Genomic DNA, 61,404 nt, shown 5'->3' with positions numbered 1-61,404 from the left:
ATTTGCACATGTTCCTTTCCAAAACATAGAAGAGCTGAGAAAGTTTGGTGTTAATTCTTCAAACGGCTGATGGAATTTACCAGTGAATCCATTTCCTCCTGGGCTTTTTTTTTTTTTTGGATTGTTTTTGATTACTGATGCAATCTCACCACTTGTGATTTTTCTATTCAGATTTTCTATTCCTAATTCAGTCTTGTAGGTTCTAAAAATTTATCCACTATTCTAAGTTGCTATGTATTATTTATAATATTCCCTTATAATACTTTGTATTTCTGTTATCAATTTGTCTCCCCTTTCATTTCTAATTTTGAGTCCTCTCTTGTTTATTAGTAGTCTGTCTACCTAGACGTTTGTCAGTTTTGTTTATCTTTTCAAAAAGAAGCTCTTAGTTTCATTTTTTTCTCTAATATCTTTTTTAGTCTCTATTTCATTGATTTCCACTTGAATTTATTATTTCCTTCATTTTATTAATCTTAGACTTAGTTTTTTTTTTTATAGTTTATTAAGATGTAAAGTTAGGTTGGCTATTTGAAATCTTTCTCTTTCTTATGTAGGCATTTTTATTTACTGCTATAACCTTCCCTTTTACAACTGCTTCTGTTGCATCCCATAAGTTTTGGTTTGATCTGTTTCCAATTTTTATTTGTTCCAATTTATTTTTTATTTCTCTTTCAATTTCTTCTTCAACACATTCATTGCTCGAGGGCATTTTGTTTTATCTCCACATATTTGTGAATATTCTAGTTTTCCTCTTCCAGTAGATTTCTAATTTTATACCATTGTTGTCAGAAAAGATGCTTGATATGATTTGTTTTCTTTAATTTGTTGACTTGTTTGATGGTCTAATATATAGCTATTCTTGAAGAATGTTCCATGTGTGTTTGAGAAGAATGTGTATTCTGCTTTTGGATGGAATGTTCTGTAAATGTCTAAATCCATCTTGTCTAATGTACCACTTAGGTCCAGCATTTCATTTTTGAATTTCGGTCTAGGTGATCTATCTAGTGTTGAATGTGGGGTACTAAACTCTGTACTATTACTGTCTCTTTCTCCCTGCAGAGATGTTTATTATTTGCTGTAAAGCAAGGGCTTCCCAGATGGTGCTAGTGGTAAAGAGCCCACCTGCTAATGCAAGGGACAGAAGAGACTTGGGTTCGATCCCTGGGTCGGGAAGATTCGCTAGAGGAGGGCATGGCAATCCTCTCCAGTATTCTTGCCTGGAGAGTCCTCATGGACAGAGGAGCCTAGAGGGCTACAGTCCATAGGGATGCACAGAGTTGGACATGACTAAAGCGACTGAGCACGCATAATGTGTATATTTGGGTGCCTTGATGTTGGGTATGTGAATATTTATAATTACTATATCTTGGTGAATTGAGCCCCTTTATCATTATACATTGACCTTCTTTGTCTCTTATTAATATTTTTGGCTTAAAGTCTGTGTGTTTGGTACAAGATTAGTTGCCTCCATATGCTTTTTGTTTCTACTTGTAAGGAATATCTTCTCCCATCCCTTCACTCTGAGCCTGTGTGTGCCCTTAACTCTGAAGTGAGTCTGTTGTAGGTAGTATATATTTGGGTCTAGATTTTAATCCCTTCAGCCATTCTGGGTATTTTCATTGGTGAATTCAACTCACATATTTAGAGTTATTATTGATATGTAAGGACTTAACTAATGCAGTTTTATTAATAGTTATGTCTGTTTTATATTTCCATTGTTTATTTTTACCTCATTTCTGGCTACTTTTGTAAATTGGTGATTTTTTATCATCATATATTCTGTTTCCCCTTTCTTTATTTTTTACGCTTTTACTATAGGCTGTTGCCTTGTGGTTACTAAGGTGGTTACATAAGACATCTGATAAAGAAAACAGTCTATTTTAAGATGATGGAAACTTTAATTGTCTACAAAAGTTTCACCTTTTTGCTTTTCCTTCTTTAAATTTTTGATGCATTATTTACTTTCTATATAGTGTGTTCATTAACAAATTATAATAGCTATAATTATTTTTAATACTCTTTTCTTTTGATGTTTATACTGTAGTTAAGTGGCTAACACATCGTCCTAGTACAGAATTAGATTTCTAAGTTTGAATGTTTACTTTTACCCATATGCTGTGTACTTTTGTACATTTTCATGTTACTGATTGACATTATTTCATTTCAGCTTGAAAAACTACTTTTAGTATTTCTTGCAAAGCAGGTCTAGGGGTGATGAGCTCCGCTGGATTTTTTTCTGCTCTAGAAAATTTTGGGCTGGCAATTATTTTTCTTTCAGCTTTGCATCTCTCCTGACCTAGACTTTTAGCTGAGAAATCTGCTTAGAGCCTGATGGGAATTTCTTTATAGGTTATCATCTTTTACCCTTGGCTGCTGTTAGGATTATCTCTTTGTTTTTGATTTTTGACAGGGTCATTATAATGTGTCTTAGATATGGTTTTATTTTCACTGAGTTAATAGAGTTATATAATTTTGTATACTTGAATATATAATTCTCTACCCAGACTTGGAAAGTTCTCAGCTATTATTTGTTTTAAATTGAGGTGTTGTTATCTCTGCAACCCCATGGACTGCAGCACCCCAGGCTTCCCTGTCCTTCACCATCTCCTGGAGTTTGCTCAAACTCATGTCCGTTGAGTCGGTGATACCATCCAACCATCTGATTCTCTGTTGCCCCCTTTTCATCTTGCCCTCAATCTTTCCCAGCATCAGGGTCTTTTTCAATGAGTTGGCTCTTTGCCAAAGTATTGGAGCTTCAGCTTCAGTCCTTCCAATGAATATCCAGGGTTATTTTGTTTAGGATTAACTGGTTTGATCTCCTTGCTGTCCAAGGGACTCTCAAGAGTCTTCTCCAGCACCACAGTTTGGAAGCCTCAATTCTTTGGCACTCAGCCTTCTTTATAGTCCCACTCTCATATCCATACATGACTACTGGAAAAACCATAGCTTTGACTATATAGATCTTTGTTGGCAAAGTGGTATCTCTTCTTTTTAATACACTGTCTAGGATTGTCATAGCTTTCCTTTCAAGAAGCAAACGTCTTTTAATTTTGTGGCTGCAGTCACCATCTGCAGTGATTTTGGAGCTCAAGAAAATAAAATTTGTCACCATTTTTACTTTTTTCCATCTGTTTGCCATGAAGTGATGGGACCGGATGCCATGATCTTCATTTTTTGAATGTTGAGGTTTAAGCCAACTTTTTCACTCTTCTCTTTCACTTCTCATCAAGAGGCTCTTTAGTTCCTCTTCACTTTCTGCCATTAGGGTGGTATCATCTGCATATCTGAGGTTGTTGATATTTTTCCCAGCAATATTTTTCCAACTTGTGCTTCATCCAGTCCAGCATTTCGCATGAGGTACTCTGCATATAAGTTAAATATGCAGGGTGACAGTATGCAGCCTTGATGTACTCCTTTCCCTATTTTGAGCCAGTCCATTTTTCCATGTCTGTTTTTAACTGTTGCTTCTTGGCCTGCATACAGGTTTCTCAGGAGACAGGTAAGGTGGTCTGGTATTCCCATCTCTTTAAAGATTTTCCACAGTTTGTTGTGATGCACATAGTCATAGTCAGTGAAGAAGAAATAGATTTTTAAAAAAAAATTCCCTTGCTTTTTCTATGATCCAACGGATATTTGCAGTTTGATCTCTGGTTCCTCTTGCTTTTTCTGAATCCAGCTTGTTTATCTGGAAGTTCTCAGTTCACATACAGTTGAAGCCTAGCTTGAAGAATTTTGAGCATTACCTTGCTAGTATGTGAAATGAGTGCAATTGTACGGTCGTTTGAACATTCTTTGGCTTGCCTTTCTTTTGAATTGGAATGAAAACTGACCTTTTCCAGTCCTGTGGGCACTGCTGTGTTTTCCAAATTTGCTGGCATAGTGAGTGCAACAGCATCATCTTTTAGGATTTGAAATAGCTCCAAATGAATTCCATCACCTCCACTAGCTTTGTTCATAGTAATACTTCCTAAGGACCCCTTGACTTCACACTCCCAGATGTTTGTCTCTAGGTGAGTGACCACACCATCATGGTCATCTGGTTCATTAAGACCTTTTCTGTATAGTTCTGTGTATTCTTGCCACCTTTTCTTAGTCGCTTCTGCTTCTGTTAGACCCTTGCTGTTTCTGTCCTTGATTGTGCCCATCTTTGCATGAAACGTTCCCTTGGTATCTCATTTTCTTGAAGAGATCTCTGGTCTCTTCTCCTGTTGTTTTCCTCTATTTCTTTGCCTTGTTCACTCAGAAGGCTCTTATCTCTCCTTTTCTTTGGGATTCTGCATTTACTTGGGTTTATCTTTCCCTTTCTCCTCTTTCGTTTCTCTTTTCTCAGCTATTCATAAGGCCGCCTCAGACAACCACTTTGCCTTCTTGAGGTGAATATATCATTAGTTTCAAGAGCACAACATAATGATTTGATATTTGTATATATTGCAAAATGATCACATTAACATCCATCACCATATGTAATTACAAATTTTTTCTTGTGAGAACTTTTAAGATATACTATTAGCAACTTTGTTATGCAGTGCAGTATTTACAACTGTAGTCATCGTGCTGAATATGACATCCCTATGACTTGTAACTTGAAGTTTATACATTTTGACCTCCTTCACCCATTTCACTAATCCCTCCTTCCCCACATACCTTTGGCAACCACTAATCTGTTCCATGTTATCTGTGAATTTGGGAATTTTTGTTGTTTTAGATTCCACATATAAGTGATATCACATGGTCTTTGGTTTTCTCTGACTTATGTCACTTAGCATCCTGTCCTCAAGTTCCGTCCTTTTTTGCAAATGGTGAGGTTTCATGTCATTTTTTATGGCTAAAGAATATTCCATTGTGTCTCTATATGTGTGTGGATAAAACACACACACAATTTTTATCTATTCATCCATAAAGACACTTAGGTTGCTTCCATATGTTGGCTATTATAAGTCATGATGCAATAAATTTGGATGTGTGTCTTCATCAGTTAGTGCTTTTGATTTGTTCCTATAAATATCCAGAAGCAGATATGCTGGATCATATGTCGAACTCTATTTTTAATTTTTTAAGGACCCTCCATACTGTTTTCCATAGTGGCAGCACCTATTCAGTCTAACGCATACCAAGTATTCCCTTTTCTCCACATCTTCACCAACAACCAACACTTGTAATTTCTTGTCTTTCTGATAATAGCCATTCTGACAGGTGTGAAGTGCTATCTCACTGTGGTTTTGATTTCCATTTCCCTGATTATTAGGGATGATGAGCATATTTTTTTATGTACTTGTCGGCCATCTGTACTCTTTTGGAAAAATGCCTGACACTCTACCCATTTTAAAATGATTGTTTTGGCTATTGAGTTGTATGATTTCTTCATGTTTTATATCTTAATCTCTTATCAGATATATAATGTAAATATTTTCTCCAATTTTGCTTTCCTCTGTTTACTGGCAGTTTCCTTTGCTGTGCAAAAGCTTTTTGGTTTGATATAGTCCTACTTGGTAATCTTGTTGCTTTCTAAGTTCACATCCAAAAAAATCTTAGTTGAGGCTGATTTCAAGTTTATCACCTGTTTTCTTACAGAAATTTTATGGCTTTACATCTTATATTCAAACTTTACTTGATTTATAGTAAATTCTGTAATTTCCAGCTTCATTCTTTTGTACGTGGCTGTTGTTTTCCCAATATCATTTTTGAAGAGACTGTCATTTCCCAATTGTATATTCTTGGCTCCTTTAAGTCAATTGGCTGGTAAAGTTCGTATCCAGGTGCCTTCCAGGTGGGCATTGTCTGCTCCCTCTGATCTGGGCCTGGGTCTGCGTGCATGTGCACTCCTGAGTCGGTTAATTCCTTTGCTGTTGGCTACAGTCCTGTGGTTTGAATGTCAACTTGTGATTCCTATTGGTTATCAGAATTAGCTGATCCAGGGTCCTTCCCTCAGGCAGCAGCCATAAAAGCTGGGGCATCAGACATGTGCATGATCTCGTCTCAGGGACATACTGGTGACTTGAAGCAAGCTAGAGGTGTCTGCTGGTTTTCCTAGTCTCTGAGGAGGATCACAGTCAGCCCCTACAGGAGTGCTAAATTTTAAGCCTGAACCCTAAGCATCAGCTTTTTTTCTCTCCTGTGTATTTATTTAAAAAAATATTTTTGAATATAACTGCTTTACAATGTTGTGACGGTTTCTGCCGTCACATGAATTAGCTGTATGCATACACAGACCGGTTCCCTCCTGGGCCTCCGCCCCACCCTTCTAGGCCATCACAGAGCACCACGCTGAGCAGCTTCCCACTGGCTAGCTGTTTCACACAGTGCTGCTCTCGATTTGCTCCGCCCGTCGTCTTCCCCTGCCGTGTGCACAAGTGCTTCTGTACCTCTGCGTCTCTACCAAGTATCAGCTTTCAAATAGTTTTTCTTTGTCTGTTTCCCGAGTGCATAAAGTCTTAAGTGTCTGAGAAGTTCACAGCTAGTGGTGGGACAAGTCAGATGCTTGAATGCAAAGACGGGTATGTTGCAAGTTGCCTACTGAACGCCATGGCTAAAGTAAGTTTCTCAGATGGATCCAGCAAATCTCCAGGACATTGTTAATGGGCTACATTTGTTTAGACCCCCAAGCATACACCACTCTGTACCCATGTCATAATTTGTATGTACTTAGCAATTACAAGACTATAACTATGACCCAAAAGATTCCTCAGCATCAGCCATTTATTGGTTTCATTTTAATCTCAATACATTCTAATATACATTGTAAAGATTTATTATTTTGTACTCTAAAGATCTCTTGAAAATTCACTTACTGTTTGTGTGGATAATTATTCTAGTTAAGACAAAAAAGATGAAGCAATATTCTTGGGGAGTGCCACCAACAGAATACCAATACTCCAGAATTTACAGCTTATAACACAACTTTTATTAGAAAAGTTATACATAACATAGCATCAACTATTTTCAAGAACAATATTAAACCCAATAAGCAACAAAAACCAGACTAACAAAATGTGTAACGAGAAACTAATGACCTTTCTATAATCAAACATTCAATTATCTACAATGTCTTTATACAAAGGGAGAAAAATCCATGGTTTACAGGCACATGATACTGAAATAAAGCGGCAATAGCAATTTTATACAATTACCATTCTCAAGAAACTGAATCATCAAAACAGTAATTATGAGTTCACAAATTTAAAACATCTCACATAATTTAAAATTATTGGGTATACACTGAAGTCTGATTTTTTTTTTTCCACACAAGTGCCAACACTTAAGCTAGAACTTTTAGTGGGTAATTTTGCCCTAAAAAGTTAAGACATGTTTTGATAATCCTAACAGTTACATAATTTTTGTGCTACCTGGTCTGTTAATATTTAAAGCCTTTATTTGGATGCTTTTCTTCACTTAAATTACAGGAAACTATTGGATTTCTGTTGCAAAGCTATTACAGTTCCAAACAAAGGAGTGTGCAAGCTTTGGAAAAAAAGATCAGTACTAAAACTTACAATAAATATCAAAGAAGCCATTAGTTTTTACAGCGCTGTCTGCTTAAAGGTTAAGTCCTCCAGTTGTACAATTTCCCATCAGTCTGTCCTTTCAGTTAGCATAGCAATTTCTACTTTCATGATCTGAATACTCAAATATGTCCAAACATCTTTTTAAAACCTTGATTTATAGCTCCTGGAAAATTATAGATGCTTTTTATATTCATTCTACTCTAAAAAGTCTATTTCTGCTCATTTTAGAGTCTCACTAAAACAACAGATTTCAGTATAGTAAGATTCATTAAAAAGTTTCAAATGGAATGATTTACAAAATAGGGCACTTTAAACCAAGTCCTATCTTTTTGTAGTTACAGTACAATTAATTTCACATTCCCGCCCCCCCCCCCCCCCCCCCCCCCGGTGAATTGTGAAATTATACTTTAAAACTCATCCCGAGAAGACAGTCTCTGTTTGGGGAACCATCCCTGAAGGACAATGGTCCCTTCTAAGACTGCTGGGTGTTGCTGATGGGAAAAGACAATTTCTGTCAAAGAGTCACACTACTGTTCTTAACTGTCAGGTGTTTTTTTCCTGAAACATTCTCCTTTATAATGCAGTAATGGAGAACTAAGATAAAAACCCCAACCTTCCGCTGCTACTCAATTATATGCGCCAATATTGCACACATCTGTTCTGGACTGTTAAATTAATCTTGGGGTGCTTGCTTTCTCCACCAGAATACAAACACCATACAAGCAGTTCTGCTTTAAGAGGAAACGGGTCAATTTAAAATACTGGCAAAAATGAAAAAAGGCAGAGACTTTGTACAGACAAAAATCTAAATTTTCTGGAAGGGTTTTGTGTGCCCTACACATGGGGGCAATTTGTACACACTAGTGAAATGAACACTAGCACTAACGCTTCTAGCTGCTCAAATAATGTGGAACCTTGGTCCCGGTGTTGCAATGATATCACTGTATGGTTCTTCCTGTGTCAGCTCAATAGCTTGCTGCTTTTTAAGAACCAAGAAGCTGTAGAACTTTGCTGCAGCTTGCTTTCTGTTCGTGTTTCGGCACAGCTCAAGCAAACTGATAGATTCAGCTCCAGTTTTAGCAAGAGCTCGCTGAAATAAAAAAAAAAAGAAGGATTAAATGAAAGTAATCAGCAAACCAAAGTAGTAATTTTAGAAGCATACTATCTTTGGATAGTATGCAAATGTTTCTCATGTTAAAAAAAAGCAAAGAGACAATGTTAACACAGACTCATTTCTTTGTAGATTTAACTGAACTGATAAAACACACTAAAATGTAGCACTTACAGTTTTGCAAACTTTCAACTATCCTTTGAATCTATTTTAGCAGACCCTGAGCATCTCACCTGCTATTTCATAGACACTCAAGCTATCTCCTCTGTATCCGATACATGAAGGCCCAAGGATAAGTGACACTCTAACCCTGTACAATGATTCAACACATTAAATTTGCTCAACCAAAAAAAGATGTATACACACACCAAGGAGCTCTGCTTTGCAGAGTAACAATGGGAAAGTGTTCACCTGGATGCTTTCTAGGCTTGATTTTAGCCTAACAGCTTATGTATTAAAGTAGTTTAAGGTATGTGGTTTTGGAAGAAGTTTCACAAAAGGCAGACTTGCTGGTTATATAGCATGTAAGTTTTTTTCCTTTTAAGGAAACAGTGCCAAAAGCCTTTGATGAAATTTTTTCTCTAAGCCTTCACTGGCATACCTGAAGACCATGAAGCATCTGCTGGGTCCTTTTGTTCCACCTTCTTTCCTCTTGATCCTGATCACCTCCTGAAGCATCTTCATCCTAAGTGATAATGACCCCACACAAAAACAAACTGACAAAACTGCTACAAAATGAAGCATTTCTGTTGTCTCCTGAAAGCTCTAAATTAAATTGTGTATTTTGGTTAGTGGACAGAACACTTAGCATTTAGTTCAAAGTCTTTTTTTAAATTACAAAAGAATGTCCTCTGTGCATTTAGCTGATTCTGTACTGATCTAGAAGCATGGGATCTACACAGTGTGGTCCATGGACTAATGATGGCAAGCAATGGGTTATTGGCCACTGCTAAGAAAAGAAACGTATATCAGGTGTTTCAAAAGAAATGGGCTATAATTTATAATATATATTTAATTGTAATAGCCTGGTTCCCAGTCACCTGCCACCTACAAGACTGAGGTTGGCACCAGGCAAGAGCTGAGATACTCCCAAACTATGCTGGAACTATACATAATACCCAAAGGACCAGGAGTTAACAATTTCAAAAATATCAGAAAGTATAATTTTAAATATTAATTGAACACAGTCTGAGATACTCTAGAACACAGGCTGGAAGAACTTTGGGGCTAAATTCTGACTTTAAAACAATATAAGGCTCATAATCAAGCCCTAAATGGTTATGAAACCTATGCTGGCATAAATTACAAATATGAACAGATGGTAATGAGAATTAGTCTTGGAAGAAACTTTAAACATAAAGGTTTAAATAAAATATTTGACAGGACATCAAAAACAAAAATATCTAAGTCTTCTATAACAATTTTAAAGATCTAACAAAAGCAGGGGGTTGGGAAGACAAAAGACCCTGAACAGCCAAAGTGTGCATAAGGAAAAGGAAATCCATTCCCAAACTACCTCTACTTTTTTAAAAAATAAAAATCAGATTAGCCAAGTCACATCCCACTCCACTCTAATGAATAACAAACCCCTCACAAATAGAGGGGTTATACGAGAGGAAGATGTTAGTAGCAGTAAGAACTGACCCTCGACCACAAGAGAACAAGAGCAGCTTACAATTTAGAAGTCAAGAAATCAGTGAAAGGGCAAACCTCTTGTCCTTCAAAAATCCACAAGGGACCGAGTGAGTTATTTAACACAGCATAAAACTTGAGGGTCTTGATGGTCTAGAGCAGTGGTCCACAACCTTTCTGGCACCAGGGACCAATCTTTGTAGAAGACAATTTTTCCATGGATGGGGTATGGTGTGATGATTTGGGGATGAATCAAGAGCATTACATTTATCGTGTGCTTTATTTCTATTACTACGCTGTGATATATAATGAAATAAGTATAAAACTTACCATAACGCAGAGCAGTAAGAGCCCTGAGCTTGTTTGCCTCCAACTAGATGCTTCCATCTGGGGGTGATGGGCGACAGGGGCAGGCGCTCCCCAGCACTAGCATCACCACCTTGGCTCTACTGGCATTAGATAATCATAAGAAATGCACAACCTAGGTCCCCTGCATGCACATTTCACAGTGGTTTGCACTCCTGTGACAATCTAGTGCTGCTGCTGATCTGACAGGAGGTGGAGCTCAGGTGGTATGAGGATGGGGCGTGGCTATAAATATGGATGAAACTTCGCTTCTTCACCTGCCGCTCACCTCCTGCTGTGAGGCCTACTTAGTTCCTAATAGGCCTTGGACCAATGGTTGGGGACCCCTGGTCTAGACCACTAAGAATCTGGCTAAGTTTTGCACTTATTCAAACATTTTTTATCACTCTGATAATTAACTCAGCTCCAATATGAAAAATAATAACGAGCTGCCTGAAGACTTTCACTAAACCTGGAATGGGAATTTACTCGTCAGATCTTTTTTACATTTCCTTACCTCCTCCTCTTCGTCATCTTCTTTCTCCTTCTCCTTCTCTTTTTCCTTTTCTGGTAAAAGTTCTAACTCTGGAATTAACTGACAGATATTTGGAGGTTCTTCTGGGGGCAGCTCTACAGGAGGTATTTCCATCTGCTCTGCCTGCTGAGGCTGAAAGCAATAAAACAAGGCGATTTAAGGATGCACGTTTTAAGGGTAGCTTCTGTTAAGGATGCAGTTGCTGCAGTTTTCAAAATGAAAAGAAATACTGGGGTCACACCTCCACACTTCCTCATAATCAAAAACTGATTACAAGTCTCAACATTAGTTTACAAAAGAAAATCCGTTCACTGTTGTCTTAACCCAGAGCAAAGGTGCTTTGTTTTTATACCTACTATTTGCAAACACTAACAAAAAACCCTGTATTAACATTTTAGGAATAAACAGAATCCACTGACTCCAGGGCAATGCAAAAAGGCTCTAACATTAATTAGCTTGGCACAGGCAACCATTACTGTATAAGACTGCCTTAAGGTTATTGCAACTCAGCTTGAGTGCTAAATAGGCCTTTGGGCTTTTCCTGATGCAAATAATACAAATGAGGAGACTATTTTTCTGGGTCCATTTCTTGTGTTTTCTTCTCTGACTTAATACAAACAAATGAGAACATTAAAATACTCACAAGGGAACAATTATCCAGAGAGTGGAGACTAGAGCAACCCACCTATTACCTGCTCCCCTTCCTGAACTCAAAAAGAAAAATGCACCCAGCCTTTTACAACTCCTTAACACGGGGGGGGGACGACTTAGAGAACTAGTTCTTAAAATTCGCAAGGAATATTCTTTTGCCAGTGTCTTGATGGAGGCTGAACCAAGAGCCTAAGGCACCAAAAAGTCTCCCTTTGTCCAAATTAATGTATTCTATAGACTTAAGCTTGGGAAGCTTCAAACCAGACCACCTCCTTCCTTTTTACTTACAACAGGACACTGAAGTGAACTTAATGGTAGGCAGTTTAAATGAAGTAGCCAGACGCTACTTTACTTTTTGGACAAATATATTCTAGTTTCTTAACAAGATAGCCTGAAATTACTTTGTACTATAGATATGCAGGAATATTTGCTAAACAATAAGCCAGAATCTGAAAGAGAACAGAGGAATAAATGTACACTATATGGTCAATTAATTTAGCACAAAGGAGCCAAGAGTATGCGAGGAGGAGAGGACAATCTCTTCAATAAATGGTGTTGGGTAAACTAGACAGCCACATGTATAAGAATGAAATGGATTAAAGACTTGAATCTAAGATTTGAAACCATTAAACTCCTAGAAAAAAACACTGGTAAGAAACATTGGTTTTGACAGACTTTTTTGGATTTGACACCAAAAGCAAAGGCAATACAAGCAAAAATAAACAAGTTGAACTTCATCAAACTAAAACATACTACAGAGGATACCATCAATCAAATGAAAAGGCAACCTACAGAATCGGGAAATATCTGCAAATCATTTATCTGATAAGAGACTAATACTCAAGATATACACACAACTCAACATAGCTCAAGAGGAAAACAAACAAAATGGGCAATGGACCTGAACACACATTTTCCCAAAGACAATATACCTGATGACCAACAGGTACAAGAAAAGGCTCAACACATCTCTAATCAGGCAATGTAAATAAAAACCACAAGAGTATCACCTGACACCTGTCTGAATGACTAACCTGTTAAAACGCCAAAAAAGACGAGAGACCAAGTGCTGACAAAGATGAGGAGAAAAGGGAACCCTCACGCACTGCTGGTGTAAACATAACTGGCTCAGCCATTATGGAGACAGTGTGGAAGGTCCTCAAAAAATTACAACTAGAAATTTCATTTCCACGTATTTATGCAAAGGAAATGAAATTACTATCTGGAAAAGATGCTTCCATGTTCACAGCTAAGCTATGAAAACAACCTAAGTGTCCATCAATACATAAATGGATAAAGAAAATATGATACACACACACAGATATATTATTCACAGGAAACTATGCCTTTTGTGACAATATGGATGAACCTGGAGAGCACTATGCTAAGTGAAATGAAAGACAAGTCCTATATGACAGCTGTATCACTTACATATGGAATCTTAAAAAGCTGACATTCATAGAAGCAGAGAGTAAAATGGTGGTCATGAAAGCTAGAAGGTGGAGGAAATGAGATGTAGTAGTAGATGTTGGTCACAGTATAAACTTCCAGTTTTAAGTAAGTTTACATACTTGAAAGTTGCTTAGAGTAGATATTGTGTGACAAGAAAAAAATCTAATTCTGTAAAGTGATGGATAATAACTAAACTTATCATAGTAATCATCTCACAATATATACATGTATCAAGTCATTATATTGTACACCCCAAACTAATACAATTTATATGTCAATTTTAGCTCAATAAAAATGGAGGAAAAATGTTCCATCTTGCTAACAGCTGTTTATTAGCAGGAAGTTTGTTCTATTTTACTCAAAATGTATTTAACAGGTTCCTTATGTTGCTTTTCTTATTCTATCTAGAATTGTCTGATTCACCATCAGCTAATGTTTGAGAAATAAAATAAAATTAGAACCAAGTTCAGTGTCAAGGATTCCATATTAGCCAAGGATGCTCAGGCCACTCTGAAGCAAGACTATCCAAGAAAACAACAACTCCTAAACTAAAAACAACGCCCACTCAGGGCACACTGTGTTTAGACCCCTGGCTGCCATTTTTTCTCTCTGGATCCAGTCCTTGCTATTTTCTGCCCAAACCAAGATACTTCAAAAGGTCTCCTTAAATAACACTTGCTACTACTAGGGATCTAAAATACTGTCTGAACATCCCAAACATTTTGATGGAGAGATGTGCTTACAGGGATCACGGGTTCTGGGTCAATTTGTCCCGCTTTTCGTTTAACTCCCTGAGGTGGTGGTGGGGGCATGGCTGACTCATCCAAGTTTGTCCTGCTGGTCTCCATCGTCTCCTGGAGGCGGCTTGGCTCTTCCAAAATGGGCTCATCTACGATTGGTCATATGAAGAGAAGACTTAGATCATCAGTCCTTAACAATATTTTAGGACCATTTAATATTAACATGCTACAACATAGGTACTTTCCCTAGAAGGAAGGCAGAATAAAATTTTACCTCCACAAAAGTTACTCAACTTATAACAATACATTTACAAGTGGGAGGGAGCTTTACAAGGACAAGTGCCACTTCCAGTCCAAGGCAGGACAATCCTTTAGCAGACTAGCACTCAGCCAAGTCCTAAACTTTAAACTTTCTGAAAAGAGAAAGTTTCCCATCTAACTAAGCAATCAGAGAATATAAAGCATGTATTTCCCTGTTCAAAAATTTGAGTACACTTCTTTGTTCCTGATTTCTTTTACTTTGGCAATAATATAGGTAAAATTTAAGCCAAATGTTCACTTAAACTTTATGAGGGAACTATTCTAATAGAACAGACCGATAACATCACGCTGCTGATGTTGCTGCTGCTGGTCCTCTCTGGGAACCTCTGGATTTTCAAATTCTTTGAGGAATTCATCCAAATTATCAGCCTCTCCTCCTTTCCTCCTTTTTCGAAGATCTTCTGGTACTAGTGGTGTAAGACAGCGTGTAAAAAGCTATAAAAAATTTAAAAATCAATTATATAATCTCTACTACAAATCACAAGAAATGAAAATCTACCACTAACATTACAATGTTTTAATAGTCGGTATATATATATATATATATAAAATTGAGCACGATTTCTACTTAATGTTATACCATATTCATACTCCATTCTATAATTTGAAGCCATGGAAGATTTTCATTGCAGCAATTTTAGAAAATTTGAGGATGAAATTTTTTTTATCCATTGTCTAACTTGGAGATTAAGTTTTATTTACCTGCAGTTTATTTTCACATTCATACACTTAAAACTCAATCTAACTGAAATCATACCCAATAGCTTTACATAGTACCCTTTTCACTTAATGATATGGTAATTTTATCAACTATTATTTCTAGTATTTTTAATGACTGAATATTCCACTGAGTGGAAATACATATGTGTGTGCATACATATGCCACGCTTGAAAGATTTTTTTAATATTTTAAAGTTCTTTAGAAAAATTTAACTGTAAATAACAATTATTTAACATCTTCATGGAGTAGTTTTTTCCCCCATATTTTAAATTATCTCCTCAGGAAAAATTACTGACAATGAATCACTAAGTCAAAAAAAAAACCCAAAACCTTAAGAACCTTCTTCCAAATGATTATGATTGTGCTTCCAAAAAAAACCAGCAGTTTTAACAAAGCCTTGCTGCTTTAAAGACTAGATTACTTAAACAAAATCAATCAGTTCCAAGAATTTTTCAACTCTAAAAAAGGGCCTGTAAATGAAAAGAAATTCTCATAAAGCTAGAAATCTGTATTGTGGGAAAAGTAGAACCAACCCATGTTTTAGCCAGAAAGCACCATCTAAAGAAATGTAGACTTGAACCACAGTACACACTAAGGCAACAGAACTAATACTTTATCAGAGGAAGTTGACAGAGAATTATTATTAAAAACACCAGTAGCTTTTTAGAATAGTGAAAATTCATTCCACATCTTTTAGAAATGTAGGTGTGTCACTTATCATAATCTTTCAGATCAGGTTTATATTCAGTATACTGTGGTTTAAGGGAGAAAAAAGATGATGCCATATGGCTGGCTGAACAATACCTGATCAAAAATGATTTAAACAAAAGGTTTTAAAATTTTAAAAAATGACCAAAATGTGTATGAAATTTAAAATCCTGCAAATGCCATTACCTTCAGTAGTCTGTTATTCCATAAAGGCTGAGCAGGTAAAGAGAAGAGTTTTTCCACTCCTCCTGTCTCTTTCCACATCATCAATTTCTTGGTGGGTGGTGCCAGATCCAAAGTAGTAACAATGTCAGAATAATCACTAAGCTGGGCTCTAATTGTCTTGCTATCCAACTCTTTGACACTGTCAACAATGAGCTTCCTCTTCCTCTTGGCTTTTGTTTCTTTGACTGGAATGATAAAAAGAAAATAAAGTCATCTTTCTGAGGCGCCAGCATGAACCATACAACTTTAGTCTCATTGTATTTCTGCCTTTCTACATGCCTAGAAGGAATGTTAAAAGTTTAACGAGTACAGAATCTATTTTAACTGATGTTTCCCAAGCATCATATAGAAGCTGACGTATGATAAACGTTCAATAAAAATTTGCTGAATGAATATGTATAGACTTTTAGCACAAAATGGGCCAAAAAAAAACCTGTTAAGAACCAATTCATTTTTGCTCATGTAGTTTTATACTGTAAACACGAAACATACCACACCTCATTTGGAGTTAGACTCAAGCGCTAGGTTTTGCCGATTAGGTAAGTGACCATTAAAAAAAATTAACTTCACTTTATTTCCTCATCTGAAATATGGCCAACCACTTACAAGGGATTGTAAAATATTTAGTATAGTGTCTGGCAATAGATTGAGGACTCCATAAATGGTTACAAGTACTATGGTTTTTATTAGAAAAGTTACAATTCATATACAGCAGCTGCATAAGCAGCTTGATGAAGTGAAACAAGCACAAACCCAGTTAGATGAATCTGAAACTCCATCCCTATACACTTGTGTGTTCATTTATAATCCTTACTAAATTCTTACAAAGCAGGTAACACGATCTCAGTTTCTTAAGATACAGAAAGGCTCATGGTAGTAAATAAATTCCTCAAGATTTCATTCTGTCATATGTTATATAACTCTATTGGTTTTAAAGATAAAATATGCACGTGGTTTAAAATTCAAAAATATGTTACACAGTGACAGCCTCTGTCCAGCCCCTGTCCTCCAGCTACTGAGTTCCCTTCCTTGAAATTAAAAGTTCAAGTTCTTGTAACAGCTGGCTAAGCTCAACTGTCTTAAACAATGCAGTATTTGTCCTTACTTTTTAAAAAAGATCTCTGTGATATCTGTCAATAATACAGTACATAATTTACTTAATTATCCAGGTTCCCGTACTACTGAAATTCCATGAGGAAAGACTTGTTCATTTTTATATTTTCAGTTCCTAAATTGAGTTCGTTACACAGAAAGTACTCTTTTTAAACCAGAAGCCAAGTGCCAATTTTGGTGATCAGATTCTAAGTAGGAAATCTCGAAAGTTAATCTTGTTTTAACTTAGAAGTAATAACAACATCTTGAGTCACACTGTAAATGACTTATTCTATTCCACTATATCCATAAATCATTTAGAAATTTTTAAGTTTCACATCCAAATTACATATTGCCTCTTCTACTAGAAGAGGCACCTCCAATTATACTTTGCTATGCTTCTTATTTAAACACTAAAACTGATTAGTCAATCTTGTTATTTTACTGAAAAATGCCTTGCAGTGTTTTTAAACTGTTATACATGTGACCTGTTTGCATTTTTGTAACCCCCAAAGACTGACATACATATTTGCAGAAAGCCTGTTTCATCCTTTGGAAGTTGTTTCACAGCAACTTGTAAAAACATTTAAAATTGCCATTGATTAAAGATTCTACAATAGATGACGGACAAAGGAGAAAAGTTATTTAAAATGAGATTACTGGAAAGTGTGTTTGCTCACCAGTGATATCAATAGGTTCCAAAGCAAAGGCTTCTTCCTCATTTGGAACAAGCGTTGTCTGATCAGTCATAGTTGGCATTGGTTCGACAGGATCCACTGAATCAGGACTATCAGGCCCACCCACTATAAAAGCAGAAATTTGGTCACAAAAGGCTTGGAATTTACCATACATCCAACAAATGGTAAGGAAAAAACCCCTTTGAGTAACTGAAAGAAATCCACTGGTACCAAAGAGAAAACATTTTTCTAATTATAAGGTCTCTCCCGTTGACCTACTGGCCAAAACACAGGCAGGAGCACACGGTTAAACACGCCAGAGAATCAACCACAGGCGCTTCTTTAAAGAGTCACAGTTCATTAAAAGCGGGAATGTTTAGCTTTTGGTCTTCTACATGAAATATGTTTTTGGATGCCATACAATCACATGCAATCACTGAGCATGAAATGCTTACTTGACACGTTATCATCCTCGTCCATATCATCGTGTGCAGGCTGCTCTGGCAACATCACCCCCGCCTCAGACAGGGCAGGGGGGTCGTCAAAGATACCGCCATCATTATTACTAATCAGCTTGTCATCTGAAATAGGGAATGTAACTTAGTTGCAGTTTAGAAAAGAAATGCTGAAAGAACAGCTGCCAATCACTGGGAAAATAAAATTATGTCAAAATGTATTAAATTTAAAAAATTTAAATCTGTATTCAGTATGCATCTGTTCTCTTCATGGTAGTATACAGAAGTATTAAATACTTCCACACATGAAAAAAATGTCTCCTTAATTTTAAAACTTATACTTACAGATACAAATAGAGAAGCCTGAAGAATTAGTGAAACTTAAAATTCCAAGACAAGCACTTATAAACAAAATTAGGTATTGCTAACATTTTAAGGTTACAGGTTTACAGATAACTTCAACTGAACCAACTGATCACAATTCACATATACATACCTAGAGAGATGCTCAAGACTGAGAATTAGCAGCCACTCTAAAACACCGCAACTAAATAAATAATGTTAGAGTAATCACCTTGTAGTGACTTACCTAATATACCACCATCATTTCCTTCTCCAAAATTGTCATCCTTATATTGGTCTTCATATTCTAAATGGTTAATTTTCTCATTAAGATTGCTGGTGCTCTGCTCAGGCTCTAATAGGAGGTTAGAAGCACCAGTGCTTGCTAACATGTCGTCATCCTCGAAAGCGCTGCCTTCTCTCATTATCTCACGATCATCCATTCCAAAGTCACCTAAACAAATTTTAGTCAGTCATTAGTTGAAAAAAGTTAGAAATACTGCTGACACAAAAGAAAATGCCTTATGATTTAATTATAAAGCCGTATTTGCCCCATAAATATTTGCCTATGTATCTCTGAATACGAAAACATCTGGTTTAAGCTTTAAATCTTCAGCATCTACACTGCATAAACCGATCCTGGGGCATGATCAGAAAATTTAAATGTAAGATCCAAATTTAGGTTGTCCCAAATATGTTATGTGACATAACTTTAACATTACAGCTAGTGGCTAATGATTTCTCTATTACCAAAATCATTTTCTTGTAGAATACTGATGTTTCCAACTTCTTCTCTCATGGTTATCTCTTCCACTCTACTCTGGTTCAGGCTGAACTGCTGGGCCACATCAATGTCACTGTAAAAGAATTTCAAAACACTTTAGTCTCAATTCTCACTGTACTGTTTTATAAGGGAAAACATATCTCAATTCTATAAGGGGGGAAAAAGCATACACACAACCTGTGGAGCCTAAATATTTGACATTAAATAAATGCAATCCAAGAATCTAAATGATTTAGAAGCGAATTTCATTTGTATTTAAATTTTAAAAATGTTAATGACCAGTGAGCAAAATATAAGTATGCTGAAATCACTACACAAAGCAAGATGGTGTACAGAGAGGAAGAACTTGAGAGAGGCATGGGTTAGAGAACCATGGGTTTTCATCAGGGCCCTGCAATTTACCGGCTGTGTGAACACTGACGTTAACTGGCTTTTCTGGAACTCTGTTTGATATGAACCGAACTCAGATTGGGTGATAGTGTAGCATGCATTTAGTGGGGGAAAAACACCTGCACACAAGAAGACCCTTGCAGGTGAAACTGGTGTTAAGGGTCAATTGTACACATTAAATAAAACTGGCAATGTATCAATAATGAAAGAAACTGGATCATCAGTACCTGGAGTTCATAATACTAATCACTCTTACTTTCTAGCTGTGTTAAAAAGGAAAAACTTCACCATAAAAATTAAAAAAACAAAACCAAAAAAACACCAAGTATAAAGAGAAAAAGTAAAGCGGTCAAATAGTACCTAGCACTAATTAACACAATAAATTCAAAGTAAGTAATAAATTTATAATTATGCCAGATTGTTTTTCTAAAAAAGCAAAAAAAAAATTGTTAAAAAATAAACAGGGCTTGATGTAGAGGGTTTCCTGGTTAATTGTGCTACTTAATCACTTAGTAACTGTCACATTCCCTGTCATGGTAATGATAGCTGGATGCTGAAGACCTGAGAAGAGGTAAACAACATACCACAGTACTTTGTTGTAATGGTCATCTCTGTATAACTTTCTGTTCTCAAATGTGTGTTGTGACAATGACCTTCACTCGCTCTTTGAATAAAGTTATCTCACATGTTTATTAAAAAAAAAGAACAAAACTTGTGGCTGAGTATAGCTTGGTCAAGATGATAAAATGGTAGAAGACTTTAGTAAATACCTCTGAAAGAAAATCATGAAGCTACAGTTCAAGTTTACTGATATCATTATGTAAAGCAAACAGCTAGACAGCTCTTCACTTTACATAATGGCCTAAGCAAATCAGAATTCTCTTTAGCAGTGTTAAAGCTGACATCATTTACATGGTTTTCTTATAGAAGAAACACTTCTGGGTTATGTTTCATATTTATATACTATCATAAACACAGCATATGCATTTTGGCTACATGTTAACTCAATGTCAAAACATCCCAAGAAAACTATGTATTTGTAAGCCAATAATGTTTTTTGGTACACCAAGTCAATAATTTAAAAAAAAAAAGAGAGAAAAAGAGAGAGACATACTCTAAGTCAGGCAGTGGCTGATCAAAATCATGAAATTCTTCAGGTAAAGTAATGGCATTGTACGCAGCTTCTCGATTTTCCTCAGGCAGGTCAACAACACCTGGAACAGTAACAGGAACTTGAAGCCCTGGCTATACCGAAGATCATCAAGGGGTGCAGGAAGGTAAACTGTCAGGTTAATTTCCTAAGGTTCTATTCCAGGAGGGCTGCCTCAGCGTCCTCTATAATCGTCAGTCACGCTTCTTGTATCACATGAGAACGGGCAGAGCACTAATTATGAATTAAACTGAGAAATCTTTAATAAAGGACATAGCAACAAATAAGTATTAGCAACAGCTTTCTATATAAGCACGAAATTTATGAGAAAAAGGAATGACTGCAAAAGAGTATCCCAATGTTAAGAGGAATTAAGTTATTTTAGAAAAGTGGGATTAAATTATTTTTATTTTCTTTACATTTCCCCTTTAATATTTTAAAGTGGTCTATAATAAACATGCATTGATTTAAAAAAGAAACAAAATGTTATTTTAGCAAAATACGCTTAGTAGCCACAAAGTAGAAAACACTCAAGTATCATGGCCTCCGCTTAAGCCTTTCACTTTTAATCAAATCTTAGAATCTCAAAGATTTCACTATTCATGTTACAACAATTTTAAATAGAATACAACATCAGTAGAAATGAACAGTATAAAGCAGCTCCCCTACACATTGAGATTAATCAGAATAAAATTTCATCAATACTTTAAAAAAAAATTATACAATTGTAATTATCTATGCTGATGGAAGTCTGGTTGCAAGAGTTCAGTTTAGAAATCAACTATTACCTAAAACAAAGAAATATAGAGAACATTTAATAAAGTTTTAACAACTTCAGCTAAAAGTGAATTTGATTTTAAGACTACATTAAAACCCTAAGATTTTTTTTCTGAGCTGTGTTTTTAAAACCATAGAACAATGAGTTTTCAACACTTCAACCTCTGATGACTGCTGAAAAAGGAGTGAAAAGGGCAGCTCCAAAGGAATAACAAAAAAGGTCTGCCATAATTCCATTCACAGAACAAAAATGAAATGGGCTATCTCCCTTGAAACACTGCCTGTCCAAGCTTTGCCCATTTTTGAGGGGCTCCTTGCAATTAAAACAAACTATGCCCATCTAGAAATACATGCTTAGCAGTTTTTCACCCTAAACACAATGAACTTCAAAGTTAAAACAAAAAAGTCAACAATACCTGGCCGGAAAGCCATCTTTATTTTAATGAATGCCTCATTACAATCTGCCAGGAGGTATTTGGCTTTTCTGTGATAGATTCGAACTACTCCCAGTAAGAGATGTCCTGATGTTCGGAGTGCCATCTTCACCTGCGGATTAACATTAATTTATACAGTAATGTTCTGGTTTTAGAGAAAAATTCAAAGCCTGTATGTTGTGCAATTTATAGGCAGTTTATATCTCTTCATACTTTTAACCATTTATTTGAAGTTACCTCATAATCATGTATATATTTTCTCACCTGTAAATTTCCTGAGTATACCCGAAAGACAGACAGACAGAAAGCCATGAATTAACATGGATGTGAATGTAGCTCTGAGGCAAGTATCAGGCAACCCATGAATTGCTATCATTAGCACATTAAGTATGTGACACTTCTGGATGCCAATCCAGAGTCCCTGCTCCCTGTCAGTTAACTGAACTCTGATTTTATGTGGGAAGTGAACGTCCCCAGACTTGAAAGATGATGATCTCGTTCCTCTCTGCTGATGCTTGTTTCTGAGTGGGCATATAACCTAGTTCAACTAACAAGGAGTATTAAGTAGGTCAGAGAATTCTGAGATTTTCCCAATTAAAAAAACAAAACAAAAACCTCCACAAAAAAAACTGAACCCCTCTCCCTTCTTCTTCGCTCCCGCCCTCTGAGTAGGTGGGGCTCACAGCAGCTTGCAGCAACCCTGTAACCCAGGGCGTAGGCATGAGGACAAGAAGCCAGCAAACTAAGAAAAGGGGTCTAGGTGAGGCCCTTGGATGACATGTTTGAACTGCTGAACCAATTCTAGATCTTCCTACTTCTAAAACTTCTAGTTAAACCAGACCACTAATTTCCTTACTGTTTAAGCCACTTTTCACTTAATTTTTATTACCTGAAAATAAAATTTAGCTGGAAAGCACACTAACCTATAATGGATAATAGTACTCTCTCTTTTTTTAAACAGGAAATCACACTCCTCAGCCTGTATTTTATCAAGGTGGATCTTGATCAGTGTTTATGGGGGGGTCTAGAATGTGGGATGAGACACAGTAGTTGGGAAAAGAATGAGGGAATTAAACCCTCAATCTAAACAGAATCAGAATTCCTCTGGTTACAATAAGATTTTCTAAAAGCACAAAAAAATATGAGTGCAATTTTATCAGATTGTTTTCCAGATCACACCACAGAAACATCAGATTCTAAGGTAGCAAAGAAAGCTGTTAAATATTTGCTTACAGCTTAGCTTATGATTATTATACTATGTTACTTATAACTTACAATACAATGTGTTGTTTTATTTAATATGTATACTCCCTATAGCAGTCTAGGATTCTATTAACAATAACTCAGGATCTACATTTATGGTCACATTACATGACAGCATAAATTATGAAGTTTAGAGTTATAAATTCTTATTTAAAACTGTAATAAATTTGTGACTAAATCTAGGTCACATCCGATGATGAATCTCTTACCCAATTAAAACGCGCTCTTAATGGAAAAATGAGACTCTCCCTTTATGGTTTGCCTTAGGAAATTTGAAATTAATAATGACTACACATAACCCTTCACCTGAGAAAAAAGGAGACAAAAAACTCAACCGTGGCATGCCATTATCTTGTCCAGAATCAGCAACTTTTAGAAGGTTGTGTATGGAAAACAGAGTAGTGGGTACCTTAGAAGAAGGGGATGGGGGAAAGGCAAAGGGGTAAAAGGATCAACTGCATGGTAATGGATGGAAACAGAACTTTAGGTGGTGAGCAGGTTGCATGGTATACAAAAGTAGAAATACAAAATCTATTACATAATGTTACAAATCAATATTACCTCAAAGTAAATTACTTAACAATGAAGATAACAGTTTCCTCATTTAAAAAAAGGTAGTGTTTGGGCAAAGGCTTTCTTCTTTCTTTCTAGATTAGTTTGGTTCAGAGTTTAGAAGGGGATAAAATGAGGTGTGGAATTTCTGCGGCTGAGCTTGCTCATTATTAAGCGTGTAGGTATGATCAAGAACATAGGATATACATCCAAGGACAGCTCTGCAGGGGCTAAGAGGGACCGTTCCAGCCAGAATGGGGGAAGGCATGGAGTTCTGAGTGGGCCATCTGTCTGACACTTGTTGTAAACGACTAAAGCAACATTTCCCCACAAGAACCATGCAACGAGAGCAAACATTAGAAATTTTTAGGTCATCTCACCCTGTGGAGATAGCTATTGTGATACATTCTATCATAATAAACCAAAATCAAAGAAAAACAAGACTTAGAAATGATTTTAAAGTTATAAGTGTCCCTAATGGCATACAAAGTACTCTGCACATATTATGAAAAAATGTTCTTTTAAAAGCCAAATCAGCTTCAGTATTTGCTTATGGATTTTGTTAAAGATTAGCCACACATATCCATTTCCAGAATAGAGTTCAAATTCTCCTTTCTCCATTTACTTAACTCAGTAAGCATACCTATAAAAAGAACACATTTCTCAATTTGACCAGCAGTGCATGTTGGTACAACTTCCCCACAGAATACATTGCTAATGCATCAGATATCTTAAAAATAAGTACATCACCTGCTCGATCAATCATATTCCTAAAACATCAAGGAAAGACAGAGAACAAAAGATTTTACAAATAACAGTTACAAAATGGTCGTTTTTTAAAGAGGAAAATAAAAACTTGTAATCACACCACTTAGAGCAATCTTTAGTAATATTTTAACATGCTTTCTAGGCTTTTATATGTGCATACACACAATTTTTCTTTTTATGTGTGTGTATATAAAACTGCATATTGTTTTGTAATGAGCCTGTATCCAGGAAAAGCTCTGTCCATAGCATTACTGTAATTTTTAGTGGCTGCATTAAAATACCAGAGGAATTAAATTCAAAATTTTGGGAAAAATATGGATTAGCTCTCTCCTTTCAAAAAATGCAGCTGGTAAAATAAATCAAGCACAATCATAACAATAAATTACAGGTCTATTATCCTTGATCTGAAGTCCTAGGGGTCAAATGTGTTTTGGAATTCAAAGCTTTTTTGAATATTATAAAGTTAATGCAGTGCACTGCCATTTATCAAAACATTCCCTGGAGTGTCTGCAACAGCCCCCCTCCCCCCCATAATCATACACATTAGTGTTTCCACAGTGAATTTATGAAAACACAAATGACCTCACTTCAATTACAGTCGAGTGGGTTTCTGGGTTTTTGTGTGTATTTTAAGTTCTGTGCATAAGACACTATGACACTGTACAATACAGCTGCTAAAATGATGGCCGAGTTAGGAATAGAGCTTCTCCTGAATGCAGTCTTGTTACAAAACATACAATGCCATTTTTGTATACATGCATTAAAAGGGAGAAAAATTATATGTATAACACATGCACCCATGGAAGTCTAGAAGGCATATCAAAATACTAAAGGTTTCTCTAGGTGGTAGAACTAAAGGTCACTTATTTTCCCATTTGCAGAAAGTCCAACAAATTCTACAATAACAACTCTAAAACTGGCTGAAGTTCCATAGAAACGTTATAATGTACTCTAATTCCAAATCAAACTTTCACTTCTCTCCTGTAAAACATTTTTCTACATAACTTTCTGAACAAGTCTCTGCTACATCCCAGCTTTATTTCTGGGATCCTCTTGCTCTTTCAGCAATAAAGAACTACTCTCATTTAACTGTCAATTCTAACAGTAGCTCCCAATACTGATACAGAGATGTGCAATCTGGAATCTTTAAAAACAGGAAAACTGGTAGATGTATGTGTATATGCATATGTATAAATACAACATCCAGGAAAGGACCTTTAAAACACAGACGTAATATATGTATAAAAAAATTACATTCAAGGCCCTTCATACATTTAAAAAATCAACCTGTTTATTCCTCAATGAAATGCTAATGATGTTAGTAGCTTTGCGTCTGTGTGTTTTAATGGTCCATCTTTGGCAACACAAAAACCATGTATTAAATCATACTATTTGTGAAATCCAAGGGTGGAAACAACTGCTTCAGAAGTTTCATAGGATATCAAGAAAATCTCTAGAAACAGAGCAGCAAACAAGGCAGATAAGGTTAGGACATTCACAAGCCTTCCATTCTAGTGGTACACAGTAATTAAATATTTAGGGAAAGTGCATGGCCAAGTACAAAATTTCAGAGATGGGAAAAAGGTTGGTATCTTCAAGAAATAGCAAGCAGGCCGGTGAAGCTGAGGTGGAGCAAGTGTTCTGGAAACTGTTCACTATGTGGATAAAGTAGTTGGGTCTGGCCCCTGTAACATTTTCCAAATAATGGGTCCTTATTTTGAAAACTTTATATAAATTCTATAAATTCCTCAATCAAAACACCTATGCTCATATTTAGTATAAAAACATCTACAAATTCAAATATAAAATATTTGGGTACTGCCAGACCATGCTTATCTGTCATTAAAAGAGGCAAATGAAAATTATCTTTGTACTCACAACACAATTTTTAGAGAAGAGAGTATCAAATTGAGACTCTGGCTAATCTATGGATTTTCTTTACCCCCAATATACACAGATGCCTGCCTAAGAACTCGTTTTTATAGAATTCTATTTCACACATCAGTGAACAATCAACAAAGTGAATAAAAATATCAACATCAAACATACCTTTGGTGAGATGATACTCTCCACACTGCTCTCTAAATTACACTCAAACACATGGGCTTTGGTTAGCTTCTTATCCCAGTGGGCCGCAAGCCAGATTTTGGCCAGTGGCCCTCTTTTACTGAGGACAAAATGTGCGTAGAACATTGTTCTGGTTGACTATGAAAACAGGAGGAAACCTGAGGGGGAAGAAAAATTAATACAAATGCCACATGAGAACTGAATTATCAAGATGTACAAGAAATCTGGCTCCCCTGATGGCTCAGTTGGGAAGGAACCCACCTGCCAGGCAGGAGACCCCGCTGGATTCCTGGGTCAGGAAGGTCCCCTGGAGAAGGGGAAGGCTACCCACTCAGTATTCTGGCCTGGACAATTCCATGGACTGTATAATGGGGGTCTCAAACAGTCGGACACGACTGAGCGACTTTCACAAAAAATGTGAAATGTTTCCTTTTCTTTTAAATCTGAGAACTATGTATGAAAGGCTCAAGTGAAGTAGAGTATGAATTAAAGCAACCTATTGTTTAATTTTGATAGCATTAAGAAAAAGACTGCCCGCCCATACTAAGGTGAAAAGGGGACAAAGGTCAGATCACTTTCATGCCACACTGTCATCTTACAATAAAAGTGTTAGTATGTTTTCTCACTTTAAGTAAAAGTTGTCATCAGAAAACCTACTCTTTTTGAAGATCCATCCAGTGTTAATTCTATTCCAATCCAGATTACTAACTGTGAAAGTTAGTAAACTGTGAAAGTTTGCTTTTGGCCAAAAGTTAGAAAATGTGTTCCTCATGATAAGAAAAAAATGTCCAGGAAGAAAAACACTCGAGCAGAGATATTAATCAATGAGGAAATTTCCATTTTAGAACCCCATTTAAAAATGAGATTCTCAGCCAAATGCATTATACAATAATTGCTACCTCATGTCAAGCACTTTACATTTCACCAAGTTGATAAGTAAGTGGATTGACCCCATTTTACGAGTAGTTTAGAAAAGCTGAGCCTTAAAAAGCGTTACCAAAGTTTTCTCAACTCAGGAATCTGGAAAGCACTTGCCCTCTTATAATTTAAATACTAAATTGAGAACAATGATACAGTATACAATTCATCATGACTGAAATATTCTTAGTAGAAATACAAGTATGTTATTTTCCTTTTAGTAATCTAATGTATAAATACCTAAGGCAAAAAAACAGCCTGAAACACTCTAGTTTACAGAACACATGAACTGTGTAAAACGGTAACTTCCCTTACACCATGTCATTTTTTCTTTTCCACAGATTTTTAAAAACCTTTCACCAAATGAATCTCTATTTTTTTCTAAAATGTCCGTAACTGGAAAAAGGTAAGCATACATTTACAGAAAGCATGAAAAGTAAGTAAAATATTAAAACTTATTTCACACCTATCCCTTGCTCCCTACCATTCCTAGGTTCTGGCCAAACACCAAATCTTCTTTAAACTTTATCATTTTGAGAATGCTACATAAATGGAATCATACAGTATCTGACTTTGGAATAGCTTCTTGGATTCAGCATCATGTTAAAAAACCCATCAAGGTCCTTGGTGCACGCATTAAGTCTGTCTCCCTCTGACGCTGAGCAGCACTCCCTGGGACGGGGATGCTACCAGTGTGCTTGGCCATTTTACCTACTGAAGGACATTTGGTTGTTTCTAAGTTTTTTGACTATATCAAATAAAGCTGCTGTAAATACTTGTGTATACAGACTTTAGGTGAATATAAGTTTTCACTTTCCAAGACAAATAGTCTGAGCTGTGACTGGACAGACAGCACAATAAATATTCTTTTAATTTTTAAAGAAACTTTAACACTGCTCTTATCAAAATTCTAGTGAGGCTTTCTTAAATAAGCTGCTGACAAGATTTTTCTAAAATTCATAAGGAGAGGCAAAAGACTTAGAATAATTAAAACTAATTTGAAAAACAAAAACTTTGAAGACTCATTCTACCCAATTTTAAGACTCATTTTAGAGGTAGAATAGTCAAATACTGTGTGACCAGAAAGACACACAAATCAACGGAACAGAGTAGAGAACACAGTAATAGATCCACACAATTAAATCCAACTGATTTTTCACAAAGATGCAGAATTCATAGGAGGGAGGTAGTCTACTAGTCTTTTTGACAAATGACACTTCAGTGATTAGATATCACCCCACAGGCAAAACAAACAACAACAAAAACACAAAACCCTCAACCCAAATCTCACACATTATATAAACATTAAATTACAGACTTAAATATAGAACTATAAAATTTTAAGGGGGGAAAAAAAAACCCACACGAAAACACCTTTAACACCTAAAGCTTTGTAAGAATTTTTAGACATCACACCAACAACATGTCCCATAAAGGCGAAGAACCTATTATGAAGGAACCCACTGAGGATGCAAAGACAAGACAGAAGATGAGAAAACGCACGTGCAGCTACGTATCTGAGAAGGACCTGGATCCAGAATATATATGAAGAACTCTCAAAACTAAAGAGTTTAAAAAAAAAAAAATCCAACTAGAAAAGGGTGGCGGGGGGGAATTTCAAGGAAGAGAAAATACTGAAGGCAAATTAATAACAAGAAAGATGCTCAGCTTGCTAGTTAGGAAAATGCAAATTAAGACTCAACGAGATATCACTGCACACCTCTTTTAAGAGCTAAAATAAAAAATAACGGCAACAGCTAATGCTGGTGAGCGTACAGAGAAGCCACATATCTCATAAATGGCTACTGGGAATGCAAAATTTCCTTTCAAATTAGCTTAAGAAAAAAAGATCCAGACTAAGTCAACTTGAATTTTCATGCTTTCATAAAGGGACCCTAACTTTAAATAAGAACTTTGCTTACTGTACTTTCAATTAAAAACTGTGCTCATTCTTTCCAGTAAGGTACAGAAAATACATACATATTAAGCAATTCCAGGCAAGAGATTTCACGCCTGTCAAAAATGTTTGGGAGGGTGGTGGTACAAGAGTAATACGGTCAGGTTTGCCTCATCTTGATGCCAATAATTTGATGGAATTTTCATTTTCTGAACCAGATGCTTTCAGGGAATCATTAATTCACACTAGGAAAATTTTTTCAAAAGAAAAAATTGGCTTCATCAACTGCCTAAAGTTGTGAAGTTTTTCTTGCACATGTGGAGTTAAGAAAAGAACTAAAGAAGAATTCAGGTCATTCTAAAGTAAAAGGACTAACCCCCCACCCCCCAAAAAGCAAAAAAAAAAAAAAAAAAAAGCACCTCAAGTGTACCTTATATCCTAGTAAATCAAAATATGCTTCCCATAATCAAAAAGAGCCTCCTATGTTGTAGCATTTCTACTTCAAGCCTTAAAGTTTGTTAGTGTAAAAATCAGGCTGCCTCTATAGCATTATAAATATAATCCACAGGATTTTGTAGAAATCCAATATGGCTTTGAAATGTCACTAAAAACACTGACTTAGAAATATAGTCACTGTTACGCACAATAAGCCCCAAGTTTTACTACAGGAGACAGTCATGTTCCAAATAAGTTAAAAAATAACAAACTATTTACCTACTACAACACTCTGCTGCATGTCAAATACTAAATATGTGTTTAATGAAAATGGAAATGAAATACACCAAGTGATCTCATAATTGACACATGTAAAAAATTTTGGAAATTTTAGAAATTGAAACTGGCATGTCTCAACAGGTGTCAGTAGCTCAGGGCCAGCACTTCAGCTGCTGGTTAAGAGTTCCACGCTTAAAATACCCCAGCTATGTCCAGGCAGAGATTCCTAAACAGATGCTTTCTTGGCATTGGATGGGGAGTAACTAAAGCAGAGTGGTGCTAAAATTAATCTGGGAAACAATTAGCAAGAGGAAATCACGTTAATAACTAAAGGAAGCCTGATGGGACAGTAGTGATCAACTACTGACTTATATCTAAATAAGAGTAAAATTTGGTCATCCTCACTTTTTGCAGCATTTCTTTCCCTTACTGATACCAAACCTTTAGCCTGCCCCCCACCCTCACAAAAAAGGTTGGTAAAAAGTTCTAAAGATTCTAAATTTTGGAAATCCCTTGCAATAGATCTTAGCAGAAAGCCTACATTTCTGCTTACCAGAAACATAGCTTACCAATTTCATAATTTCTCCATTTTTTTTCTAAAGCAGCAAACAACTTTTAAAAACTGATCCTAAAAAGTAATTTAAAATATTTGATATGAAATGGCAGAGTAGTATTTAGGAACATATTCAGGAACGCAAAAAATGGCACTTTCTTTTAAGATATTTCGAAAAAACCAGTCAAATTACAGCTCATGTTTCTACAATGATGTTAAATCATTCTAATATTTCACTCATCTGTTGGAAAGCAGGGCAAGATAGTGGTTGTATAAACTGGTATGCCCTCTTTGAAGGGCAATTTGGCAAAATCTTATACTCTCCAGCCAGAAACTGGGCTTCCATTAATAAGCCAAAAGTATACTTGAGGATGTATAATAATGACAGATCAAAAATTAAACTTACTAAGATCTAAGAATTTTATCTGTCTATCCTCTTCATGACAGTCTTAGAAGATAAATACTGGCCCATTTTATAGACCAAGAAAGAAAAGAAGAGGTATAAGGAACTTGGCAAAGGTCACCAGTAATCAATGCAAATGCAACTTGAACTTCAGAGCCCACAAAGTCTAACTAAATGTTTTGTTGCCTTGCCAGCTCGACTACAAAGTATTAGGAAAAAACCTACCTAGCCCCTAATAAGTGATTTTAAGCAAATCAATACAATCATGCAATAAATAGAATTCTATGCACTCTCAAAACAATGATAAAGTATTGAAAAGAGTTCTCTCTAGACATGTATGTTAACACGCACTTGCAGGAGCATAAAATATCTGCAGAGTGAAAACAGAACTGATGAAACCGGTCACCTCTGAAGAGTAGGTCCAGTGAGAAAGTAAGGCCTACCCTTCTGCACTGCCGGACTTTTTTTTAACTCAAGGCATACACAAATGTCACCTATTAAAAGTAAAAACAATTCTATTGGGAGTGCTTTCCCAGTAACTAGTGAATTACGCTGGTTATTCTGTGGTGTTCATTTTTCCTAACCATAAAAAACTGGAAGGTGGAAATTCAGTGATTACTAACCTTGGAAAACAACATCATCTAACTCAGGTAAGAATGGAACCGTCTCCTCCGGGGTGTTTGTGGGGAGGTTCTCCAGAACAAAAGGTATTTGCAATGCTATACATCAGAGCTGCGTCCCTTTTGATACTAAAGTTCTTTGAAGGAGGGTTTTACAACCAGATAGTCCTAGGTTCAAGTTCAGCTCCCTCCTTAGCTGTTCTGTAACTCTTAAAAGCGATTCAACATGTGAGTCTCAGCCTTCTCAGCTCTAAAATGGGAATGTTTCCCAAACAGGATTTTGAGAATTAAACATCATACTTAACACAATGTCTTTATAGACGCAGTTACTCTGGGAAAAAATCTCCTCCAGAGTACATAGAAGTTATCAAGATCATGCCTAACAACTCTGATATCACAACATTTACACATAAAACACAAAATCTTTATTTTCAGTATCAAGAACTTTCCTTTCTGTACCAAATTATAAGAGATAAAACTCAGAATCTTTGTGTTCCAATAAATGGAAACTCACCAGGAAAATCTCATCCTTAAGAAGTTAATTCTAGAGTGCAGTAATATGTTGCCTCTACACACAAAAAAGGTAAAGATTATGCGCTACCAGCATAATTGACTTGCATATGAAAAGCAAAGTCCACTGAATTATGCACTACTGTCACCTCATCTGCAAGCTGTTAAATAATTTAATCACTGGATATGGCACAGGTCCCCATCAACGTCTTTTTAAAAGTAATTGATTAGCAGCCTCCAACAATAAGCAAAGAAATTTAATGACCCTACAACTTCAAAAAGCTTCCTCAATCTGTCTTCAACATTCTGCACAATCATACAGCTCACTAGCATTGACATTCGTTGGAAGAAAATAGAAATTTATTTTCTGGAATTCAATGATTACTCTAAACAGCGTAAGGAGAGCAGATGTTAAACTTTGGCTTGCAAACAGAAGCCGATAAACACTAGCCTTTACCCGAAACCCTTAAAAACACAAGCGTGTTTTTGAACGCTGGAAGCCTATCAATCAAATCTAAAGGTGGCCAAACCTTCCAGCGTTTCCCTCTCTGAAGAAGGTCGCGAAGTCTGGCAGCACAGCTCGACAGTGTCACCCCTAAACTATTACAGCAGATCCTTCTCAAAGCCTTTCTCAGCGAGGAAAAAAAGACACCACCTATTTGTCAGAAACACACACCTCCCTCCCAAACACAGCATTCAATATCCTCAATCTCCAGGAAAAGTCTGGGAGGAAAACCAATTATGCTAATTTCCCAAGAATCAGAGGCAACTTCCCTTGGTCGCGTTTTCTATTGGTCTAACATTTGCTATCCCCATCGTAACCATTTTCCTTAAAAAAACAAAACAAAACAAAACAAAACGGGTAAAAGGGGAGCAGCAGCAGTCCCCGGCTGGGGGCCCGCCGCATCCTCCGGGCCCGCGTGTCTCCGATCACCGCACCCGCGCGCGAAAGACGGTTGCGACCCCTCGGAGCTGGCGTCGCGGGCTCCCGCCGCCTCCCGCCCCGAATCCCGCGTCCTCCCAGACAGCCATTTTTACCCGAGGAGTAGGCGGCCCGGTCGGAGAGCGGGCTCGTTCAAACCTCCTCTTCGCCCTCCGCGGCCCAGGCTTTCCCCTGCTCCCCGAGGGACCCGCCGAGTAACGGCTCCTCTGGCCTAGAAACAGACCTGGACCATTTGTTACCCAACAAGAGACGATGCGGGCCCAGGCGGCGCGGGTCCCTGGCCGAGGGCGGGCCCGGGGCCAGGGACCCGGGGCGGGCGGCGCTGCCGTCCCGGAGCTCAGGAGGGTGGCAGCAGGGCTCCGTCCCGGGGCGCGGGCCGTGCCGCGGTCTCCCTCGCCCTCCCGCCCCGCTCCGGAGTCCGGCTCCCCGACGGCAAGGCGGCGGGGAACGGGTGGGGGGGGGGGAGCTGGAGCAAAAGAAGGGGTCGGCCGACTCTCTTACCTTGCTCTCCGCCGGGAGTTGGGCGGGCTGGGTGGCCTGGGGAGGGGAAAAGGGTCGGGGAGGGGGCGGGGAAAGGGAGGGGAGCCCTAGTGCGGTGTAGCTTCGCAGCAGCTCCCGCCGCCGCCACAGCCGCCGCCTCCTTTTCCGATTCACTCAAACAAACAAGATGGCTGCCGTTACGCCGCGGCTCTTCCTGCCGCCCAAATCCTCGGTTCAAATCGGCAGGATGTTTACGGTCAAAATGGTACCTGTGCGCCTGCGCAGCCAGCCTCGGACCCAGAAGGAGCGACGCAGGCGCAGCGACCATTTCCTTTTCCTAGGAACCCGCCCTACGGGTGAGCAGCCCCGGACTGAGCTAGCGCAAAGGTGATTCTCTTGCTAGAGGGTCTTCTAGTTTCGCGACACTGGCAAGTGGCTCACGCGCGGTGCTTGCCAGTGAAGCGCTAACTGGACTCAGCTTTATTCTTGGGCTTATTTTAAAGGGGGAAAAGAAAAGACAACTTCTCTCTGTGCAGTTTTATGTGCCCCTGACACATTCCCTTTAATGAGTCTGCAGCAACTAAGGTAGCATAAAACCATTAAATATGGTATTTAAAATGTAGGGGTTCATTCATTCAGTCAACCTATATTTATAGACCGTCTTCTCTGAAATACATGCTAGGGTCTGGAATCTAATGAGTAGATAATGAGATAATATCTGCCTAAGTGCTGTGACCCAAAGTGCTTAAGAAAATACAATGGTCTTGCCCCCGCCTCCTGCCCAAGCTTCCTGGCCCCTCTCTTCCTCACTGTGCTCTAGTCACTGCGCCTTTTAAATTACCAAATACACCACGAATGCTCCTGCCTCACGATTTTTGCACTCGCTGGTCCCTGTGCTTAGAGCAGTTGCAATTCCATCCCTTCCCCTTTTGTCTAATTTCTTTTGCTTTTAACTTAAAAATGTTTTATTGGAGTATAGTTGATTTTCAATGTTGTTTTAGTCTCAGGCATACAGCAACGTGAATCAGTTATACAGACACACACACAATCTATCCACTGTTTGATGATTTTCCTAAATAGCCATTACAGAATATTGAGTAGAGTACTCTTTGCAACCCCATGGACAGTAGCCTGCACCAGGCTCCTCCGGCCATGGGATTTTCTAGGCAAGAGTACTGGAGTGGGTTGCCATTTCCTTCTCCAGGGAATCTTCCCGACCCAGGGATCGAACCCAGGTCTCCCACATTGTAGACAGACACTTTACCGTCTGAGCCACCAGGGAAGCCTTCTCTGTGCTACAGTAGGTCCTTATTATTTTATATATAGTAGTGTGTACATGTCAATCCCATTCTTTCCATTTATCCCCCACCCTCTTACCCCCTGGTTATGGTAAATTTCCTACATCCCTAACTTATTTCTGTTTTGTTAATCTTACACATCTTAGTTGAAAAGCCACCTCCTCAAGAGAGTCTTCCCTGATCCTCTGTATTATGTAGGCTAACACTATTACTATAAGAAAAGGTCTCTATCCTGCCCCAAACTTAAGGGCTTTACAACATGGCCCTGCCAATTTCTGCTTGTATGACCACGAGTAAGTAACAGCCTCTCTCTGTGCTTTTGGTTTATCACCTGAGAGGACTGTTGCGAGGATTCATGAATTAATATGTGTAGAAGATTTTGGAATGCCGCATGGCCTGTTACAAGTAATCTAAGTTTTATTACTTATATCTTCATTATCATTATCAAAATTATTCTCCCCTATAATTTTCCCCCCTAATGAATGGCACCCTGAGCTAGACATAATGCTCCAAGCCAGAGTAGAGGAGAGTAGGATCAGCATTTTTGGATGTGGACACCTAGCACTTATAATCCAGCCCAGTTGCATGCTAGTTTTTCAACTGCCCTGGACCCTTCCAGGGTTTTCACACTATACAATACAACTCACTTTTAAATTTATTGTGTTGTAGCAACAGGTGGATAAGAAAGTGAGCAGCTTTCTGCTCCACTTATTCTGGGTCACCTGATTTTGGCTTGGGGCAGTGTTCAACTCACAAGCTGAAGTCCATGAGCCAAGTGGTCATGGCAGCTGGAACTCAGAGCTTCATCAGGTGACTCCTATTTTAGTTGTGCAATTTTTTTTATTTGTTCTTTTTTAATGGGGACTTTGCCGACTGGAAAAACCATAGCCTTGACTAGATGGACCTTTGTTGACAAAGTAATGTCTCTGCTTTTTAATATGCTGTCTGGGTTGGTCATAACTTTCCTTCCTAGGAGTAAGCATCTTTTAATTTTATGGCTACAATCACCATCTGCAGTGATTTTGGAGCCCAGAAAATAAAGTCAGTCACTGTTTCCCCATCAATTTGCCATGAAGTGATGGGACCGGATGCCATGATCTTAGTTTTCTGAATGCTGAGCTATAAGCCAACTTTTTCACTCTCCTCCTTCACTTTCATCAAGAGGCTCTTTAGTTCTTCTTCACTTTCTGCCATAACTGAGGTTATTGATATTTCTCCTGGCAATCTTGATTCCAGCTTGTGCTTCTTCCAGCCCAGCGTTTCTCATGATGTACTCGGCATATAAGTTAAATAAGCACGGTGACGATACACAGCCTTGACATACTCCTGTTCCTATTTGGAACCAGTCTGTTGTTCCACGTCCAGTTCTAACTGTTGCTTCCTGACCCGCATACAGGTTTCTCAAGAGGCAGGTCAGGTGGTCTGGTATTCCCATCTCTTTCAGAATTTTCCACAGTTTATTGTGATCCACACAGTCAAAGGCTTTGGCAGAAATAGATGTTTTTCTGGAACAGTCTTGCTTTTTCAATGATCCAGCAGATGTTGGCAATTTGATCTCTGGTTCCTCTGCCTTTTCTAAAACCTGCTTGAACATCTGGAAGTTCATGGTTCACGTACTGGAGAATTTTGAGCATTATTAGCGTGTGAGATGAATGCAATTGTGAGGTAGTTTGAGCATTCTTTGGCATTGCCTTTCTTAGGGACTGGAATGAAAACTGACCTTTTCTAGTCCTGTGGCCACTGCTGAGTTTTCCAAATTTGCTGACATATTGAGTGCAGCACTTTCGCAGCATCATCTTTTAGGTTTTTCCAGTAGTCATGCATGGATGTCAGAGTTGGACTAGAAAGAAAGCTGAGTGCTGAAGAATTGATGCTTTTGAACTGTGGACTTGGAGAAGACTCTTGAGAGTCCCTTGGACTGCAAGGAGATCCAACCAGTCCATCCTAAAGGAAATCAGTCCTGGGTGTTCATTGGAAGAACTGATGTTGAAGCTGAAACTCCAATACTTTGGCCACCTGATGTGAAGAGCTGACTCATTTGAAAAGACTCTGATGCTGGGAAAGATTGAGGGCAGGAGGAGAAGGGGACGACAGAGCATGAGATGGTTGGATGGCATCACCAACTCAATGGAAATGAGTTTGGGTGGACTCTGGGAATTGGTGATGGACAGGGAGGCCTGGCGTGCTGTAGTTCATGGGGTCGCAAAGAGTCAAACACAATTGAGTGACTGAACTGAAGTAAATGGGGACTTTAAGAGGCTGGCAATAAGGATAGCTGTTGAAATTCCAAGCTAAGTCGGGAAGGGGTGCAAGCACTGTTATTATTTTCAACGTTATTTCCCTCAACCAATACAGATTAAATGTTTAAAACATTTACAGAACTTCTGTGGTGGTCTAGTGGTTAAGAATCTACCTGCCATACAGAGTGAAGTAAGCCAGAAAGATAAAGAACATTACAGCATACTAACACACATATATGGAATTTAGAAAGATGGTAACGATAACCCTATATGCAAAACAGAAAAAGAGACACAGAAGTACAGATCAGACTTTTGAACTCTGTGGGAGAAGGTGAGGGTGGGATGTTTCGAAAGAACAGCATGTATATTATCTATAGTGAAACAGATCACCAGCCCAGGTGGGATGCATGAGACAAGTGCTCAGGCCTGGTGCACTGGGAAGACCCAGAGGAATCGGGTGGAGAGGGAGGTGGGAGGGGGGATCGGGATGGGGAATACATGTAACTCCATGGCTGATTCATGTCAATGTATGACAAAACCCACTGCAATGTTGTGAAGTAATTAGCCTCCAACTAATAAAAAAATAAATAAATAAAAATTAAAAAAAAAAAAAGAATCTACCTGCCAATGCAGGGTACATGGGTTCGATTCTTGGTCTGGGAAGATTTCACATGCAGTAGTGCCAACTAAGCCCATGTGCCGTAACTACTGAGCCCATGCTCTAGAGCCTGTGAAGTGCAACTTCTGAGCCCATGCACCCTAACTGCTGAAGCCTGCACACCTAGAGTCTAGGCTCAACAACAAGAGAAACCACCATAATGAGAAGCCCACACACTGCAACTAGAGAGTAGCCCCCCTCCATACAACTAGACAAAGCCCATGTGCTGCAGTGAAGACCCAGTTCAGCCAACAAACAAAACTGTTACAGAAGTAGATGATCAACACACAGTAATAGAGTTCTTTAAGATTTAAACACAACTTCATAGACTTAATCATCAGAATTGCTAGACTTTCAATACATAATTCTCTATGACATAAAATATATAGTGTAAGTAGGAGAGGTTAGATTAAAAGGAGAGGTTAGATTAAGAGCAATAAGGCAAATGGACAGATTTTTAGTATTAATAATGGAGTGTTAAGTATGTTAACACTTGCAGAGTGTTAAGTATGTTGTAACAGAATTTAAAAGTTATTTAAATAAAAAATCAAAGTGTAAAATATTTGTTTTATGAAGTTACTAAAGTTCATTAGAGTCCAGAAAGAGTGAATAAACCCTTTAAGATGTGGTATAAACATTTTCCAGTCATTATCCGTCCATTTTTCTCTGTTTAGATTCTGACTTTTCTTCTAATGTCAACAATATTTTTTATCCCTAAAAAGGATGGTACTATTTTGATCAAAAAGGGAACGCATTCTAAGGACAACATAGTAAAAAATGTTATAATCAGATGCATTATATTTAAGAAAAAGCAGGACTAAGGACAAAACATTGGTTTTGAAATATTATATTAAGATAATAAAATAAGTTAGCTAAATCACAGAAATCTTAGATTTCATTCACAATCACATGCTCAGCTTCAGGCATGTGGGTTTGAATCAGGATCCTGCTCTGGAGAGGGGCTGCAAACATCCCTGTCAAGGCCATACTAAGGGTCTGTTCAGGCAGGTAGGTATCTGCAAAGAAATATTGCCAGGGGCCAGGAGTGGCCCCAGGGATGCTGCAGATCTCTGGACCTGGTGGGAATGTGAATTTGTCAACCCCTGAGATTGAGGCTTCTCAGGTGGCTCAGTGGTAAAGAATCCACCTACCAAGCGGGAAAGGTGGGTTTGATACCTGGGTCTGGAAGAAGGAAATAGAAACCCACTCCAGTATTCTTGCTTGGAGAATCCCATGGACAGAAGAGCCCGGTGGGCTACAGTCGATGGGACATGACTAACTACACACACACAGTTAGTCCCATAGTCTTCTTTTATCTTGCTTCCCTACTGTTAGCATTCATTTCTTTCGTGCAGTGAGACCATGAGAATCAGAGGCAAAGGTGATCATTGTACCTTATGTTTGGGATCTAACCAATGGCTCTTCATCCAGTGCTGCCACCCTCTATGTCTGTGTGGTAACCATACACCTAATTACCATTCAGCAAGTACATATTTGATAATTACTATATGATAATACGGCTTTCAATATATTTTAAATTTTTTAAATATTTTAAAAACTTTCCTTTCACTCTATATCCCCTTCCTGCCATGTACCATGTTCAACTACTCTTTACATCAAAATTTCTTTAAAGAATTGTTCATGTTTTGCACCTCCAGTTCCTTCCTTTCCACAATCTTTTCATTGCAGTAAAATATATGCAATACAGAACTCACCATTTTAACCACCTTAAAGTGTATAGTTCAGTGGCATGTAGTGTAATTACAATGTCATAAAACTATCACTACTAATTCTAGAACCTTATCAACCAAAAAGAAAAACCTATACCCATTCAACTATCTCTCCCTATTCCATCTTTTCTCTGGCCCCTGGAAACCACTAATCTCTGGATTTTCCTGTTCTGGATATTTTATATAAATGGAATTATACATCTTGTGACCTTCTGTACCTAATTCTTTAGCTTAGCATAATGTTTTCTAGGTTCATTCACATTGTACTGTAATCTGTACTTCATTCCTTTTTACATCTGTATAATATTCCACTGTATGGATATATCACTTTGTTTAACCATTCATTAGCTGATGGACATTTGGCTTGTTTTCACCTTTTGTCTATTGTGAATAGTGTTGCTATCAACATTTGCTTAGTCATTTGTTTGAACACCTGTTTTCAATTCTTCTGGGTTTATCCCTAGAGGTGGAATTACTGAGTCATATGTAATCACTGAGGAATAGCCAGACTCTTTCCCCAGTATCTGTACTATTTTATATTCCTACCAGCAATGTATTAAGGTTCCAACTTCTCTAAATGCTCACCACCACTAATTATTTTCTGTTTTATTTCTTAGTTCTATCCATCCAAGTGGATGTGAAATGGTATCTCATTGTGGTTTTGACTTGCATTTCTTTAATGACACTGAGCATTTTTTCACCTGTTTGTTGGCCATTTATATTTCCTCTTTAGAGAATGTCTATTTAAATACTTTGTCCATCCTTAACTGGATTGTTGGTCTTCTGTTGCTGAATTGTATGAATTCTTAACATATTATGGACTCTAAGTTCTCAACAGGTATATTATTTGTAGATGTTTTCTCTCTGTGGGTCATTCTTGACAAAGATTAGCACAGAACCCAAAAATCTCAAATGTTATGATATTCAATTGTGTGGGTCGAGAGTAGAGTTTTGTTTTGTTTTTTGACTTAGTTTGCCTACAGGCTTATTATTTGTAGAGATACAAATTTTGAAATCCTTTGTTTTCGTTGTTGTTCTTCCATCACTAGGTTGTGTCCAATTCTTTGCAGTCCCATGGACTGCATCATGCCAGGCTTCCCTGTCCTTCACTATCTCCTGAAGCTTGCTCAAATTCATGTCCACTGAGTCAGTGATGCCATCCAACCATCTCATCCTCTGCCACCCTCTTCCCCCTTTGCCTTCAATCTTCCCCAGCATCAGGGTCTTTTCCAATGAGTCAGCTCTTTGCATCATGTTGCCAGCCAAAGTATTGAAGTTTCAGCTTCAACATCAGTTGTTCCAGTGAATACTTAGGGTTGACTTACTTTAGGATTGACTGATTTGATCTCCTTGCAGTCCAAGGGACTCTCAAGAGTCTTCTCTAGCACCACAATTTGAAAGCATCAAATATTCGGCACTCAGCCTTCTTTATTGTCCAACATCAGTACATGACTACTGGAAAAACCATAGCTTTGACTATATGGACCTTTGTTGGCAAAGTGATATCTTTGCTTTTTAATATGCTGTCTAGGTTTGTCAGAGCTTTTCTTCCAAGGAGCAAGCGTCTTTTAATTTTATGGCTGCAGTCACTGTTTGCAGTGATTTTGGAGCCCAAGAAAATCTAATACTGCTTCTACTTTTCCCCCTTCTATTTGCCATGAAGTGATGGGACCAGATGCCATGATCTTAGTTTTTTAAAAGTTGAGTTTTAAGCCAGCTTTTTCACTCTCATCTTCTCAAATCCTTTAGTTGTAGGCAATTCTAGAGCCTATATCTAATATCCAAATATTTCCCTAAACATTGGAGTTTTTACACATGCAATTTAGTTCTCAGACTATTTGAAATAGTACCATGGAACCATAATTAAAATAAATGTTAATGGCTTTAAGAAAGGCCATCAACAGAAATTCAATGTCTCTGAATCTTTCCTGATTTCTGAACCTTTGCAAAAGAATTTAAATTTAATGTACTGGATTATCAGGCTTGGAAATTTGGTTGTACATGTCTAACATTACAACTGATAGGCTGATTTATTTTGGAAGTTAGTAGACTCCTGAAATTTTTGTAAAATAAAGACAGCCCAAGAAGAATTGCTATGAATGACTTACAGAAGATGTGTCAGTCAGGGTCTAGCCAGGAGATAGAAACCACTCAGTAAATTGAATGGAACATTTAAATATAAAGCATTATTATCTAGTAATGAACTACTAATAGCAGGGAGTAAGTAAGGGATAAATAATTAATAGTAAACTAAAGAGGAGATGACATCTTAGCAATAAAGTAAACTTGACAGAATACAAGAAAAGCAGACATAGGGAGGGGGAGGGGCTACTACTTCTACAGCTGAGGCTAAAACCCATGGAAGGAGAAGATTTGGAAAGAAGCCAACACTGACATACAGGTCCTGTTGGAGAGGGTGTGGCTGTGGCCTACTTAATGACAGAATTTGCTGAAGTGCCAGCAGCCAGGGCTGGCTGGAAACTGCCTGTTGGGGTCCCAGTAAAACTAGTTGGGAATCAGCCCTCTGGGATGCTGGTGAAACTCACTGGGAAGTCACTTTCTGATTTTTTGCATGTTGCTGGCAAAACATGTTGGTGCATGAGTGCCTATGTGCTGCATGGGTGTCCTATATGTTGCTTTCTGTCAAGAGCTGCAGGAGCAACCTCCTCTCACCGCCCCAACCCTCCATCTTCACACAAGAACCCAAAAGAGCAGTTCCTGCCTCCAGCAACGTCACTGCCTCGCCCTCTGCTGACAAAGACTAACATTGCACTAGCTGACATGGGGAAATGTTTGCAGGGTCCAGTTAGCACAATGCAAAACAAACACAGGTGAATTAGGAGCTCAGAGACAATAAATTGATAACTGGCACAGATGGTGACTTGTGACTATTTGTGGGGAGAACCCAGGTTTATGGTTTGTGAAGAAAAGTTTTAGAGGTGGTTATTTGTGGAATACATGCTAGCACTGTGATTAGTTTGAGAACAAAAGCTTAGCAATGGCTGAAGCAGGAAACCTGTAATAATTGAAAAATAGTTTATGTTGCAGGTTATCTGAATTTGTGAGCCAAGAACTTCCCCAAACAGGAAATTCTCTCTTGGAACAGACCCAAAGATAAGGCCAAAATAGGTACTATACAAATACGTATGAGTCAATATCACATGTTCTAGATAAAGTGTTCTGTTGCATGAAGAATTGGAGATACCAGCAAACAAATGATTTTGTGTTTTTCTTTATCCAGGAGCACTGTTGTGACATCAGATCAGGCCTAGCTTTCAGGACCTGGAAAAAAGATGTACTCTTCCTTTTTAGGGGTTTATCAGTGAAGAATTCCTTTTTTTCTACAATAACAGTGGTTTCAGGGACAAAGAATAAAACATTTACACTGGATATTAACCCCTTATGGGTCATATCATTTGCAAATATTTTCTCCCATTCAGTAGACTGTCTTTTCATTTTGCCAATGGTTTCCTTTGTTGTGTAAAAGCTTTTAAAATTTAATTAGGCCCTATTTCTTTATTTTTGTTTTTATTTCCCTTGCTTTAGGAGACAGATTCAAGAAAATATTGCTGCAATTCATGTCACAGAATGTTCTGCCTATGTTTTCCTCTAGAAATTTTACAGTATCTAGGCTCTTACTTTTGTACATGGTGCTATAGAATGCCCTAATTTCATTTTTTTACATGTAGCTGTTCCATTTCCCCAGCACCACTTAGCAGAGACTTTTTTCCCTTCATTGTGAATTATCGCTTCCGTCCTCATAGATTAACTCACCATTAGTGTGCTGGTTTATTTCTGGGCTGTCTATCCTGTTCACTGATCTATGAGTCTGTTTTTGTGCCACTACCATACTGTTTTGATTACTGCAGTTTTGGAGCATAGCCTGAAGCCAGGAAGTGTGATTTATTTAGATCTGTTCTTTCTCTAGATTGTTTTGGCTATTTGGTGTTTTTGTGTTTTCATACAAATTTTAAAATTATTTGTTCTTGTTCTGTGGAAAATGCCATTAGTATTTTGATAGAGATTGCACTGAATCTGTAGATTGCCTTGGGTAATATGGTCATTTGAACAATATTGATTCTTCCAATCCAAGAACACAGTATATCTTTCCATCTTCAATTTCCTTCATCAGTGTGCTATAGTTTTCTGAGTACAACTCTTTTTATCTTCATAGCTCATACAGCTCAACACCCAAAAAAAAAAAAAAAAAAATCAGACAACCCAATTAAAAAATGGGCAGAAGGACTGAATAGATATTTTCCAAAGAGGAAATGCAGATGTCTAACAGGCACCTGAAAAGGTGTTCAACATTATTAATTAACAGGGAAATGCAAATCAAACCACAATGAGATATCACCTTATACCTATCAGAATGCTGCTGCTGCTAAGTAACTTCAGTTGTGCCCGACTCTGTGCAACCTCATAGATGGCAGCCTAGCAGGCTCTTCTGTCCATGGGATTCTCCAGGCAAGAATACTGGAGTGGGTTGTGATTTCCTTCTCCAATGCATGCATGCATGCTAAGCTGCTTCAGTCATGTCTGACTCTGTGTGACCCTATGGATGTGCAACCCTTTGGACAACAGCCCACAATACCCCTCTATCCATGGGATTCTCTAGGCAAGAATTCTGGAGTGGGTTGCCATTTCCTTCTCCAGAATGGCTATCATAAAAAGTCTACAGGGACTCCCCTGGCAGTCCAGTGGTTAAAACTCTGTGCTTCCACTGCAGGGGGCATGGGTTTGATCCCTGGTCAGGGAACTAAGATTCTGAATGCTGTGTGGTGTGGCTGAAAGCAAACAAATAAGTTGGCAAATGTTGGCAAGGATGTGGAGAAAAGGGAAAATTTGTACGATGTTGGTAGGAATGTAAATTGATGCAGCCACTGTGAAAAATAGTATAGTGGTTTCTTAGAAGAGTAAAAATAGAGTTGCTGTATGATCCTGCAATCCCACTGTTGGGCACACACCTGCAGAAAACCATAATTCGAAAAGATACATGCACCCCAATATGCATAGCAACACTATTTACAACCGCCAAGATATGGAAGCAACCTAAGTACCCATCAACAGATGAATGGAAAAAAAAAAAAGATGTCACACACACACACAATGGAATACTACTTGGCCATAAAAAGAATGTAATTTTGACATTTGCAGCAACATGGATGGACTTTATGCAAAGTGAAATAATTCAGAGAAAGACAAGCATTACATGTTATCACTTAAGTATGGAATCTAAAAAAATACAACAAACTAGTGAATATAACCAAAAAAAAAGCAGATTCACAGACACAGAGAACTAGTGGTTACCAGTGGGGAGAGGGAAGTAGGGGCAATATAGGGGTAGGGATTAAGAGGCACAAACTCCTGGGTATAAAATAAGCTATATGGATATATTGTACACTATGGGAAATACAGCCAATATTTTTTTATGTTTGTCGGCAAAGTAATGCCTCTGCATTTTATTTATTTATTTTATTTATTTATTTTTTTTACATGTGTGTGTGTATTTTTTTTTTTAATTTTTTTATTAGTTGGAGGCTAATTACTTCACAACATTTCAGTGGGTTTTGTCATACATTGATATGAATCAGCCATAGATTTACACTTATTCCCCATCCCGATCCCCCCTCCCACCTCCCTCTCCACCCGATTCCTCTGGGTCTTCCCAGTGTACCAGGCCCGAGCACTTGTCTCATGCATCCCACCTGGGCTGGTGATCTGTTTCACCATAGATAGTATACATGCTGTTCTTTTGAAACATCCCACCCTCACCTTCTCCCACAGAGTTCAAAAGTCTGTTCTGTATTTCTGTGTCTCTTTTTCTGTTTTGCATATAGGGTTATCGTTACCATCTTTCTAAATTCCATATATATGTGTTAGTATGCTGTAATGGTCTTTATCTTTCTGGCTTACTTCACTCTGTATAAGGGGCTCCAGTTTCATCCATCTCATTAGGACTGGTTCAAATGAATTCTTTTTGACGGGGAATACAGCCAATATTTTATAACTACAAAGGAAGTATAACTCTTAAAAACTGTGAATCACTATTTTGCACACCTGAAACTTACACAATATCGTAGGGCAACTATACGTCAATAAAAAAATAGAAAAAATATAAATTTGCACTTGGAAGCAAAAAATATATATTAACATAAAACATCTGGAGCAGACAGCTCCTTGATAAACTCAAAGCCTCGCATCTTTTACATCTTCCTGCCCTATCAACCTAAGAATACTGGCTTCATGGTTGGGATATGATGCCTGTTGTGGTATGTATCATTTCATCTTTTAAGTCAAGAGGAAGGAAGAAAGGAATTGACATCTATATATGTGCTCAACAGGCATCGTTGGTATCAAATTGTTTCGCCAACATTTATTGAAACACCATGTGTGTGGCAATGTATCAGACTGGAATTTAGTGATTAATTAAAATATGTATATTCTGGGCCCTTTAACAAATCCTACAGGTTCAAATATGAGGCTTTTCCTAACGAAGGTTTCCTTTCCCACCTCATTCATGCCTGACTGCAAAAGCACACTCTGTCTTGAACCCCTGCATACTCACAGTAGGAATCTTCCTCTGTCCTGAGTCTTCTTGGTACATCCTGGGACTTACCTTATTTATACTCACTATATCATATGTTTAGGATAATATTTTATGTAACGGTGTTTTGTGGCAGAATTCCTTAATGTAAAACCCTTAAAAAATATACATTTTATTGATGGTAGTCAATATTTATTCTGTGTCCTGCTTTCTCTCTTCTTCTCACATCAAAACCTAACAAGCTATTATGTTAGATGATATAAGACTGCCATTTTTAAGGAGCATTCTCTTTGTTGTTAGGGTCTGACTTTCATCTGAAGTGGGAAATATACTGACTAGGACAACCAAAAGAGAAACTCTCTTTTGAAAAATAATTTTCAATAATAATGACAATTTCTCCTGATATAAATGACAACTTTATTTTTTTTCATTTATTTTTATTAGTTGGAGGCTAATTACTTCACAACATTGCAGTGGGTTTTGTCATACATTGACATGAATCAGCCATGGAGTTACACGTATTCCCCATCCCGATCCCCTCTCCCACTTCCCTCTCCACCCGATTCCTCTGGGTCTTCCCAGTGCACCAGGCCCGAGCACTTGTCTCATGCATCCCACCTGGGCTGGTGATCTGTTTCACTATAGATAATATACATGCTGTTCTCTCGAAACATCCCACCCTCACCTTCTCCCACAGAGTCCAAAAGTCTGTTCTGTATTTCTGTGTCTCTTTTTCTGTTTTGCATATAGGGTTATCATTACCATCTTTCTAAATTCCATATATGTGTGTTAGTATGCTGTAATGGTCTTTATCTTTCTGGCTTACTTCACTCTGTATAATGGGCTCCAGTTTCATCCATCTCATTAGAACTGATTCAAATGAATTCTTTTTAACAGCTGAGTAATATTCCATGGTGTATATGTACCACAGCTTCCTTATCCATTCATAAACGACAACTTTAGAAGGGTCAGTCCCTTCTGCACTTGTTGGGAACCAATTCTTTCTGGCTGTGCTGTGAAGGTTCTGGGTTCTTAGTTCCCCAACCACGCACTGAACCTGGGCCCTTAGAAGTGAAAGAGCGGAATCCTAACACCTGGACCACCAGGGAATTCTCTGGGAACCCACTCTTAAAAACTCGTACAATAACTCTTTAACAAATAGAAAAGAAACCCACAGTATGTTAAAAGTGCAATATAATTGACTCACATGTTATGTAATAACTTTGTATTACAAATTTTCATACCCATGAAAAAATATGTTGGCCCTATCCATCCTCTGATACCTTCTGCTTCATCCACTTTCTGTATTAAGAAATCTCCTAACAGTTTGGAGATTTCTTAAAAAACTGGAAATAGAACTGCCATATGACCCAGCAATCCCACTTCTGGGCATACACACTGAGGAAACCAGATCTGAAAGAGACACGTGCACCCCAATGTTCATCGCAGCACTGTTTATAATAGCCAGGACATGAAAGCAACCTAGATGCCCATCAGCAGACGAATGGATAAGGAAGCTGTGGTACATATACACCATGGAATATTACTCAGCCATTAAAAAGAATTCATTTGAATTAGTTCTAATGAGATGGATGAAACTGGAGCCCATTATACAGAGTGAAGTAAGCCAGAAAGATAAAGACCATTACAGCATACTAACACACATATATGGAATTTAGAAAGATGGTAATGATAACCCTATATGCAAAACAGAAAAAGAGACACAGATGTACAGAACAGACTTTTGGACTCTGTGGGAGAAGGCGAGGGTGGGATGTTTCGAGAGAACAGCACGTATATTATCTATAGTGAAACAGATCACCAGCCCAGGTTGGGTGCATGAGACAAGTGCTCGGGCCTGGTGCACTGGGAAGACCCAGAGGAATCGGGTGGAGAGGGAGGTGGGAGGAGGGATCGGGATGGGGAATACATGCAACTCCATGGCTGATTCATGTCAACATATGACAAAACCCACTACAATACTGTAAAGTAATTAGCCTCCAACTATAAAAATAAATGAAAAAAAAAAAAGAAATCTCCTCTTACCAGGTTTGTCTTTTCAGAGGAATAGCCCGCCCTTGTCTTGCCTCTATAAAATTATACAAACAATGAAGAGGATTTTCCCTCTATGATGTTTTTCTGAGATGGTTTTCTCTTTGAAAAATGTTTTCAGTTTCAAAGGCAAACACCACAGACATACAAAAAAAAAAAAAAAGAAGGAAAAAACCACACTAGACACAGAGTTTAGCTGCTTCAACAGAATGTACAGAAGACAGGAAGCAACAGCCAGATTCTCAGGCTCTGACTGTCCCAAATCACACAAGTCATCAACTGAGTAATCAGAAAAGGAAAACAAGCCATTTTTAGTTGAAAGAAGATTTGAATCCATAATATGCACTGTAAATCCACAATGGTGGATGGTTTATAACCAAACAGCTGGTTTTTGTGACTTAATTTGAGTTACCGTATCTTGAAAATTCCACAAAATATCCTACAGGATACATTATGCAAAATGCTCAAATATTGAGATGCAAAATTTTCTTGCCCCTGGGGAGCAGTCTTAACAGTCATCCACAGCAGGTGCAAACTATTCCAGACAGAGGGCTGGCCTGGAAAGAATATATTTTTTCATCAGTTCCAGAAATCCATGGTTGTGAGGGATTAGGAAGAGAAATTTCTGGAATGGAGTAGGTGTTACTCGGTTATTAGAAGAGGAATCTAGAATTGTTCATTTAGTTTGTGGGATCATATAAACTTGGACGTGACTTATTATGGTCATTTAGTGTTCCTGATGATCAGCTTTCTTGACGTCAGATGGGGGTGTAGTATTAGTCAGGGTTCAGTCGTAGATAACAGGGCACATTTGGATAAACTAAGATGAATGAGATAGATGGTGAAGAAAAGCTGACTCTTTCTGGGTCTTCAGGAGAGACTCCCAGAATATCCTCTAAAACAAGGCCTACCTCTGCAACTGTCAGGAAGCTGGGGAATCAGAAAGGCACTGATAGCGCACTTCCAGAATCACGCTCCATTAGCTATGGACTGGAGTCAGGAGCTTCCTCCAGCATTAGAGCTCCAGAGACAGACCATGCCTACTGCACCCACTCCAGCAAAACCACGTTACTGGCATCCTCACCTTTCCTTCCTTTTATTTACTAAGTGAACACACACATATTTATTGAGTACTTACCACAACAAATGACTAAAATATATAGTACATTAAAAGGTGATAGGGCTTCCCTGGTGGCTCAGCTGGGTAAAGAATCTGCCTGCAATGTGGGAGACCTGGGTTTGATCCCTGGGTTGGGAAGACCCCCTGGAGAAAGGAATGGCTACCCACTTCAGTATTCTGGCCTGGAGAATTCCATGGACTGTATAGTCCATGGGATTGCAAAGAGTCAGACACAACTGAGCGTCTTTCACTAGAAGGTGATAAGTGCCATGAAGAAAAATAGTGTAGGACAAGTAGAGAGTACTGAGTGGATGAAGGAAGGCTCCCTAAGAAAACGATACTTGGGACTTCCCTGGCGGTCCAGCAGTTACCACTCTGCACTTCCACTGCAGAGGGCACAAGTTCAATCCCTGATCAGGGAACTAAGATCCCACATGCCACATACTGTGGCCAAAAATTTAAAAAAAAAAAAGAATGATATTAATACTTGTGTGAAGATTTGAGGGAAGTGAGAGGATGAACCCTGTGAGTTCCTAGGGAAGGAGTATCCAGGAGAGGGAACAGAAAGTGCAAAGGTTCTGAGACAATAGGCTCCCTGGAAGTCTTAAGGAACAGAAAGGAGACCAGTGTGGCTGGAGTGGAGTGGAGCGAGGGGATAAGCCTTCTATGAGACAGTCAGACTTATTTCAAAGTAGAAATTTCTTAAGATGCTTCTCAAATAATTCATTGCTTGCTTTGATTTGGACAGATTTTAAACTAACACTTCTTGAAATCAAAGAACAGATCTATTAATACTAATCTGTTTGAAGCTATTGTGCTTTCAAATAATGTTCTGTACTTAAGGTATCATATCTAGTTTAGTGTTTTTTCTTTGTAATTGTTTAAGTTTTATCATAAAGAATTTAAAAACACCCATCTTTGATGGAATGGTTTTGTGTGAAGAATTAATCAGTTATATGATTGAATTCTATACTTTGGTAGAGTCTTACAGTTGGCTTCGTCTTTATTATGGTACAACTATTACATCCAAAAGAAAACATCAGTATAAGTTTTGTCAGATGCATCACTGAAACACGTCTTTAGGATGGAGAATAATAAGTAGGCCAGCTTTGATAAATATCTCTTTTCAGTGGAAGGCTAAACATGAAATAATGAACTCATCTCTGTGTGAGATAGAAACTTACATTTGACCAAATACTTTCGGAAATAACATGCATATTCTAAGAATACTGGTTTTTATCTGAGACACAAGTGATCTTATTGTAAGAACCACCGCATTGCCATTATAATCAAGAATTAGCCGAGGGATTTAGAGTAATACATGGGAGGTAGGCTGAGGAGGAAGCAACACAGAAGACATCTAAGAGACAGAAGGTGTTAGAGCAGGCTTTCTCAGACTCGGCGTGACTGTCCTTGTGCCATTGTGGCAGCTGTCCAGTGCTCCGGGTCTTTAGCAAAGCATTTCTGGCCTCTGTCTACTAGTAATATCTCCCTCTCCCTCCTTATGTGACAGCCCCAATCATCTCTGGTTTGAGGACCACTGAGTTACAATCAGAAGAGTGAAACAACCTAAAAAATTGCTCTGAGTTTGAAATCTGGAAGAGAAATCTTCACCTATGGATCTGGGAACAAGAGGACTTCCTGAACAGAGACCTAAAGAATTTAAAATTGAATCTTTGATGCAATTTTAATATTATTTGCAACCTTTGTTAAATAATTATTGGTAAAAATCATTAGTTAAATATCTGTGTACAAGTTTTTGTGTGGACATAAGTTTTTAACTCTTCTGAGTAAACAGCAGGGAGTAGAATTTCTGGATCATATGGTAAGAGTGTGTTTAGTTTTGTAAGAAGCTGTCAAACTGTCTTCCAAAGTAGGTGTGCCATTTTGTATTCCTACCAGCAATGCAAGTTCCTGTTGCTCTGCATCCTCATCAGCATTTGGTGGAGACGATGTTGTGGATTTTGGTCATTTAATAAGTGTGTAGTGGTGTCTCATTGGCATTTTCATTGGTATCTTCCAGATGACCTATGAGGGCTTCTCTGGTGGCTCAGCTGGTTAAGAATTTGCCTGCAGTGTGGGAGACCTGGGTTCAATGATGTGAAGTGTTTTTTCACTCACTTATTTGCCCATCTACATATCTTCTTTGGTGAGGGATCTGTTAAGGTCCTTGGCTCATTTTATAACTCTGTGTGTGTGTGTGTGTGTGTGTGTGCTCATTTTATAACTCTGTGTGTGTGTGTGTGTGTGTGTCCATGGGATTCTCCAGGCAAGAATATTGGGGTGAATTTCTGTGCCCTCCTCCAGGGGATCTTCCCGACCCAGGGATTGACTCTGTGTCTGTTATGTCTACCTGCACTGGCAACTGGGTTTGTTTTTTTTTTTTTTTTTTACCACTAGCATTATTACAGATATCAAGAAAATAAAAAGACTAAGAGAAAAACCTTGCAAAACACCTACCTGACAATTGACTAGGTTTCTTACTATTGAGTTTAATGCTTTTTGTATAGTTGGAATAACAGCCCTTTATCAGATACATATTTTGCAAGCTTTTTTCTCCTAGTCTTTATTTTCTCAATATCTTTTGCAGAGCAGGAATTTTTAATTTTAATGAAATCTAGCTTATCAATGATTTTTTTCATGGACTATGGCTTTGTTGCTTTATCTAAAAAGTCATCCCCAGGGCTTCCCTGGGGACTCAGTGGTAAAGAAACCACCTGTCAATGCAGGAGACAGGTTTGATCTCTGATCCAGGAAGATTCCACATGTCACAGAGCAACTAAGCTCGTGCACCACCAATACTGAGCCTGTACTCTGGAGCCAGAGAATTTCAACTGCTGAGTCCACACGCTACAACAAGAGAGGAGCCCCTGCTCACAGCAACTAGAGAAAAGCCCACACAGCATCAAAGACCCAGCACAGCCAAAAATGAATAAAGAAAGAAATACAATTATTTTAAAAGGTCATTACCAAACCCAAGGTCATTTAATTTTCCTCTATATTTTCTCCCAGGAGTTTCATAGTTCTGTGTTTTGCATTTAGGCCTGTGATCCATTTTTGAGTTAATTTTTGTGTAGAGTATAAGGTCTACGTCTAACTTTTCTTGTTTTTCTTTTTTGCCTGTGGATATCCAGTTGTTCCACACTATTTATTGAATGGAGGAGACTGACAGCAGAGAGGCTGAGTAATAACAAAAATCACTAGGAAAGGGTAGAAGTTATATTTAAATGAAAGTATAGCTTTGTAGACTATACTTTTTAACTACCGGTAATTCTTGCCAATAAGTATAATAATGATACTGGTAATCACTGCTATTTCTTGAGCTTTGCTATATTCAAGGCACTTTGAGGGGTGGTGAATTAAACTGTACCTGATACCATTTAGTTTCTAAAAAGAAATACATTATATGCATATGTATATATGCATATACATATGTATATATGCATATATATTATTTATTATGCTATAGGTAATATTTTTCACTGCATTTCACAGATGGACAAACTAAGACTTAGGGAGGTTTAGCATCTGCTAGTAAGCAGCTGACGCGCTCTTTGGACAGAAGTCTGACTGACTCCATAACCCATGGGTTCCACTGCCAGCTACTACTTAACTTTAGGGCGTTTACTTTAACCAGTGGTCTCTCCTGCAACCTACAGGCCTTTCCTAAGAAAGAAGAATAAAGCAACTCTTTTGCCCAAGTCCAAAGATAGGTCAAAACCCAAAGTCTCCTTTAAATTGTAAAATTCCAGGATATCCAAGGTGGTTTTGCAACTCATCCCAGACTGCATTTATTACTCTTGTTGTAGGCCACCCTCTCTCCCTTCAGACTATACTACAAAACTATAGTAATCAAGACAATATGGTCCTGGCTTAAAAATAGAAATATAGACCAATGGAACAGGATAGGAAACCCACAGATAAACCCACACCTGTGTCACCAAATCTGTGACAAAGGAGACATGATTATACAATGGAGAAAACACAGCCTCTTCAATAAGTGATGCTGGGGAAACTGGACAGCTACATGTAAAAGAATGAAATTAGAACATTCTCTAACAGTATACACAAAAATAAACTCAAAATGGATTAAAGACTTGAATGTAAGCCTAGACACTATAAAACTCTTAGAGGAAAAAAAAAAAACTCTTAGAGGAAAACATAGGCAGAACATTCTGACATAAATCTCAGAAAGATCTTTTCTGACCTACTTCCTAGAGTAATGAAAATAAAAACAAAAATAAATGGGACCTAATTAAACTTCAAAGCTTTTGCACAGCAAAGGAAATCATAAACAAGATGAAAAGACAACCATCAGAATGGGAGAAAATATTTGTAAACAAAGCAACTGACAAAGGATTAATCTCCAAAATATACAAACAGCTCATGCAGCTTAATATCAAAAAACCCAAACAACTCTATCAAAAAAACAAAGAACTCAATCAAAAAATGGGCAGAAGACTTCAATAGGCATTTCACCAGAGAAGACATATAGATGGCCAACAAACGCATGAAAGGATGCACAACATCACTAATTATTAGAGAAATGCAAATCAAAACTACAATGAGGTATCACCTCACAGTGGTTAGAACGGCCATCATTAAAAAGATCTACAAACAATGGATGCTGGAGAGGGTGTGAACAGGGGACCCTTTTGTGCTGCTGGTGGGAAGGTAAATTGATACAGCCACTATGGAGAATAGCATGGCGTTTCCTTTAAAAACTAAAAATAGGGATTCCCTGATGGTTCAGTGGTTAAGAATCTGCCTTGCAATGCAAGGGACACCAGTTCAATCCCTGGTCTGGGAAGATTCCACATGCCTCGAAGCGACTAAGCCCAGCTTCTGCAACTACTGAACCTCAGACGCCTGGAGCCTGTGCTCCACAGCAAAAGAAGTGACCACAGTGAGAAGCTGTACACTGCGACCAAGAGTAGCCTCCGCCTGCCACAGCCAGAGAAAGCCCAAGTGCAGCAACGAAGACCCACCACAGCCCAAAAATTCAAAAAGTAAATATTTTTTAAAAACCAACTAAGAACAGAACTACCATATGACCCAACAATCCCATTCCTGAGCATATACCTAGTGAAAACTGTAATTCAAAAAGACACATGCACCCCAATGTTCATTGTAGCACCATTTACAAGAGCCAGGATAAGGAAGCAACCTATGTGTCCATCAACAGAGGAATGGATAAAGAAGATGTGGTACATATATAAATGGAATATAACTCGGCCATAAAAAGAAATGAAATTGGGTCATTTGTAGAGACGTGGATGGACCTAGGGACTGTCATACTGAGTAAAGTCAGTCAGAAGGAGAAAAACAAGTATCATATATTCATGCGTATATGTGGAATCTAGAAAAATGGTACAGATGATCTTATTTGCAAAGCAGAAACAGACACAGATGTAGAGAACAAATGTATGGACACCAAGTGGGACGGGATGAATTGGGAAACTGGGATTGACGTACACACACTACTGATACTATGTATAAAATAGATGACAGGTGATACCTACTGTACCGCTTGAGGAACCCTACTCAATGCTCTGTGGTGACCTAACTGGGAAAGAAATCCAAAAGAGAGGGGATATATGTATATGTATAGCTGATTCCCTTTTTTGTGCAATAGAAACTAACACAATATTGTAAAGCAAGTATACTCTAAAAAAAAATTAATTAAAAAAAAATCACACGAAAAATAAGTACAGGCCACAGAGACTAAGTAGTCTGCTTCATGAAATATGGGATGGCAGGAGGAGCCTTTGGTTTTCTAATGGGGAAGTGGAGGATGCCAGTAATAACTTCACATGTTTCCATGAGCATGTATTATTGGTGCTTGCATTCATAGAGTTGAATCCATAAATTTATAGAAAATTATACTCATTTTCTTCATCTCAGAAATCAAAAGTTTCCAAGTAGGAAAGCAAATTGACTTTCCTGTAATTTTCTCAGTTCATTTCAGTTCAGGAGCCTTTTACTATCTGAAGTTTTCTAAGTGTAGCTCAGAGGCAAAAGAATCTTTCACTTTAAATAGCATGAAACATCTGGGAGTTACTTCTTGTATGTTAAATTAACAGTTCATGGAATTCCATGAACTGTAGAGTTTGTCCTAAATTCACAGTAGAATGAAAGTCCTTTTCCCTGACGGAAAACTTTCAGTGGTGTGCTGAGATTGGTTTTGCTCAAGACTGCATTTTGCATATTGATTTAATTAGGTGATTCTCATTCTATTTTACTTGAAGATGATGTCTCTATGGGATGAAGTGAATTTTTTTTTAAACAGAGATATGATGCAGGAGGAATTAGTTATTAGCTAATTTCAGAGACTGTTGATCCAGTCATTAGACTGCCAGGCTGAAGTGATCTGAGACTGGGAGACTTTTCAAGAGCACTCTTCTGATGGTAAAAATTGAACAATGTTCCATATGAGTTCTTCTTTATGTTACAAGTTCACCTTTTAGAATTCAAAACATCTGGTAAACATGAAATTCTCTCTCAAAAACTTTCTGTAATATATATTCTTTTTAAACATTTTGTGTGGAAAGTTTATTTCACTAAAACCTGGCAAGCCCAAGCATGCAACTCCAACATATGAGACTGTTCCCTTTTGTTCTAAACATAGCACTGTCCTCTGGATGGGGTGCAACTTTCACAGAAAAGACCTGATTGATCCCCTCTCTCATTATAAACCTTTAATGATATGGAAGACCCAAACACAATGCAAAATAAGAACAGACTGAATCTTAATTACATTTGAAAACAGGCTGAATTCATATTAGTTTTCTGACCACTTTAACCCACACTAAGCTTACTGTCAATAAAAGCCTCTCTGATTTAAAAACAATATTATTATACCTGCTGCTGCTAAGGTCATATCTTTCCATATTTGTGCAACTGCTTCTTACATTTATCCTTAGTTAATTTCCTATTAGTGTATTGTGGTTCATCTTAGTACACATCGGTATTTTTTACTTTCGATTTTTGTCAACAGTGTCATCTGGAAATTTGGGGTATGTAACTTTATCCAAGTCATTAACAATAAAAAATGAAGCAAATAAATATTAACTGGCTAGCACCAAGGACAGAGTCAATATATAGTTAAAGCAGTTAGTTAGATTCTGTTACTATGTGTATATTTACATAGACCCAACTTCAGTATTAATGTACACTTTTCTAACAAAAGACTAATTCACATACCAGACGGCTAATGGATTGATTTCTAACAGAAGATTTAACTGCTGTGACTAATGTTATCATCATGTCCATAGCTGAAATTCTTCTTCTTATTATCAAGATGTCTGGAACTTCAACTCAATAATCAGAAAAGAATGTTTTGCAAATGATCTTGCAAAGCAAAATCAAGTTTAATATACCTAAGAATTATTTCATTCTTTTGTATTCATTCATACAGATTAACAAGAAATCCAATTTACCAATTGGTTGTGATTCAAATGTCAATTTGGGATTGTTTTGGCTAGAATTTTTAAGATATTTTCCCCAATAATGATATTACCATGGTGGTTAAATTCCCAGTTATTTCAACAAAAGCCTGTTTGAACTGTAATGTAGATAAAACAATGTACTTTTAGCAAAAACAGGAAATGGTACCTGTCTTAAAACTAATAATTAAATCAAACACACAGAATGAATGAAAAATGCTTCATAAAATATTCACAAAAATTCTCCCACCTTCAGTTTCTCTTGCGGTAAGCTGGTCCCAGTCTGCTTTCAACACCTTCCCTCCATCCTCATGGCACAATGGGTATATCTGTAAAGTGGAATTTATTATGCTGCACTTTAGTATCAACTTATTTTTGCTCTCTTCTTTACTAGAAGAATCTTTTGTAAACTCTGACTTGCTAACGGAGGTTTTGAGATGTTTTTAAAGAAATTTTTGGAGGATTTAATTATCAGCATGATGCACGCAAAAAGGCCAACAGAAGGCCAGTTCAGTGATCCATTATTGGTAAGAACATTTATAGGAAAAGAGGATGGTTGTCTAACCTTTGCTGAACTACAGAAAATAATGTTTCATAACAATCGCTGAGTGAGAGTCAGCTGACTGGTTTCTCAGAATAAGTCTTAAACCCTTTTAGTCCCAAATTGCTTATGTATTTTATCAGGAGTGCCAATTTCTTCCCAGAGGAAGCATTGGAATAATAAAACAAAATAGGGTTCTGTTCCATACCAAGTTTGGACAATTTTTTTTTTTAACAGACATAATGTGGTCTTGAATATATAAACAACTCTGGTTTTTAAAAAATAATGTGGTTTGGTTCAGTCTTACTAATGAACCCAAATTTAGCTCTCCACATGTAGAGGTCATAGGTGTGTATTTATGAGAATATTACAGAGAGAGACTTTGTGTGTGTGCGGATGCTTCACACTCTCTCTCTTTGGAATCAAGGTCAGGAAGACTGTGCCCTCAGCACTGTGATGATTTATGACAAAGCAGGTGTTAACGGAGCATGTTGAAACAAAATAGAATAAATGCAAGTGTTCACAACATTACATTTCAAGCCAGTAAGGACTAGTTCAAAAATATGAAAACCTGCAAGATATTAAAACTGCAGGGAAATCAATTTTGCCTTATGAAAACAAGACATCAGTGTATCCTGAATAGCAGATGAAGATGATTAGTAAGAAGAGTTATCCAATATGCGTGCATGCTCGGTCACTCAGTCATGTCCAACTCTTTTTCGGCCCCATGGACTGTAGTCCGCCAGACTCCTCTGTCCATGGAATCCTCCAGGCAAGAATACTGGAGTGGGTTGCCATTCCCTTCTCCGGGGGATCTTCCTGACCCAGGGATCAAACCTGCGTCACTTGCATTGGCAGGCAGGTTCTTTACCTCTGAAGCAACCAGGGAAGCCTAATGCCAGCATTATAAATAGGGTCTATGTTATATTTTAAAATCTTCACTGGAGTGGGAGCATTTCTACTTAAATAGAAAAGTTAAAAGCCAAAGATGTTCTTCCATGAGTTAATTATTAAGCACCTCTTGGTAGATATTTATGATTCTTGGATGATGGAATCAGATTTTGTCTAATAACTACTTGAGATTATGAAATCCAGTAGAAATAATTTATTATATTAATTAAGAGATACTGTAGAGACAGGTTTAATAGTAATAGGAATCAGACAGTATTATTAAGGTTGGGGGGGATATATAAAATAATGCTTTTCATGACTAAAATTTATCTTGATTCACTTTCTTAAAATAACTCTTAATGTACTTCATTTCCCTGATACTTTTATTACAATTCTCTATGAATATCACTTAGCCTAGGTAGGATATTTCATTAATTAAGCATAAATTGTATTATGTCGAGACAGGAAATAAAGTTATGTGTGAGTGTTAACATATCTGAGAGTAAAAGAAAAATTAATCTAACCAAGATGCCAATCACAAAAATAAATTAAATGAGTTGAAGAAAAATGTGAATGTCAAATAAAAAAGAGGAATAGCATTCTAAATCTAGCAAGGTGAATGGGTAGAGTTGAGTTCCAGATAAAGAAATATTTAAACTCGTAACTATTACTAGACTTAATTTCAAGCTGACAAATTTCAATTTAGATTTTTCCTTATCCTGAGCTGCAGCAATATGTCTCCATTTATTGATGAATACTGTCAAGAATGACAATGGAAGACGAATTAAACCATCAGGACACTCCTCCTAGGATAGAATGCCATCTATATGAGGGAACAGAAAACAAATTAAATGTAAAATTAATGTGTATCACCAGCATCCTCAAAACACTGACTCATAATCAGGCTTTATATAACAAAGTAAGCCTTTGTTATATATTCTTCAGCTTTCAATTGTCAGTAAGCATGGGGTCTTTGAACAAAAACAAATGTCTTCCCAGAAAGGCTATGGTAAGTAATGATAAGTTGTCAAAAGACACATTCAAGAAAAGCAAAAAATTACATAGGGCTCTTTTTATTTAATTTTTTCATTCAATTTTAAATTATAATTTATTTAAAAAACTTTTGTTTTTCAAAATTTCCCTTTAATTAGTAAGAGGAAATTAATAGGCTTATTTTAGAAAAAAAAAAAAAAAAAAGGAGAGAGAGAAACCGAAAGCAGAAAAGTAGCCTTTGAAAAGCACTAAAGAAAAGCACTCTGTTATTCTATACCTCTCCAAACTTTCATTCTTTAAGCTAACTGTGCCTATACTGAATATACATTCAAAATGTATATTGTATTCTGTATCTGATATGTTTGTATACACATATATTGTCTTCTGTACTTTTATTCACTTAGTGTAATATAAGCATGCTTGTATGTTACAACATCCTGTTGATTAAGATAATTCTTAACACATTCACAGTATTCTGACTAATGCATACAATCTCAAAATATAAAAAACGTTTTAACTTGATGCATATAAATAGCTATCCAAAGATTGTAACAACTTGCACCATTATGTCACCATCATAATATAAGACTGCTTATTTCATTCTTCTTCCTAACATCAGTCTATTTCTGTACTGTTTGCTCCATTTCTTAGATCTCTTTATCAATTCCTATCCAAGTACTCCACAGTATTGAACAGCCAAATGTCTCCTAAAATTCCTCCTTTTTCATCAGTCTATAAAAAGTTTATTAGGCTTTCCCCTATATTCATGTTGCAATTACTTTTAAAAGCAATACAAGGAAATAGGAGCCAAGATGGCGGAGGAGTAGGACGGGGAGACCACTTTCTCTCCTACAAATTCATCAAAAGAATAACTGAATGCAGAGCAAACTTCACAAAACAACTTCTGATCGCTAGCTGAGGTCATCAGGCGCCCAGAAAAGCAGACCATTGTCTTCGAAAGGAGGTAGGACAAAATATAAAAGATAAAAAGTGAGACAAAAGAGCTAAGGACGGAGACCCGTCCCGGGAAGGGAGTCTTAGGCGGCCTTGCTTGGGCTAGGGTCCGGGCCTGAGTGCCCTGAGGACAATCGGAGGGAGCTTCTGTGAGGTGCCAACTTGAACTGTGGGAGACCAAAAGAGAGAGAGAAAATTAACCGGCCGGAACACACTGCCGGCCGTTCGCAGAACAAAGGGACGGAGAAAGTCCCGAGAAGAGCTCGCAGGCTGCAGACCGGCCCAGCCCCGCCGGAGGCAGGAGGCAGGAGGCAGGGGGGAGGGGAAGGTCCCGGCGAGACACAGGGCGCAGGCACCCGACCGGCGCGGGCGGGGACTGAGACTGGGTCCGCGGAAGGGAGTGAGTGCGCCACACCTGGGGATAGCGCGCCCATCAAGCCCCTCGCTGCCTGGACCGCTCTGACGGGGAAGGCACAGAGAGCAGGCGCAGCTTTTCCTTCCGCGCTTTTGTGTAACACCCGAGGGCTGGAACCTAGCGCAGCGCGGGGCGCGCTCCATATAGAACAGCCGGGAGCCTGAGCAGGGCAGACGGAGAAAGCAGCGTCAGCCCCTCCCGGCAGCGCCAGCCCGCCCCCGCAGGGCCAGCCCCTCCCCGCAGCGTCAGCCCGTCCCAGCAGCGCAACGGAACTAGCTACCTGAATAAGAGTCCACCTCCGCCCGCCTGTGTCAGGGCGGAAATGAGGCTCTGAAGAGACCGGCAAACAGAAGCCAAATAAACAAAGGGAACCGCTTCAGAAGGGACTGGTGCAACAGATTAAAATCCCTGTAGAAAACACCGACTTCACCGGAAGGGCCCTGTAGATATCGAGAAGTGTAAGCTGGAACGAGGAGCTATCTGAAACTGAGCCGAACCCACACTGACCGCAACAGCTCCAGAGAAACTCCTAGATATATTTTTACTTTTTTTTTTCTAAGTAAGGAAAAAAAAAATTTTTTTTTTCTTTTTATATTTTTTCTTTTTTATTTTTTCTATTTTCCTTTAAAATTCCCTATTACTCCCCCATTACTCCTTAACTTTCATTTTCATAGATTTTTACTATTTTTTTAATTAGGGGGAAAAAAAATTTTTTTTTTCTTTCTTTCTTTTTTTTTTTGTTTTTTTTTTTCTTTTTTTTTCTTTTTTCTTCTTTTTTTTCTTTCCGT

At 37.9% G+C, this 61,404-nt stretch overlaps 1 protein-coding gene across 3 annotated transcripts; it reads right to left on the bottom strand.

The window, feature by feature from the left end:
* Nucleotides 1-6,878: 6,878 nt before the first annotated feature.
* RAD21 (RAD21 cohesin complex component) lies at nt 6,879-33,950 on the bottom strand. 3 transcript variants are annotated; one of them, XM_043879421.1, is made up of 14 exons: nt 33,754-33,950; nt 26,677-26,852; nt 22,027-22,156; nt 20,798-20,897; nt 19,260-19,366; nt 18,757-18,963; nt 18,168-18,293; nt 17,716-17,838; nt 15,905-16,128; nt 14,565-14,724; nt 13,972-14,117; nt 11,108-11,257; nt 9,215-9,298; nt 6,879-8,592 (listed from the first exon to the last, which is right to left on the bottom strand). In XM_043879421.1, the coding sequence occupies exons 2-14, from the start codon at nt 26,818-26,820 to the stop codon at nt 8,401-8,403; spliced, it is 1,893 nt and encodes a 630-aa protein (XP_043735356.1). In that variant the 5' UTR covers nt 26,821-26,852; nt 33,754-33,950; the 3' UTR covers nt 6,879-8,400. The 3 variants fall into 3 exon arrangements, with proteins under 3 accessions (XP_043735356.1, XP_043735357.1, XP_043735358.1); XM_043879422.1 differs by lacking the exon at nt 33,754-33,950 and adding an exon at nt 33,476-33,541; XM_043879423.1 differs by lacking the exon at nt 33,754-33,950 and adding an exon at nt 33,348-33,465.
* Nucleotides 33,951-61,404: the final 27,454 nt, after the last annotated feature.

This window comes from Cervus elaphus, chromosome 21, assembly GCF_910594005.1.
Source record: "Cervus elaphus chromosome 21, mCerEla1.1, whole genome shotgun sequence".
Lineage (NCBI taxonomy): Eukaryota > Metazoa > Chordata > Mammalia > Artiodactyla > Cervidae > Cervus > Cervus elaphus.
This window is presented reverse-complemented; position numbering and strand designations above follow the sequence as displayed.

Excerpts from the sequence above, each read along its gene's own strand:
- RAD21 (XM_043879421.1), bottom strand. The coding sequence starts at position 26,820 with ATGTTCTACGCACATTTTGTCCTCAGTAAAAGAGGGCCACTGGCCAAA. Across the intron at positions 22,157-26,676 it reads AGAGTATCATCTCACCAAAG|GTGAAGATGGCACTCCGAAC; the intron begins GTATGTTTGATG and ends GTTAATCCGCAG. Across the intron at positions 18,964-19,259 it reads TCTACAAGAAAATGATTTTG|GTGACTTTGGAATGGATGAT; the intron begins GTAATAGAGAAA and ends AAATTTGTTTAG.